General features: G+C 36.0%; 3 protein-coding genes and 2 pseudogenes across 3 annotated transcripts; all 5 read left to right on the top strand.

Moving 5' to 3' along the window:
• Positions 1-6,369: 6,369 nt before the first annotated feature.
• OR4L1 (olfactory receptor family 4 subfamily L member 1) lies at positions 6,370-7,308 on the top strand. The gene has a single exon (NM_001391590.1). It carries the CDS (start codon positions 6,370-6,372, stop codon positions 7,306-7,308), a length of 939 nt encoding a protein of 312 aa, NP_001378519.1.
• A 25,981-nt stretch (positions 7,309-33,289) lies between these two features.
• OR11G2D (olfactory receptor family 11 subfamily G member 2D) lies at positions 33,290-34,216 on the top strand. The gene has a single exon (NM_001391588.1). The coding sequence runs from the start codon at positions 33,290-33,292 to the stop codon at positions 34,214-34,216; it is 927 nt and encodes a 308-aa protein (NP_001378517.1).
• Positions 34,217-42,413: 8,197 nt separating this feature from the next.
• OR4L17 (olfactory receptor family 4 subfamily L member 17) lies at positions 42,414-43,355 on the top strand. The gene has a single exon (NM_001391586.1). It carries the CDS (start codon positions 42,414-42,416, stop codon positions 43,353-43,355), a length of 942 nt encoding a protein of 313 aa, NP_001378515.1.
• Positions 47,707-48,648, top strand: OR4K70P (olfactory receptor family 4 subfamily K member 70, pseudogene; annotated as a pseudogene).
• Positions 59,822-60,524, top strand: OR4K76P (olfactory receptor family 4 subfamily K member 76, pseudogene; annotated as a pseudogene).

The raw sequence follows: 72,089 nt of genomic DNA, 5'->3' as shown, positions 1-72,089 counted from the left end.
ATTAATCTCTATAATTTTCTTTGCAATATTAATAGTCACATGATACTTAAATTTTTCACTAAATATAATAAAAAGTGTTTCTGAATGTTTCTTACTAAGAGGGACAAAAGCCACATTCCCCTGGGAAAAAAGCCTGTGCTTCCTGTCACTTTAATAATGGCTAAAAGGAGCAATATGATAATAAACAAAATGTACTCCTTATCAGTAAACACTATAAAAAACAGCACATAGAAACCATTTCTAATGATTTACAAATCAAGTGATAGAATAAGTTATGTCTTGCAGGGAGACGTTTTGCCTTATATAAAAGTATGGATGATTTTTAACATTTGTATATAAGAAACTCTCATCCACAGTAATTACTCTTGTAATAAAAGCAAGGACTGTGACAAAAATCTACATTAAGCCATGGATTGAGTGGTGAATTTGATTAAAATTAGATAAGGACTTGGAGATAAGTGACAGAGTTGTCAACCAATTTGAAAGTTACTTGCAACACCCTTTGTTGGCAAATTATTTGTTGGCAGATTTTGAAGACTTTGGTGTTGTGTACACCAGGATCATTAATATGATTAATTTTGTAAAAGTAACATCTTGTAAAACTGATACTGAACCTGAAGTGAGTTTGCTCACCCATTGTGCAGCAAGCCAATCTCTGACACCGGCTGTGGTGGGAGAAAGTAGGAATTTTATTTTTGCACAGCGCTGAGCAAGGAGAGAGGGCAGCTAACGCTGAAATCCCAAACTCCACAAAAAGCTAAAAGGAAGGATTTTTATTTGGGGTTTTAGGTAGGGGAGGGCGAATATATGGCCTTGCCGGTCGGAGCTTTCCCACCAGCCTGTCTTTGGCCTTGAGACTACTTGCAGAGAGGAGGGGGCCCATGACCTTGCTGGTCAGCAGCTTCCCCACCAGCCTGTATCTCTTTGTGGGGAGGAGATGATCCAGGTGCTTGTCCTTGGCGGTGTCTGTCTCCATGGAGGATAGTGGATTCTGGAGACAGGAAGCCAGAGAGGAAGCAGGGAATGAGTGTTTTGGTTTTAACCTCGTATATGCTGGGTTTAACATGGGGAAACTGATATCAGGGTCGATATCAAAACAAGAACTTATTTTATATTAAAAGGGGTAATGATTATGAAACTCTTTTGTGCCATATAGATATTCTCTGAAAATCTCATAGGAAGCTATCTAAATCAAAAAATAATTATTGATATTTAATGAGTGTAAAACCATTAGTTGTACTATTAATGTATAGTATTAAATTTTAAATTATTTAACATAATTCATTTTAACTTTTAAAGTTTTAAAATTTTAAAACTTCTACATCCTAAATATGTTAATGCTGTTTCTAATATAAGCTTTTAGTAGTAAATTTATAACATATATCGATCAATTTTTATATTGAGGATGTTATCCTTACAAAATTTTGGAGATTATTCATCTAAAAAATTACCCCCAAAGTTGTTAGAATGAAGATAAGGAGATAACTTGAGAGTAATGTCAGGGAAAGGAATTGTCTTTTACATCAAAGATGTCTACACTTACAATATCACAACCATTCAATCAACGCTCTCATGCCTGTTTTGATCAAGCCAATGCTCAGAGAGAATGACAGCATGTTACAGTTCCAGAAATTAAGTGTAAACATCTCTCCTGGTCATGCTAGGGCAGCAGCCTTAGTGTTTTAGCGACTCCCACTGAAATTTGGATTCCCAGAGCTCCAACAAATCTACTCCCAAAGAGGTACAGATCTTCATAAAGAGGTAGAAAATAGTATGCAGAAGCACATAGGAGCATCGCAGAGAGTGAAAAGTAGATTTTTAATTTTGAATATCCTTTGAACATGTTGTTCCTCCTACTGTGCCTTTAGAATAGGTAAGTGAAAATATTATAGAGAGCTAACTCGTTAGAAGTTTAACATACTGAGGATGGCATTTAATTTTGTGTTAGCTGGAAGGAAGAGGCAGTAGCTTTTGAAACATCAAATCCTCTCACTGGGAGATCACATAATTATTTCCCAATGAGCTATTGCCAACAATTTCTATGAAAATTTAAAGGATATATGCTCTCAAAATGATATTGCAGAGTAAAATTTGGCGGTACATAGAGATAAAGAATGATGAGTAACCTTAAGAAAAGTAAATTCTGAGCATCCAGATAACTCACACTATCACTGAAAATAACAGAAAAACTGGAAACTTATAATTTTTTGTAGAATAGACAGGGTTTTCTTTTCAAGTTTCAGGTGTTGATAGAGCATGTAAATAAGCATATCATAAAGACATTAGAAAAGGGACTGGAGAGGGAGAATTAGTGACCAGAACTGGGTATTTAGAAAATCTCTGTATAAAAGTTACTGTTAGAGCATAAAGACAAATAATATCTTAAAGGAATGAAAAGAGAGAAGTCTTTACAAAATGTTCATATTCAAGAGAACGAAGGAAAATGTGAATAATTCAGGAAACTCGTTGTGAGTATTCTAAATAGTAGGAAAAGTATCAAGAAAACTGCTTAACAAAACAGAGAATAGTAAGTTTCCAAATACATAAGGCCATCAAAAATATAAACTGAAATACGGAACATTAAGAAATTTTAAATCTAGATTGGATTGGATTTGTAATATGTCATTGACTGCCTCATAGTAAAATTTATTCGAGTACAAGTAGTACAAGCCGGATAGTACTTGAAAACTGTATTTTAAAACACTAAATTAATATATTAAAGATAGTTTTAATTTAAGAATAAAAGCAAAAATTGTATAATGGTTTCAGGTTTATTGAATATAATTCATATGCTATAAAATTCGCTCATTTTAAGTACACTTTTCAATGATTATTATTATATTCATACGGTTGTGCAACCATCACGATGGTCTTAGTTTAAATCATTTTTATCACCACAAAAAGAGAATTAGTGTCCATGTGCACTCAATCCCCAGCTTACGGGGACCACTATTACAATTTCTCTCTATAGATTTTCATTTCCTAGAAATTTAATATAAATGAATTTATACAGCATATGGTCTTTTGTATCAGGTTTATTTTACTTAGCATAATGCTTTTGAGGTCCATCTGTATTTTAGCATAAGTGTGCATGATCTTTGAAAAATAAAAACTCAGTCAAGATTAAATTTTTTTATTTTTTTTAAAATGCCTATAATGAAAAGGGAAGGAAATAGTTACTTAAATCAATTATTTTTATATTAAATACTACGTATTGTAGACACATGAGCAAGAGCAGAAATATTCGTATCCAACTACTTAATAAAACAAGTCTTGGCTTGTTCATTTCCTAATAGGGATTTATATGGAAAAGTCTCAGGATTGTAATATTGGATTTATGCAAATAACTCAGATTCAACACATACCCTCTCCATGCTCATTTTGTGTCTGGCCAGGAGCTTATACATACACCACATCTCCTAATATTCATCTCATCTCTTTGGGATTGTCCTGCCTCTAAGACTTGGAAACATTTACTTCATTATGTGGCTCTTGATTTTTCATTTATAAAATAAGATGTGTAGAATAAATAATTAAAAGTTCCCTCCTAGTTCTAACATATTATTATTCTACCTTCAATTTCCTCCTAAGTGTGTCATAAATTGAGTAAAAGTCATTGTAATAAAATGCGCAATTGATTACTCAAGAGAAAGAAAATTTTCTTCACTGACAATATTTTTGTCTAAACTACATGATAATTTCCTTCTGTGCATTTATATTGCCTTGTACATTCATAATATGAGATCAGGTGTATGAAGTGGAGAACTAAAGAAATATCTTTAGAAAGCTTTCTTGGAAAACAAAGGAGAGTTATAAGAGAAACAAATGATAGGGAAGCTGTCAACATAAGTGAATATTAGCTTTCCCTCTGAAATAAAATAAACAGCTAAAATAAAGCTTTCTTAATCAATTTATGCTTAATTGTATTAATTTCATATCCAAGTTTTTCTGTTGTTGTATGACAGAGCATAAAATTCCATGTAGCAAAGGTTTTTGTTCCCAAATTACAGTTGGCATATTCATTCTGTCTAATAACTATCTAACAATATAATTTCTCCAAAGTGCACCTAATTATTGCAATTGCTGTCACAAAAGTCTCAAAAACAAAATTCCTGCTCACTCTTGTGATAATCACGTAACATAACCCTTCAAAGAAGGCGTAGTGTGATGGCGTTCCTCTCTGTGCTCCCCCAGGTCCATTATCCATCATTTAGCATGTACTCTGTATACTCCTGGAGGTTGACCTACAGGAACTACATCATTTTCATCTTTATTTTCCCTAATTTCTAAGCATTATACATGTCTTAAAAATATCTAAGATAGGAAAGCAGTTGAGGTCATTAAGTTTGGATAACAGTGAGAGGATGTTTTAATAAGAGCCTGAGTTGAAAAGAAAACAGGGAGAGATTTTTAGGTCATTGGAGAAAGGACAGCAGATGCTTCCTATGCATCTTCATAACTTAATCAATCCCTGTTATAGATGCACCACTCTTCCTAGTCACTGCTCTTAATTCTTATAAATTCTCACAAATTCTCTAAGCCTTGTCCTTTTTTTTTTACTGACCATAAAAATTGTTTTTATTTTTTAAGTGTTTTGAAGATAATAACAACCAAGCCTGAAAGCGTATCTGAAATTGGAAAGTGTATCTTGGAGCTGGTCTTCATTCTCTTAAAATTCTTATATGTCACATACACTCTGTATGAAATTAAATATTTTCTTATATGTTTCATTGCTGTATTTTATTTGATAATTATGTCTCTTTAGATTGTAAACTCTCTAGATATAGGGCACTGATTCATTCTGCATAAGAAAAAAAACATGCAGTTAATTATAACATAGAGGGATTCAAACATACTTATTGACTCATATCTTCTATGTTCCATATGAATAGAACATTCATATATTCTGTATGAATTTAATCAATACTTAATAACTTGACCATAGATATATATTCCCTTAATTTTGGAAGCAATATGATGCATTGATATGAGCTCAGATTCTGATGTCAGATTGACTGGGCTTGAATACCAGCTTTGATTCTTGTTAGCTGTGCAACCATGAACAAGTCACTAAATACTTCTATGGAATAGTGTCCTTATATGCAAAATGAAAATAATAATTATACGTAACTCATGGGATTTTTATGAGCATTGAATGCCTTAACATACGTGAAACCTTAGAACAGAACAGAGCTTAGAGTGTAGTAATTACTTAAACATTATCGATCTTTTTTTTTTTTTTTTTGAGGAAGATTAGCCATGAGCTAACATGTGCCACCAGTCTGCCTCTTTTTGCTGAGGAAGACTGGCCCTGAGCTAACATCCGTGCCCATCTTCCTCTACTTTATATGTGGGATGCCTACCACAGCATGGCTTGCCAAGCAGTGTGTAGGTCCTCACCTGGAATCCGAACCCCGAGCCCTGGGCCGCCAAAGTGAAACTTGCGAACTTAACCACTGCGCCACTAGGCCGGCCCCATTATTGGTCATTTTTGATCACTCTAGATCCCGTGAACAATATCTAAAAAGCCATGTAAAGATGAATTAGTATGATACGTTACAACTGAAGAAAAATTTATGTTAAGATTGATTCATTTCACTATTTACATCTAAACCACCACATCCCTACATTTGCACATAACATACAAGTTCTTCACTATGAACAATGGTGATACAAGGATTTGAGAAAACAAACTCAAGAAGATCTGAGGCTGAGTCCGTGTTTCCTGAAATTCTCGGTATACTACACAACAGAAACTAAAAAGCAAAATTATTTTTAAGGAATTCAAAGACTTTCTTCCATGTATAAATTAGCCCCTAATTTTTTGAGGGGGTGTATGCATACATTTGTTTGTTTGTTTTAGAACCATAGAGTGACGTTCATAAGTTATTTCATAGATATAGGAAAATGCAATTCTCTCATCTTGTAAATTTTATATTCCTTATACACTGTGATCACTTAATCTCAAAGGGTTACAGGTACAGAAAATTATAATAATAAAAAGCAAAATAAACGCTAATTTAACCACTTGTCTAATTTTTCTACATGAGCAAATTAGTGAAAAGTTAAGTTCAATTGATAAAAGAGTATCATTTGGTAGAATAAAGAAACAGAAAATGAAACTTCTACTCCTTCAAATGCTTTTTATTTACTGGATAATTACAAGAATATTGTGTCAAAGTGATATGACCCACAAAATAATCTCAAAGTATAAACAATAATGTGCTGACATATTTAAGATTATATGCTCTCGCATCCCCAACTATTATTCATCAAATAGAAATAGAAAAACATTGGTGCTAATTGTGGCTTTATTTTTTTAATTCTCTTCGTATTCAAAGAAATCCCAGAACTTTCTAAGTTGAGTAAATGGATCTGAAAAACGACTCTATAGGGACTGAGTTTATTTTACTAGGATTTTCTGGACCATGGCAACTTCAGATTTTCTTCTTTGTGACATTCTCCTTGATCTACGGTGCTACTGTGCTGGGAAATATTCTCATCATGGTCATGGTGACATTTAGTTCCACGCTTCATTCTCCCATGTACTTCCTCCTTGGAAACCTCTCCTTTTTGGACATGTGTCTCTCCACCGTCACCACACCCAAGATGATCACAGACTTGCTCACTGAACACAAGACCATCTCCATACGGGGCTGCATGGCCCAGATGTTCTTCATGCATTTCTTTGGTGGTGCTGAGATGACTCTTTTGATAGCCATGGCCTATGACAGATACATAGCCATATGTAAACCCCTGCACTACAGGACAATCATGAGCCACAGGTTGCTAAGCGGGTTTGTGATACTTTCATGGATAATTGGTTTTATACACACCATGAGCCAGATGGTATTAACAGTGAACTTGCCTTTCTGTGGTCCTAGCGTCATAGACAATATATTTTGTGACCTTCCCCTTGTGATTAAGCTTGCTTGTGTTGAAACATATACCCTGGAATTATTTGTCATTGCTGATAGTGGGCTGCTCTCTTTTATCTGTTTCATCCTCCTGCTTGTCTCCTACACTGTCATTCTAGCCACTGTACAACAGAGATCATCTGAAGGCCTCTCCAAGGCTCTGTCCACATTGTCTGCCCACATCATTGTGGTCGCTCTGTTCTTTGGACCTTGTATTTTTATCTATGCCTGGCCATTCAGTAGTTTTGCAGGCAATAAAATCCTTGCTGTATTTTACACTGTTATCACACCCTTACTGAATCCTATTATCTACACACTGAGAAATCAGAAAATGCTTAGTGTCATGAGAAAATTATGGTTCCAACGTGTTAGTTCTACACAGAACTTTTAGATTTCATTACTATATAATTAACATGACCTTCAAGTACTATTCTAACAGAATTTGACTAGATTATATAAAACACATAGTTACACACTTCTTATGCTAGAATCATAACCGCTTCAGGAAAAATTAATAATAAGATATTTTAAATTTCCATTTAATGCTATTTTAACGCATAACGACAATTATTGACCTGCCACAAAATAGACATATGAAATCACTGAATACTTTTCTATAGGCATTTAATGTACATTTATTAATGAAGAGATAAATATGAAAAAAGTATATGGTGAATACTATTAGAGATGATTTTAATAGGTATGGATTGTTTACGACATTCATAAAGTTATACTATCACTAAATAAGCTACCATGAACAAATCATGATTAAACTAATGTTAACAACAATGAGGGGGCTGGCCCCGTGGCCGAGTGGTTAAGTTTGTGCGCTCCGCTTCGGCGGCCCAGGGTTTCGCAGGTTCAGATCCTGGGTGCGGATGTGGCACCGCACATCAAGCCATGCTAACGTGGCATCCCACATACCACAACTACAAGGACCCACAACTAAAAATATACAACTATGTACCGGGGGGCTTTGGGGAGAAAAAGGAAAAGTAACATCTTTAAAAAAAAAAGAACAATGGGAAAAATATGATTATAATCTCTTGAATCAATGAGACAAAAATAAGAATAAATTATTGAATTTGACAGTATAGTGACAAGATGCCAGACTGAATATAAGATACCAGAAGGAACGAAAAATTGGAAAAACAATTTTAGTAGAACTACAAAGAACAGCCTTCAAAACTAATGCTCTGGGAAATATCACAAGTATGCAGTTAACTTTCAAAACTCAATAAATAAAAGTAGAAGCACACAGCTTGATTCTATGTAATATATCACGCAGCTTTTTCTTTCCAAGTGCTTTACATAAAACTGCAGTTAAATTTACCTTTGAAAGGCTCGTAATCTTAATTACAATTATAAGTTAAATTTGATTTGTTTGTGAGTATTGAGGAGCACATACTAAATTGGGAATCACATACTCATTGATCATTAATCGTAAATATTCTCTCCCAATTCAAGATACCAACATCTCTTGGTAGCTCTAGGCAATAGCCTTGTAATTGATCCAAAATCACCAAATAAATTTTTTTCCCATTCAATCCATTCTTTACAAGCATCCAGAGTGATGTCATTAAAATACAATTCTCAGTATTTCTTCCTTGACAAAACTATGTTGTGTCATTAAGACTTAGGACCACATCCTTTTCTTAAAAATTATTTCTTTGAGGTCACATTGGTTTATTACATTGTATACATTTCAGGTGTACATTGTTATATCTATGGGATACAGCAAAAGCAGTTCTAAGAGGGAAGTTTACAGCAATTCAGGCCTACCTCGACAAACAAGAAAAATCCCAAATAAACAATCTAAAAGTTCATCTAAAGGTACTGGAAAAAGAACAAACAAAGCCCAAAATCAGCAGAAGGAAGGAAATAATAAAAATCAGAGCAGAAATAAATGAAATAGAGACTAAAAAAAATAGAAAAAATTAATGAAAGCAAGAGCTGGTTCTTTGAAAAGATAAACTAAATTAACATACGCTTAGCTAGATTCACCAAGAAAAAAAGAGAGAAGGCTCAAAGAAATAAAACCATAAATGAAAGAGGAGAGATTGTTTCTTTTTTTGCTGTTAAATTGTATCAGTTCTTTATATATTTTGTAAATTAACCACTTGCTGGACATATGATTTGCAAATATTTTCCCCCAGTTGGTTGGTTGTCTTTTTGTTTTGTTTATGGTTTCCTTTGCAGTACAGAAGCTGTTTAGTTTGATGTAGTCCCATTTGTTTATTTTTTCTTTTGTTTCCCTTGGTTGGTGAGACATGGTTTTCAAAAAGTTACTGCTAAGACCAAAGTCAAAGAAAGTACTGCCCACATTTTCTTCTAGGAGTTTTCTGGTTCCAGGTCTCACATTCAAGTCCTTCATCCATTTTGAATAAACGTTTTGTGTGTTGTGTAAAATAATGGTCTACTTATATCCTTTTGCATGTCTATCCAGTTTTCCCAATACCATGTGTGAAGACTGTGTTCTCTCCATTGTATGTTCTTTTCTCCTTTGTCAAAGATTAGATATCCATAGATGTGTATTTTTTTCCCCGATCTCTCAGTTTTGTTCCATTGATCTGTGTGTCTGTTTTTCTGCCAGTACCATGCTGTTTGGATTACTGTACTTTGTGGTATATGTTGAATTCAGGAAGTTTGATACCTCCAACGTTGTTCTTTCTTCTCAAGATTGCTTTGGCTGTTCAGGACCTTTTGCTGTTCCCTATAAATTTTAGAATCTTTTGTATTATTTCCATGAAAAATGTCATGAGGATTTTGATTGGCATTGGATTGAATCTGTAGATTGCTTTAAGTAATATGCACATTTTAAATATATTCATTCTTATAAGTCATGAGCATGGAATATCTTGCCATTTCTTTATGTCTTCTTCAATTTCTTTCAATAACATCTTAGAGTTTTCAGTGGATAGGTCTTTCACTTCCTTTGTTAAATTTATTCCTAGGTATACTATTCTTTTTGTTGCCATTGTACATGGGATTGCATTCTTGATTTCTTTTTTTCAGGTTTGTTATTATTGTGTAGATATGCAACTGATTTTTGTACATTTATTTTGTGCTCTGCAACTTTACTGTATTCATTAATTATGTCTAATAGTTATGTGTGGATTCTTTAGGGTTTTCTATATATAGAATCATGTCATTGACAAATAGTGACAATTTTACTTCTTCCTTTCTAATTTGAATGACTTTTATTTCTTTTTCTTGCATAATTGTTCTGGCTACAACTTCCAATATTATATTGAAGAAAAGTTGCAAGAGTGGGTATCCTTGTGTTGTTCCTGTCCTTAAAGGGATAGATTTCAGTTTTTCACCATTGCATATGATGTTGACTAGGTGTTTGTCTTATATAGCCATCTTTTTGTTGAGGTACTTCCCTTCTATACCCATTTTATTGAAAGTTTTATCATAAGCACATATTGGATTTTGTCAAATGGTTTCTCTGTGTCTATTGAGATGATCGTGTGATTTTTATTCTTCCTTTTGTTAATGTGGTGTATCACATTGATTGATTTGCAGAATTTGAACCCTTCCTGCATCCTTGGAATAAATCCCACGTGATCATGGTGTATGATCCTTTTAAAGTATTGTTATATTCTATCTGTTAGTATTTTGTTGAAGATTTTTGCATCTATGTTCATCAGTGATATTGCCTTTAATTTTCCTTTTTTGTGTTGGTCGTGTCTGTTTTCAGTGTTCAGGGTAATGTTGGCCTTGTAAAAGGAGTTGGGAGGCATCTTGGCCTCTTCAATTTTTTGGAAGAGTTTGAAAATGATAGGTATTAAATCTTTGAATGTTTGGTAGAATTCACCAGAGAAGTCATCTGGTCATGGACTTCTGTGTTTTGGTCAGGTTTTTGATTACTCTTTCAATCTCTTTGCTTATGATTGGTCTGTTCAGATTCTCTCTTTCTTCTTGATTCACTTCCTAATTCTAAGAATTTATCCATTTCTTCTATGTTATCCAATTTGCTGCCATATATTTTTTCATAATGTTCTCTTATAACACTTTTTATTTTCTGTGTTATTTGTTGTAATCTCTCCTCCTTCATTTCTGATTTTAATTTCAGCCTTCCCTCTTTTTTTCTGAGTGAGTCTATCTTTTTATCCATTTTCCTTTTCTTTTCAAAGAACCAGCTCTTAGTTTCATTGTTCCTTTCTATTGTTTTTCTAGTTTATTTTTCATTTATTCCTGCTCTAATTTTTATTTTTTTCCTTTTTTCTACTGACTTTGGGCTTTCTTTATTCATTTTCTTTTCTAGTTCTTTTAGGTATAGTGTGAAATTGTTTACTTGAGGTTTTTCTTGTTTTTTGAGGTAGGTCTTTAGTGATATAAACTTCTATCTTAGTACCACTTCTGCTGCATCCCATAAGCTTTGGTATGTTGTGTTTTCATTTTCATTTGTCTCCAGGTATTTTTTTATTTCTCCTTTGACTTCTTCATTGATTCAATAGCTGTTCAGTACCATGTTGTTTATTCTCTCTATATTTGTGATTTTTCCAGCTTTCTTCTTGTAGTTGATTTCTGATTTAATACCATTGTTGTCAGAAAGGATGCTTGATATGATTTCAATCTTCTTAAATTTATTGCTGCTTGTTTTGGTTCCCAACACATGCTCTATCTTTGAGAATGTTAAATATGCACTTGAGAATAATGTATACCCTGCTGCTTTTGAGTGAAATGTTCTTTCTCTATATATATACCTATTCAGTTTATATAGCCTAGTATTTCATTTAAAGCCACTGCTTTCTTTTTGACTTTTTGTCTGGTTGATCTACCCATTGATGTAATTGGGATGTTAAATTCGCCTACAATTATTGTGTTGCTGTCAATTTCTCCCTTTAGTTCTGTTAATAGTTCCTTTATAAACTTTAGTTCTCCCCTATTAGTGCATATATATTAATGTGTTATGTCTTCTTGCATGAATGTCCTTTTTATCATTATATGATATTCATCTTTGTCTCTTATCTTTTTTGTCTTAAAGTCTATTTTGTCTGATATAATTATAGCTGCACTTGCTTCCTTTAAGTTACTGTTTGTTTAGAGTATCATCTTCCATCCCTTCACTCTCAGCCTATGCTTGTCTTTAGAGTTTAGATGTGGTTACTGGAGGCAGCATATTTTTGGGTCCTGTTTTGTAATCCATCTAGCCACTCTGTGTCTGTATTTTGATTGAGGAATTCAATCCATTTACATTCAGAGTGATTATTGATATATGATGGCTTAATATTACCCTTGTATCTTCTGTTTTCTGGTTGTTCTTTATTTCCATTGTTTTCATTTTCCTTGTATTTCTACCTGTCATTTCAGTTTGGTAGTTTTCTGTGATGGTTTTTTCAGTTTACTCTTTATTTTTGATTTGTGACTTTGCTTTGATTTTTTGTTCTGTGGTTACCATGAGGTTTTATAAAAAATCTCATAGATGGTATAGTCAATTTTCTGCTGATAGTGTCTTATCTCCATCAGCTTATGCAGGTCTGTCCTTTACCACTTCCTCTTCTATAATTTTCCTTTATAGTGTTTGCTACCAAATTGAAGTGGTATAGTTATTTTTGATGCTTTCTTTCCCTTTAACCTCTGTGTTATAATTGTTTACTTACCTATTCTGATGTAGAGATGCAATTTCCTGATTCTGTACTTGTATATCCACTTCCTATGCCAGGCTGGGGAAGTTCTCATCTATTATTTTTTTTTTTAAATTTAAAGATTTTATTTTTTTTCCTTTTTCTCCCCAAAGCCCCCTGGTACATAGTTCTATATTCTTCATTGTGGGTCCTTTTAGTTGTGGCATGTGTGACGTTGCCTTAGTGTGTTTTGATGAGCAGTGCCATGTCTGCACCCAGGATTCAAACCAATGAAGCACGGGGCCACTTGCAGGGGAGATGGCAAACTTAACCACTCAGCCACGGGGCCAGCCCTGTCATCTATTAATTTTTGCAGTTTTTATTCTTTTGAGGAAGATTAGCCCTGAGCTAACATCAACTGCCAACATTTCTCTATTTTTCTGAGGAAGATTGGCCCTGAGCTGATGTCTGTGCCCATCTTCTTCTATTTTATATATGGGGCACCTGCCACAGAATGGCATGATAAATGATGTGTAGATGCATGCCTGGGATCCAACCCAGGAAACCCCAGGCTGCTGTAGTGGAACATGTGAACTTAACTCTTACACCACCAGGCTGGCCCCTTTCAGCTATTATGTTTTGAATAAGCTCTCTGTTCCTTTCTCCTTCTCTTCTCCTTCTGGAACACCTGTCATCACTATATGACTTTTCCTAAGTGAGTCAGATATTTCTTGTAAAATTTCAGTTTTTAAAAATCTTATTTCTCTCTCCTCTTCCACCTGAATCATTTCTAGATTTCTATCTTCAACCTCATTAGTTCTCTCTTTTATATGGTCTGCTTTATTTCCAGTCCTATCTTCTTTATTTTTCATTGCATTAATTGAGTTCTTCATCTCTAGATTTTTTTTTTTTTTTTTTTAGAGTTCCAGTCCTTTTGGTGAAGTACTACTTCTTTCATTAATTTTATTCCTCAGCTCATTGAACTGTCTTCCTGAGTTTTCTTATAACTCCTTGAGTTTCTTTATGATTTTGAATTCTCAGTACTTTGTGATCTTCTGTGGTATCAGGTTTGGTTTCTGGACAATTGTCATTTTCCTTCTGTGCTGCCTTGTTACCGTAGTTCTTCACAGTGCTTGATAAGTTGATCTTCTGACCACACATTTGTGGCAGTAACCACCTTTCTTATTTGGAAAAGGTTTTGATTTCATTGATTCTGAACTGCTTCTGGTTGCATTTCAGAGCCTGCAATTTCCATCCTCCATTGTCTCTTCTAGAGGCATCATCAATGCTCTCCTTGTGCTGTTTGTGCCTCTGAGGTTGCTGGTGATTTGCTGTTTATGTAGCCACCAGGGTCCCCAGTCTGTATGCACTTCTGTTGTTTCTGTAGTTTTCCAGGTCTCCTGTTCCCCCACTGGCTCTCTGAAGGCTCTCCACAGGCTCAGATGTTGCTTCCCCATGACTACCTGTGGTGTTGCTCCTGGGTTGTCTGGAGATGCTGGCAGCAGTCTTTTCAAGGGCTCTGGGTTCACAAGTGTCACTGTTGCTGCCAGAGGCCCTGGACCCTGTGAACTTCTATGCAGCTCACACTGCTGACAGAGCTGATGTCAAGGTTGCTGCAACTAGGGGCTGGGTCATGGGTTCTGCTATGATTCCTGAAGCCTCAGGTCACAGGTTTCACCTGCCACAACTTGAGGTGTAGGGGCCAAGCAGGGAGTGAGTATATTTGCTGTTCTCTCATGCAGCCTCAGGTCACTGGCATATGCCAGTGTATTTTGAAAACTCAGGTCAGGCTGCCTTGCCCCAGGCAGGAAAACACACATTTTGGATACTGTACCCACTGTTGGAAAGAACAGGCAGCTACTGGGGCAGGAGGCCTGATCACAATCTCCCATTTATGTCCTGAATCCTGAGAGTGTGTACCACCTAACACCGCTTGGGGGGCCAGGGGCTGAGAGTACCATGTCTGCCTCTGCAGCCTCTGTTCACAGGTGTGCACCCAGATGTCAAGATCTGTGTTTTGGATTGCTGCTGCCAAGAGAGGCTGTTCCCCTGGTTCCACTGCCTCCCAGAGGTCCAGTCCATCCACTTTCAAATTAATAGATGTGTGGATATCTTAGGCATGCTGTTGTGCTGTGAAGGGAGTCCTCTTTTGGTCAATGGATGTCTGATTGGTTGTAACTTAGAGGGAAAAGACAAAGTGTATAATCCATTCTGTCATTATGCTGATATCACCTTCTCCACATCACTAACTAGCCTTCAAAACCCTACATAATATGATCTCCTCTGGAATTTTACTCCAATCTAGTCCTTTTTCATAAAGTTAGCATCACACTGACTTTCTTTCAAGTTCTCCAAAGCAGCAGACATCTTCTTAACTTAGGACTGCTTCCACATTGTTCTCTTCACCTGGAATGATCTTTCATCACCTCTTACCCTGGCTAACTCCCTCTTTGAAGATAGGACACAGATAAAATATTGCATTTTATTAAATCTTTCCTATATATCTTTGGCCAGTTTAGATTTCATTTTACTCATTTATAGCATGCTGCTATTTCCATCCATTGAATAAATTATGGTATTGATGTATTAATTATTCATGAATTATAGGTTGATGTCAGCTTTATGTTTAGGCTATAAGTTTCATATACCTTCAGTATCTAGTGCACATATTGGCATAGAAGTAGTTTATACATACTTATTGAATGAAAAAAGAAATGATGAAACAACTATATTCTAGCAGAATATTATTCAATTCGACCTACAATTAAGGAATACGTGCACCTCTACTGTAAGATATTATCTGTTAAAAAGATTAGAGGGGCCAGCCTGGCGGTGCAGTGGTTAAGTGTACACGCTCCGCATCGGCCGCCCGGGGTTTGCAGGTTCAGATCTCAGGTGCGGACATGGCACCGCTTGGCAAGCCACACTGTGGTAGGCATCCTACGTATAAAGTAAAGGAAGATGGCATGGATGTTAGCTCAGGGCCAGCCTTCCTCAGCAAAAAAGAAGAAGATTGGCAGAAGATGTTATCTCAGGGTTAATCTTCCTCAAAAAAAAAAAAGATTAGAGTACACAAGGACATACAGTGCTCACATACTTCAGTAATTGAATTGTAGGGATTAGAGCTGTGTATTTAAAGCACAATAAAATGGAATTTATGAAAAATTTAAGGTGAACAGACCAGAAGAAATAAAGCAAGTTCAGAATATTTGCTATAAGAAATTATATTCAACTGTATCCTATATGGTAAAAAATACTCTCAGTCTTACATTTTGGTACATCCTATATTGAAGGAATCCTAACCATTTATAAGATAAAATACACATCCAGTGGTGGATGAGATTATACTCTAACTGGTAAAATAGTACATAAAGTTTTTATGTCAGTATAGCACACTCAAGATCCTGAACCTCTCTGGTTACAAAACATCTAAAGTTTCTATAATCACTCAAATAACTTTTTAAATCAACAAAAGATGTTAAATAAAGTAAAAAATCACACCTGAGGCCCAATATGAAGCTTGAACTCTATTCCGGGAAATGAAACCAGCACTGAAGCATTGCCCACTCTGAGAAAATCTGCAGAATATAATGGCCTAGAGGTCTTACAAATAGAACTTTGAATTTGAGAGAACTGTGGACTGGCCATTAGCTTGAACAGAGATAGAGACTGAGTAAAGGCCTTGCTGAGGGTTCAGATTCTGAAAAAAGGAGGAAATTAGAAGAAAGCCTGCCTAGCAGAAGCAGACAGCAGGAAAAACACATCTCTCAAACTTTATTCTTGGTGCAGATGAAAATAAATGCTTCTCTAACAAGGATTTGATTTGTCATAACATTCTTTGTATGCTCCAACACATCAGGGTGAGAATTTTCTTTTAACTTGCTACTTATGGCTGTAGATTCAAGCATGTGGCAGAGGTAAACAAAAATATTCACTGAAAAAAAGTGTTCCTTGAAAACAGGCTACACTGAGCTATCACAGAAAGATATTAACAGTACAAACTCACAATGGTAAATCACAAAACAAACCAACGAAAAATCCGGCATAAATGAGAGTCAGGAGAAAGTGAAAAGACAATGGACAGAATGGAAGAACATATTTATAAGTCATTTCTGACAAGGAACTTGTATCCAGAGTACACAAATATGTCTCACAATTCTAGAATAAAAAGACAAATAACCCAATTTAAAACAAGCAGAGGATATAAATAGACAAATCTCCAAAGAAGATAGATGGCCAATAAGTACCTGAAATGATGTTCAACATTATTCACCAGGGAAATACAAAAGAAAATCATAATAAGATACCACTTCACACCCACTGGGATGGCTATAATAAAAAAGACAGACAATAACAAGGTTCAGTGAGGATGTAGAGCAATTGGAACTTTCAGAGATTGCTGGTGGAATGAAAAATGGAGAAACCATTTTGGAGAGAATTTTGGCAGTTCCTCAAAACGTTAAACATAGAGTACCACGTGACCTAGCAGTTTCAACCTCAAATATGTATGGAAAGGAAATGAAAACACAGGTAGGCACCAAAAATTATACATGAATGAGTATAGCAGCTTTAATCATAATAGTCAAAAAGTTAAAATAAACCAAATGTTCATCAACTCATGAATGGATAAACAAAAGGTGGTAAATCCATACAATGGAATATTATTTGGCAATAAAAAGAAATTGAGTACTGACACATGCTACAACATGCATGAATCTTGAAAGCATTAGGCTAAGTGAAAGAAATGAGTCACAAAAGACCACATATTTCTTGAGTCCACTTGTATGAAATGTGCATAATAGGAAAATTTTTAGAGGCAGAAAATAGATTAAGGATTGTCTGGGTTTGGGGGGAGGGGAAAAAGGATGTGATCTCTTGTGATTGGCTTCTTTCCTTTAGCCTAATGTTTCAAGATTCATCCCCATTGCAGCAAGCATCAATATTTGAAACTAGGAATGATGTCAGCAACATGCCAGAGTGGGAATCACTGGATCCTCCTTTCCACTACAAACACAACAATTCAGCAACAATTCAGAGACAAATTCCATTTGTGAGAAATCAGAAATTAAGTGAAAGTCTCCTGCACCTCAGGATAGTATGAAACCAGACTCACCAAAGTAGGTAAGGAGATTCAGTCACCCTCTTGCCAGGGACTCTGACCCTGGCATAGTAGGTTATATGATCAGGAAAGGACCTCCTAGCTCCCAACTTCACCAAGAAGAAAGGAGTTGGTTCACATGTCCAGTGCCCAAGCTTTTCCAAGGGGCCTCTCTGAGGACTAGATTCTGTCTTGTCAGTCTTGGAGCTCTAACAGGTCTGGCACAATCTACCTACCTGAAAGAGAAAAGAGGCAGTAGCTTGGGCTGGTATATGCCATCGATGCTCCCACTGCTCAGCACAGAGAGAGTGAATGGAAAATCCTTCTCTCAGTTTCTCCCTGGGAAGGGAGAGACTTGATTCATGCATCCAGCACCCAAACTTCTCTGGAGCTTCCCAAAGAACTGGCATCTATTTTGCCAATCCTTGAGCTATTACAGTTCTGTCTCAGTCTAGTCTGCTGGGGGAGAATGGAGATGGTAGCTTGGGCCAGTAGATACCATATCTCCCTTCCCCACAGCTCAGCACAAGTGACAAAACAAAAACCAATGGCAATAATCTGCCTACTTCTTCCTGGGGAGGGAAAATGTTGCCCCTCAGAATCCCTGGCCCGGCTTATTGGTGGAGATCTTTTCCTGTACAAGCCCAATCTGCGAAGAGTCAGAAAGGTGCTTGCATTGTCTAATGCACAGACACTGATACAGAAAATCAAGGAAAATGGAGAATCAGGTAAAGATGTTCCAAACAGAGGAACACGCTAAATCTCCAGAAACTGTCCCTAAAAAAATAGTCATATGAATTATCTGACAGAGATTTAAAAATAACCATGATAAAGACGTTCACTGAGGTCAAGAGAAAAATGCATGAAAGAGACTTCAATACTCCCTTTTGATAACAGTCCCATAGCTGCTGCCAGGACATGAATACTAATTCTTGCAATTGCTTTAGTACAGTCTTCTTCCTCTTTTATCAGACTCAGTGTGTCCCAGAGGTTATGCTCAGACTTTAGTTATCATCCTGAAAAGAAAGTTGGACTAGGCGTAAAGGCTCACCTGTTGTCTTTCTGGAGACAAGCTTCTGAAGCTTCCTTGAGCAAAAGGAAGTTCTAGCTCCTTACTAAGGAGCCTGCAGAGCCAACATCTTCAGGGACACTTATCCAGATGTTCCCATTCCATATTTCAGGGTTCTAGATTTTCCCTACCAGTGCCTTGAACTTAACGTAGCACAAGTGCCTTGACTGTTCAGCAGCTGTGAATCTCTGTTAGATCTTCAGTTTATTACTTGCCTACATTTACATTTCCACCACAGGACAGAAGGACTTCTTCGTAAACAACCAAAGAGATCCTTAGGTCCTTACACTTACCTTTTAACTGCTTATCAGTGGCCTTCTATTTCTTATTATTCCAAGGCATCAATACAACTAGCAATAGGCAAACAGCTCCACTATTTGTAGTAATTTTTCTCCACTTATCTTTCAAATGACTGAATCATTCATCTGCAGTAACATTCCTTTCCAATAGGATGATTTCCCAGATTACCATCAGTGTAATCTTTAACAATCAGCATTCATACTATGCCAGGGCCTATCTGGGTCTCATCAACCACTTGCAATGGAATCCTATTTACCCATCAAGTTGTGAGTGAACTGGCCACAAATCTACATTTATCACCGGTTTTCTCAGACCACACCCAGTACCAGTTATGTTAGGTTAGGTCATCTAAGAAGTAGACACCAAGATGGGATTAGAGTACCTTCATGCAGTGGAATACTACTCAGTAATAAAATTTAAAAGAATTTTTTAACTGGCACATGAAACATGTATACATCTCTAAAACATTGTTATGTTAGGCAGAATACACTCAAAACAAAAGAATACATATTGTGAGATTTTATTTAAATGAAACTCAAGAATAGATAAACCTGATATTTAGTGAGAGAAATGAGAATAGTCATTAGCTCTGATTGTGTTGGTGAATAATTGCTGCAAAGAGTCCAAGAGAACTTTTTAGTGGGAGAGAAATATTTTGTAATTTAATGTGTCATGGCTTCGTAGACACATGCGTAGGGAAAAAAATTTTCAATCTATACATTTAAGATTTGTTTATCTTAACATTTGTAAATTATATCTCATATAATAAATGGAATGGAAAACTGATTGGTGAAAAGAAAAAGAATAACAGAAACAACAAATAAAGTGGTTTAAAGTAAAATTTGGATGATATCCTTTCAATAGCACTGGCAATAAAAGAAAATTTTTAGGTATATTGTAGAAATCATATTAATTATTATAGAGCAATATCTTGCTTTGTTTCTCTACAAGAAATCTCTTTTTTTTTTTCTCTCCTTTGGTGAGTTTCCAGCCAACGTACAAATTCTTGTAGCCGATGACTAATTTCATTCTCCAAGGTAAAAATAGGCCTGAGGGAAGGAATTCTAGGTTGGCTGGGGTTAATAGATATCTTGTTTGTTTTTTATATTCTCCTCTCTTTTGCATTTTTGTGTGCTATATTTGTCTCTAATTTTGCCTCGTGTTAAAATTAAACTAGCAGAGCCCTACAACTAATAGTATTTTACAATTTGCTATTCTCTTTTCAGCAAAATAAATCTAATACATTAGTAAATTATTTATCATCTAGTCCTTTCCTTTTCCTTAGCGCTAAGACCTCAATATACGACCACGTTTTATAAATTAAAATTTACTTTAGAAAATTTGACTCAGTCTCTATCTGTCTATATATACAAACTTATTCAAACTGAGGAACGTAGTCATCAAAGACATAGGCCATTTCATATGACTAGGTCGATCTTTAGGCTTCTTATTTGACAAGGGAATGTGTCAAGCTTTTGAGGGAAATAGACTCCTGTCACAATTTCATTATAAATAAAGATGAATGGCTGATAAGAAAAATTCCAGAGATTCTTTTTATCCAAAAATATTTTGATTATTAATTGAAAACCTAGTTTGTATATCAAAGTCCCATGTGGAATTGTGGTGGATAGGGTTCTTTCTTTCACATTGAATTATCTCCTATCATGATCTGCTTCCTTCCTCAATACTAAGGTGATTTTTGTTTTAAGAACTTGAAGGCTGGTTTTGAGTTATTATTTCTGAATATTGAATTGCCTTCTGTTTACCTAGAAATGATAAAACCATTGACTTCTCCACAGGATCAAACATCCATCTAATTAAAAAATATATGGAAAGAAAGAAAGCAAAAAAGAAAGAAGGAAAAAAGTATATCTATAGATATAAATAATAAAATGATAAATTTTATCTTGTTACCTTAATAATTTCCATATATAAGAAAGCTAGACTTGAACTTATTTTGTTACTCCATATTTCAGATAACTATGATTAAAGTCCACTAGAATGATACTACAGCCTGATACGATTTTCAAATGCCAGTGTACAGCTACTACATAAGGGTATTTTCTTAAATTTTTCAGCTTGGACTAAACAAGAATAAAAAGATAATTGTAGAGCAATGTAGTATTACTAAGTTCAAAATAACATATGGATTGAGAAACTAAAATAGAAGAAACAGAAGGAAACTTCCGAAGGCTAGAAAGTAGTGGGGTAGCCTGAATCACAGAGGGCATGGCTGGAGTAGAAGGTTGATAAGGCAGGGTAGCATGGAGAAATACGTATCAGAGAATTTCATTTGTATTGTTGCCTCCAAATCAGCCAGTAAACCTGCCAGTGAAACACAAAACTTGCCACCTAATTCCCAAATTCACTGTCTTCTCTTTAAATCTTTTTGAGTTTCTTCTCTCTTTTATTCCCCAAACTACTGATTATCTTCTGCTTTCAAAATCAGCAATTTATGATTAAACACAATAATCTTTTAAGCCACAGATTGTGTAACACTATCAAGAACCCTCTGACTTGACTAAAATATTAGAATCTCTTTGTCACCTATTCATACCTTATTTGCTAATCTGAATATAAACAAGATAGACATTTGTCATTAGATCTTGTAAAAACAGAAATAGTTTATTTTTCAAAATAAATGAGAAATACTGTCCCTTCAATCACAAACTAAAATAGCACATTTTACTAAAATTAAAAACATGTAACAGACAAAGAAGAATATAAAAACCATCCCAGAGAAGAGGAGTTTTCATTATCAGGATTTGGAGAGGTGTAACTTATACAGTTCTCACTGGGTAGCAATCTAGTCAGTCACTCAGGCATTGCTCCAGAGACGAATTACCCATTATTAATTAAATGGAGACAGCAGTGGAGCAAAACCTAAAAAACCCTTTAGGCAAGAAAACATAACATAAATAGTTCATATCTGGGAAAGCTGCCACTCAAAATACTATAGACAAATAATTTTTAAAAGAAGATAACTCAGCAAGCGTTCTTTCTAATGAATCTCAGAAGAAATCAAGAATAAATTACATCTGACAGTGGTAGGTTGTGAAAAATGGCCACTTTTCTTTGAAACTATTCCCATCAGGGTAGAGACCATCTGGTCTGGTTTTGTGACCTGGTTAGACCAATGAAATTCAACAGAGGAGTTTTGTACTAGGAATTTCTGCCTTCTCTATGTGAATGCTTCCTTGCAATGTGATATTGCCATTCCTACATTCAAAAGGTGGATTCTATTTCTCCAGTCCGTTGAATTTTCTCTAGTTTTGGAACTGCTTTGACTAACAGAATGTGGTGGAAGTGGCATTCTAGATTTTACAAGTTCAGGCATTGTGTCTTTGAAACTACTTCTTCATGTCCTTAGACATCTGAGAACACCATCTTGTAAAGAAGCCCTTGTCAGCCTTCACTCCAATGAGAGCCCACATAAAGAGAGAGGTCCTGAATGCTTAAAGAGCACAGAGTAAAAGGCCAGTCATACTCCAGCTGATGTGCAAGACACATGAGGGAAGCCGTCTTAGATCATCTGTGCCCAGTTGACCAATCCAGTCAACACCACATGGAGAAGACTTGGATGTCCCTGTTGAAACACTGCTCAAAAAACCGTGTGCATTTCTTAGGAAACATTTTGGGGTTCACTTTATGCTCCAAATCCACATTCATAATTCTTTCTGAGACAGGTATTTTTCTACTTTAAGTATACCTGGTTAATGTGAAACTAATCTGTCGGATTCTTTTTTTTTTTTTTTTTTTGAGGAAGATTAGCCCTGAGCTAACTACTGCCAGTCCTCCTCTTTTTTGCTGAGGAAGCGTGGTCCTGAGCTAACATCATGCCCATCTTCCTCTACTTTATATGTGGGACGCCTACCACAGCATGACATGCCAAGCAGTGCCGTGTCCGCACCAGGAATCCAAACCGGAGAACCCCGGGCTGCCGAGAAGCGGAATGTGCGAACTTAACCGCTGCGCCACCAGGCCGGCCCCAACCTGTCAGATTCTTAGAAGTCTTATTTTCTAGCTAAGAGATTCTACTAGGCACTGTCTTAAGTCCTTCTGAGATCTTAAAGGGTATTGAAGCCACATGATTGATTTATTCTTTATTCAGAGGTCATTTCTTACGTGGAAAATTTTTTTCTGTCAATTGGAGAGACTGTCCTGGGCCTTCTATTTCTTCTCTAAAACCTTTTGAAAACTAATCTTAAGAGTTTCTTCTTAGGATCTCTCTCTTCCTGTGTGACGTGCTAAACATTGTGTATGATGTGTTTCAAATGTACGTTCAAAAGTAAAAAAACGAATGTACATAAAAAATTTACTTCTATCATCACAGTTTTGAAAATGTACACAAATGATAGTTTCCTCTCTTGTAGCATGGATTATGGATGGGAAGTTTTCTCACTGAATATATTGTTTACTTTTAAAAAAATGTTTAACTATGCAAAAATATTTCCTATGCAAAAACTATATGCATGTTAAAAACAGCATGTTTATATCACTCATCTCATCTTGTCTGAGTCATTTCCATGATATTAAATTGCAATTCTATTCATAGTTACACCACCTAAATCTTTCCAGTTGTTCCTGATTCATCTTTTCAGACATCATGCCCATAAATAAGTCCAAATGTCTCTACCCTCAAATTATACATCAAGTTCTCTTTATCCTTTCTGCTACTCCATCCTTCTCCCACCCTCCTCCAGGCTACGTCCCCAATATCGCCTATGCATGGGGCTGCAAAATCTCCCAACTATTCTCCTTGCTTTTACATTTGCATTCCTCAAGTCCATTCTCCACCCAGAAGCCAGAGTGATCTTCTGATTACAAATGTCCCCTTCACAATTACACACGTAGAAAAATGACCAAACACCATAACCTATGCAACATCTGCCTACCTTCTGGCATTGCCTTATACTCTTCTGCCATTTGCCCACACATGTCTCAGCATCATGGTCTCCTTTCTGTTCCTCAACACACCACCATTATCCTCCCTCATGGTCTTTGTTCTTGCTCCACCTGTTGCCTGGAATGCCCTTCCCTCACATCTCCCTATTGCTAGACTTGAGCTTAAATGTCACCTTCTCAGAAAGGACTTTTCTCATACTTAATCTAAAATATCACCCTACTTGTCCCCATTCCTTCTTCAACATATTGCTCTGTTATGCTCTTTAATTCTCCAACATTTTGTTCCCTATTTTCTTTGCTCTTTGGTCCCCTCCACTAGAATGTCAAATCTCTGAGACCAAAGACCTTGGGTTTGTAATCAGTATCAAATGGCTGACCCACCAATACAATAAGCCTCCCAAATTATAGACACTCAAAACGTTTTGTAAAATAAATAAATACATTTCCAGTTTTTGTGATTGGGAAATATCTGAGGAAGTTTGTGACATTTTCCCCAGAAACAACTATCATGAGTGAAGCCAGGATTACGATCTTGTCTTTGAGTTACATTCTTGTGAAATTTTACCATTACTGGATGCCTTGTTAAGTAAACTAATTCAGATCAATGTGAAGAAACACTTATTAAAATACACACACACACAATCTTTCTTTTTAATACTGTAAAATTGCCTAAGATAAAAAGAACTTTCTCAGCAGAGAGGAGAAGCCTAGTTAAGATCTCAGTGTTACTTTTAATTAATTCTAAAGCATTGTGGTAAATTCTGAGAAGTGAGATCCCTGAGAAGTCTGTAATTATATAAAACACAGCAAAAACAAAACAAAAGACCTTGCATTTCCAAGATGTCTCATCTCTCCTCTTCCCTGTTGTCTCTCTCTTCTTCTTCCTTTTCCCTCCTTTTTCTACATCTTTATATGTGGCTTTGTGGTACATGCATCTCTGTAGGTACAGTTTGTCTGTCTCTTTATCTTTTCTCCTATTTTTTTCCATGTGTATCTTTCCATTTTTTCCCTTTGTTCTTTTCTCTTTTCCAGTTATCTTATATTTCTAGCATTTGCACGGCAAAATTACTTACGTTCAATATTATGTATTTGCAGCACAGATTGTGATAGGAAAAAAACTGCCAACAACATTATGTCCATCTCTTTACCCCTCTCTTCCACTTTTTAACATTTCCCATTGTATCTCTGGCTGAATTGGACATAAATTTGAATGAAAGTATACTTAACTATATATTGTATTTCTTTTTGTAAAAGTTAATTTTGCTAGATTAATTTGAATGTGACTTAGACTTAACCCATCTTTCTTTCTAAGCTAAATTAAATGGATTTTGTATGATTAAATATTTTTTCTTCTATGTAATATTTTTAATTGAAAAACAGAAATGTCTTCATTTTTCTATAGCAGAACTCAAGAACTGCATATTCAAAACAGTGAATAAGTATAAATACCAAGCTCACAATAGAGTAGTTCTTCTTTTGTTTGAGAGGACACATCCCTAGAGGAACTAGTTTATAGAACATCATCAAGTTGCCTTGTTGAAGGAGAATTATTCCTGAAATATCTTGTTAAGCATAATTTATTCTCTCTCTAACTCTCTGTATGCCAAATCTGCACATACTACCATGAACTTACTCTCACTACTTACCTTCTTATTAAAGATCAATGTTTTCATATTACTTAAGTGAACTATAAAGTAACACCTAAAAAACTTCCACATGCTTCCTATTTGCATTCTGTCTAGTAAACACATGTGCCACTCCATTATCACTGATATTGATAAAATGTCAAATTCAAACTCCTAACATGATTCAGTGGGGCCTTAGCTGGCACATGCTTTGAATATTTAATCTTTAACATGTTCTTGTCTTTTCCTTTCTCTAATTCTAGTTGACATTATAATAATCCCCATTGGAAATAATCTGCAAGGTAAAAGGAGCTGTAAAATCCCAAAGCACATTCTCTGTTGTATCACAAGTTAGAGCAGATTTCAGAATCTGTGATGTTCCACCGTGAGAGCATACCTTGAAGAAAAGATTCTAGAATGATCAGCTAATCTCCTTTTTATCAGAAGGAAGAAGATAGCCATTTGTTTGGGAGTAGCATTGGACCCTTGGTGTGGTGAAATTTTTGGTCATTCTTCATTTTTAAAAGCAATTGAGAGGAAGAAAAAGTAGAAAGAAATTCATACTATTCGTTTGAGATATCCGCTGCTTTGAAATGCATGAGAATAGAATAATGCTGCAGAAACAGGAAAAGGGTGAGATCTCAATTCCAATATATAGCACTTTCTACCCTGTCTCTCAAATACACCTCCTGCCATATCCTTCTGATGGTTAGTATTATTTTAAAGGGGCTAAAATATTTAATTCCACTGTTAAAAAAAAGTGAAAATGCTAATAGTTTTGGGAGATGCACCACCTGGATTTAAATTTGATGACATTCAAATGACTGATTTGTTCCCCCATGCTAAATCAGAGACAGAAGAGAGGAGGAAATCAGGTTGCAAATGAGAACGGATAGGCTGAATTTCAGAGATAAACTTCGCTGACTTCACAAGTTTGCAAACTTTCTGGTTCCTACATTCGGCTGGCAGTTGTTTTTTCTCTTGTGTATGGTTATGGCATACACCAATATAAGGTTCAGAGTTAGGGATCTTAAAACAAGAAAGACTTGATTCACAAACCCTCCCTGGCCTTCCTTGAAACTCTAGGATTTTTAATCCTGAAGTTACTCAGATTTGAGCAGTTATGTTTTCTGGAATTAACTCCAGGGAGGTGACAAAAGATCTACTGACATAGTGTCCAGTTATCATTTTTTCTAGAATTTGTGTAATCGCTGAATGTATTCTTAGTTCAGTTTAAGTAGATATGAATTGGCTACTAATTATCTCAATTACTCTTCATGCCAACCCTGTGGAGTAGGAAGAATGGATATATTATTTCTCCTTTATAGATTTAAAAAAATAGATTTTAAAAGATTAAATGACTTGCCTGAAGTTATAGAGTTACCAAATTGCAGAAATAGTGACTTAAATAGGACAGAATAATTTCCAAGCCAGGGTTCTTCCTATAATATCCACGATACTAACTAAAACCTTAGAATATTAAAGGAAAATAACGTTTTCCCTCATCCACTTTAACTATCCTATCTAATTGATAAGTAATTGTGTGGGTAAAAATTTGTGCAATTGAATGTTTTATATAAACCTCAACATTAGTATCAATTAAATATTTTTGATGTTCTTCAGCCTGATCCACATTTTTCAAAACTTGTGGAAACAGATAACAGTGTGTTTCAATAATGTGAAATATAGAGTCAATACAGTTAACAGAAACCAAATTTTTGAACTTTCCTCAAATTTATTCATGTTGGCAGGTGTGGTATTAAGGAGGTTTATTTTAAAGCACAAAGATAAGTCACTTCATTTTTACTAGAATGAGTTCGAAACACAAAATACGTGAGAGAATGTGGAGTAACTAAAGAGTAGTTGAAACTGGGAAAATTTCAAACAGGATAATGTTCAGGAGGAAAAGCTTGGCACTGAAGAGCAAGTTAAACATTTTCAATCTGTAGAGAAATCATGGAAATGGAACACTTAGGAAGCTCCTACAGTACTCACTCTAACTCGGAATGGGAAAAACAATCTATAATCTCAGAATTAATAGAAAGACAGGTATCAAATATAATCACATAGAATGCGTGTAGATAACAAAGTGAAAAAGGTTTGAGACTGAAAAAATTGGGCAAATGAGAGAAAGAAGAAAGAGAAGGATAAGAAAGAGAGCAATGAGGAAGGACAAGCAAGGAATAGGAGGAGAGAAATGGCAAGAAAAAATAGAATAAAATAAAACAGTAAAAGAAGCTAAAGCAAATGGAAAAACGAATACTGAGAAAATGAGTGAATGAAGATCAACTAATAAGCATAATAACAGTAAGCATAATAAGACATGGATAGTCTTGCATGCAATTAACTTATAAACCCCCTACACCTGAATACGTGAATTGCCTTCTTTGGTGTATCACTCCACAGAGGTGGGGCCTCCTGCTTTCAGAATCAGAGGATTCTTTCATGCCTTTCAGAGGGTAAAATGACTCACTCAACAAATACGTGGCTAGAGTTCTGTATGTGCATATGTAAGTATAGCTAGATCATAAGGAAAAAAAGCACGGGAAACTCTGAGAGGCAGGACTCGAGAAATAGGGCCAGGCTCTGTTGCAGGGGCCTTACTAACCAGGAGAGTAACTTTGAGTTTTATGCTGTGGATAGGGGAAACATCCAAGGTGATTAAACAGGATGTGAAATATTAGAGACAAAAACTCCTTCAAGGAATGTGAAGGGACAGGTGATGAGTCATGCTAAAAGTCCTGCTTCTTTGTTTGGGATGAAGAAAACTTGAAACCAAATCCCCAACTGCAGCTTCTCTTCATGACCCTGCTGTGTGTCCCTTTGGCCAAGAGTATCCTTGGGCCTGGTAAGTGTCCCATGAGGGGCAGGGTTCTTCAGTGGAACTTTTGTGACTCAGAAGGTCTAACTGGAAGAAGAGAGGGAAAGACCACTGAGGAGGCCATGGAGGTATTGGGAAGAGAGCTCCCTTGGCTAAGGTCCATCACCTCCCCCAATGGTCTCCTCTTTCTGTAGGGAGAGGGAGATCTGTCTCCAGAAGCCACTATTGACATCAACTTATCAGAAGATCAAAAAATAAACTCCTGCAATACAGATACCTTAGCTTGAGTTTTGCTTGAGAAAATTTCCCTTGAGCGTATGATAGATTTTCAGAGCAAGTTTGGTGAGTGATTGATGAATCCATTGATTGAATCTCTGGCCACCTCTAAGAGATTTATAGTGAAAAATATTACTTCCTCTACTGCTGGGGAAAATAAAGGCAGAAATGAAGGCAGAGGGTCTCCAGAGAAGATGGGGTGAGCAAAGGAAAACCTAGCACCTCTCTGTCTCCTGGCACTGTTCTCCTTCCAGAAACAGTAAATTAATCCTCAAGGGGTATGAGACAAGCTCTGCTCATAATCCCTTGGTCCTACAGCACATACATTCACTGATCTTCATCCTCATCTATTTTTACACCTTCTCTCCCAGCTGCTCACTACAAGGAAACTACTTCTACTCAGAAAAGCCTGCAACAAACTTACTGAGAAGCTTCAGTTGGAATTCCCTTTCCTGCTTCAAGAAAGAAGGTAATGTAGTGCTTAGAGGAGAAAAAATATTCAAATATAGCTGGAGAAACTACATATCTTAAAACAAAGCTTCCTGCTAACTCCACTACAGTTTTACACAAAACATCTACTACTTATTATATGTCAGATATTGACACGGTGCTTCTACCCTGTCAATTCGTTATCTCATTCAACTGTCTTTATAACAACCCATAGCAGAAGGCGTTAATATCTTGACAAGACATTTGAGGAAATGAAGAGACAAGAAATAATTGCCTTGTAGAATTTCCCACAACAATGCAATGTAAATTCTGGAATTCAAATCCTGGGCTCCCATATTCAAATCCAGTACTACTCTAGTATAGCACAATTGCCTGTCACTTATGAGCAAAAGATAAGTCTACTTACTTTCAAGGACTTTCAATAAAGTTTATACAAGGAGATAGAGGGCTCTAAAGCACTAACTGGTTACCAGGCATTTTACAAATATTCTTTATTTAATCCTCAAAACACCTTCTGTAGTCAGTACTCTTAGTCTTCCAGAAAAGGAAACCAAAGCATAGAGAGGTTAATAATTTGTCCACCATCCACAACTAGAAAGTAGTAGATGCAGGATTCAAACCCAGATGGTCAAGCTCTGGAAGCTGTCCTCCTCCATGGAGCAGCCTCTGCAGGCCAGGGAGGCAGAGCACTTTGCTCACAGGGGAATTGTCTGGACTGGCTGCTGAGAGAGTTAACTAGTGAGCATACCAAGAGCTCTACTCCACTGGGGTTTCTGGGACAAGCTTTAGAGAAAAAGAAAGTATCAATGAAAAAATCCAGATTGTTAAATTAGCATCTAGAAGTTGGAAGTTTGGATACACATATAGCATTCAGACATCTGAAGACTAATTTCACAAGTTTAAGAGGAAAGCTTGTTTGTTTTGTTTTGTCAATTCTCTCTCCAACCAGCCTGAGTGCAGAGACAGAGCTTTGAGGCCCCTGTGCTCCTGTTCCCTCTATCTTGGACAAAGCACCCACTGTTGTGAACGCTGGGGGACCCAGCCAACTTAGACTGAAAGGTTAACACAGCAGCTGTTTCTATGCTTAGCAACTAACTGACAAATGACGAGTGAAAAACAGCTTAGTAGAAATCTCTCTACCTTTAATATCAGGTTATATCGCACTTAATATCAGGTTTAGCATGAGATCTTTTTACACATTTCCTATTTTCCAGGACAGTTTTGTCAGGCTTGTACTTGGAAAACTATCCTGAAAAGGAACTGTCCTGAATCCTGTATTGTCATATATAATTAATACAACATCGAGCACACGTTTTCCTTCTAGGATGATATATCACTTCTAGATTTTCAAGTCTAGCTGTCCTGTGGAGTCTGGGCATTCCTAGAATCACAATAAACATCTCAGAGATCATCAGGATTAAGAATTATGTAGTAAACTCCCACTTTACGTTTAAGAAACAAAAATGGAGAGACATTAAAAGAAACTATGTTAGCTCCACAAAGCAAGTTTAAAAAAAAATTAAAAGAATTTAGGCCCTTGTCTTTCCACTCTGCTGCCCATATGTTAGCAGTTGAACGGATAATCAGTTATAATCAAATGGCATCTGTTACCAAGAAGGTTCAATCTCTCAAAAGCCCTTTAAAATGAATTCCCTGAACTCTATATCCATATTCTAGTAACTTGAGTTAATAGACAGAAGTTCCTAAATAACACCTTCCTGCAAATTTTACATTATTTTTTAGCTTCACATGGTATACAAGTCACTTTTGTTAAGTAACACTGTTTCGAGGCTTGGAACATATTTCTCTCAAAATGTCTTCTATTTATAGATATTTTTCAAAGAAACTTTGATTATCTTCATTAAAATTCAGGCATTTTCCAAAGTTTCTATGATAAACATTTTAAAATTAGAAAACTATTTTTGGGAAAAAAAGAGAGCAGTTACACAACAATTTATTAAACACCTACTAGGTGCCACAACTACAATAAAGTAATGAATTCAGCAGACAGTGTCCCTGCCCTCATTCGAATGGCAAAGACAGACAAATAAGTAAAGAAATAAAATAATTTCAGATTTAGATAAATACTAAGGTGAAAATAAGTAAAAATTTATGAACAAAGGAATAACAGGGGAATTTACCTAGGGTATTCAGAAGAAAAGAATATTTAGGCTGGACTCTGAAGAATGGGCTCCAGATGAGATTTCCGGCCTAGAGCAAAGAATCAGGTTAGAGAAGGACTGCCTTATTCTAGGATAGAAAGAAGGCCTGTAACCAAAGAAGGAGAATGAGGAAAAGGCAGACCAGGAAAGGGGGAAGGGTAGGGGAAGAAATTGAGGAAGCAGGTGGAGAACAGATCATTCAGAGAGGTCCATGCGCCAAAATGGAGCTCAGATTCTATTCTAGGTAGGGAAGTTACTGAATGCTTTTACACAAAGAAAACCATGAGCTTACTTACATTACTAAAACGTCAGTTAGGGTGCTGTATAGAGATTCAAAGGCAGGAAGCAGATAGATCATTCAGGAGGCCTTTGTAGTACCCAGAGAAATAACAATGGTAGCTTGAACTAGAGGATGTAGAGGAAAGAGAGGGCAGCAGATGTATCAAGTTGTATTTTAGAAATACAACAAAGAGGAATTGCAGCTGAATTGTGTGTGAAGGCTAAGTGAAAAAGAGATTTGACACAAACATGAGGCAAAAAAAAAGAAGGTCCTCAAATATTTACTCAACTATCCACATTTCCAGGAATAAGATGGTCAAATAGATGACTGCATATAAATTGAGATTAGAGGAAAAGCAGCAAAAAAAATCCAGATCCAAAATGCACAGCCACTATTAAGCAAGAGATTCCTTGAATTGATTAAAGCCCATTGTCATTTCTCTAAATTGAGCATAAACTCACAATGTTCATCAATTTTTTGTTTTGTTTTGTTTTAACTTCTGAGACCAAAATAGTCTGTGTTCATCGTTTATATCAAATCTTACCTTCTGCCATATATGAGTAAGCAGTGTGACAAATTACCACAATATTAGTTTTAAAACATTCTAAGAAGAGATAAGGCAACTTAGGGGGAAAAAGAAAAATTCTTCAACAAAGGCAAAGTCCTGAATATTTTAATCCCAAATGAATATTGCAGAGAATCGATTCACAAATATGAGATATTTTCGTATTATCTGCTTTCAGCTCTCCTTCATGAGAAATACAGTATCATTTGAAACTTACTCTGAGCTCCTAGACAGATAAATTTAAAAGCTCATCAAAAACATTTAGAAGATGGAGCTCCTAACGCAGCTACCTTCTCCCCCTTGCCTTTCCACCCTTGCTGAAGCCAGCAAAGTCCTGTCATGATAAACATTAAGACAGAGATAGTTAGAATCATGAGAGTTATTATTGCACACATCAGTGACCCTTGACATGGAATCAAGTAATATCCTAAACAAACGTGGCATAGAGAAAGGGTTCTAGCACACCAATGCCTCCTTATCCCAGAGCATAGATCTATTTGAAGCTGGTCAGATTAATGATGTTAATGTTATCTTTCAGGATACCTATCAAGATAGCTTTATGTGCTATGTTTTCAGGTTCTTTTCCCCAGCAAACATTGATGGATTTATTCTTGAAATTGATAGATAATGGTATTAGAGAGAATAAATCAACAAGTTAGCTTGAAATATAGCCAACTGACAAGTAATTTTAAGTGACATCAAAAATCCCACATTTTTTGGGCTCCAGAATCACATGAGCCAACAAGGCACCTGTGTAAAAGCAGCTGCATTAGGAGACTGCTCATGAGCATTTGGCAAATGCACTTATCCATTCATTTAAAAAAAATTACAGAAACCTTTCTAAATGCAAGGATCATGTGTATCCCCAGTCACTTCCATGACACTGCCATTTAACATAGCAATAACCTCTGCCTACTCTTAAAAACGTATTTGCCAGGAAGAGAGCTAACCCAATATATTTAGTTTAAGAGGAGAGAAGAGGAGAATTATACATTGTAATGTCAGTCTAAATTGCATTCTCCTACCTGGGGTAAGCTACATCATGTAGGGATTTTCATCTATTTTGGCCACTGCTGTAGGCACAATATCTAGAAAAAATACCCAGCAAATAATAAACACTCTATAAATATTTAATTAATAATAAAAAAATGAACAAATCTCTGTTTCCAGTTTGGACAAGGAAAATGAAGCCCCTCTGCTTTCCAGGGCTATTTAGTAATTGTGGGTCCTTTCACAGCACATAGACACATGAAAATCCCCAACAACTCCAACGCCATCACTGGCTTCATCCTCCTGGGCTTCCCTTGCCCCAGGGAGGGGCAGATCCTCCTCTTTCTGCTCTTCTCTGTTGTCTACCTCCTGACCCTCATGGGCAATGGTTCCATCATCTGTGCTGTGCGCTGGGATCAGAGACTCCACACCCCCATGTACATCCTGCTCGCCAACTTCTCCTTCCTGGAGATCTGCTACGTCACCTCCACTGTCCCCAACATGTTGGCCAACTTCCTCTCTGACACCAAGGTCATCTCCTTCTCTGGGTGCTTTCTCCAGTTCTACTTTTTCTTCTCCTTGGGTTGTACAGAATCTTTTTTCCTGTCTATTATGGCATTAGATCGATACCTTGCCATCTGCCGGCCTCTCCATTACCCTACTCGTATGACTGGACGTCTCTGCACCAATCTTGTGGTCAGCTGCTGGGCACTTGGTTTCCTCTGGTTCTTGATTCCTATCATCATCGTCTCCCCGATGTCCTTCTGTGGATCCAGGATTATTGACCACTTCCTGTGTGACCCAGGTCCTCTTCTAGCACTCATTTGCAAAAAGGCTCCTGTGGTAGAGCTTGTCTTCTCCACCTTAAATGCTGTGCCCATCATCATTCTCTTTCTCTACATCATGGGGTCCTATGCTCTGGTCCTAAGAACTGTACTGAAAGTCCCTTCAGCAGCTGGGAGAAGAAAGGCTTTCTCCACCTGTGGGTCTCATCTGGCTGTGGTTTCACTGTTCTATGGCTCAGTACTGGTCATGTATGGGAGCCCAACAACTGAGCATAAAGCTGGAACACAGAAGATTGTGACTCTGTTTTATTCTGTTGTGACCCCACTCCTCAACCCTGTGATATATAGTCTTAGGAACAAAGATATGAAAAATGCCCTGCAGAAATTTCTGAGAATATAAAAAGTGTTAAACGAAAAGGCTTTTGGGCTCTTAGATCCCCAAATTGTCTTTACCTTATTTAGAAAAATTGTATTTCATTTATTTTCAAGTTAAAAACCAAAAAAATAAACTTGGTTTATTCAGGTAATAGTTCATTCCAGTATTGACTAAACTCTCAATCACGTGTGAGCATGTGTATGTTGTTTGTTTCTTCTCTTGGTTCTTGACCAATTGTCCTGTTTTTTACCATGCCTCAATTTTCTTCATTGAATGCCAAATATTACATTTAAAAGTTGTAAAGAAAGTGGGTTAGGTAACTCTACAAAAGTTTTCTTTCCACAATAGGTAGAAGCAGATCACTGTGGTCTCATATAAGGACTATTTTTAGGTGTTGTGAAAATAATCTACACCAGTTTTGCTATTATTTCTGGAATATAACTCTTATTCCAGGAACGTGTCCTTTCTGGGATCTCAACTGTAAGCCTGGATTGTTTAGGTCCCCTCCCCCTTAATGGGCCTGACTGCCTATTTCTGTATTCCTTGAACCCTGTGAATCCTGAAACCTCTGTTCAGCTTTTCAGACACCCAGTTTTTGCTTTCTGCTAGATTTCTTCAAATCTCATCTGGCACATGAATGGCTTAGAAATCCAAAAATTCCTTGAACAGATATCATATCATATTTTGAGCCTCACTTCTCTGTGGTCCTCCTCTCTTCAGGATTTGGTTCTCAAACCCCAACTGCTTTGGCAGCCACAAACACCAAATCCTTTATTTCCTCAGTTCAGTGAAACTGCTGCTCTTGCTGAGACTTATTCTGCCTACCCTCATTCCTTCCCATGTGCCTCCACATGCCCATACTTCCCTGACCCAGTGAATCGTCAAATGCCCTCAGGGAAAAACAACCAAGGTGAACGTGGACCTCATCTCCTTGACCCTCCCTTCTTGGAATTGTAGCTTCTGAAGTCTTTCCTGTGTTGTTTACTCTCCACTGCCTTAAAATAGTTGTTTTATATATTTTGTCCAGATTTTATAGTTATTTTGGGCAGATGAGTTAGTTTAATACAAGCTGCTTAGTCATAACATAACCAGATTTTTTTGTTCTATTATATCTAAATTCATGCATTCTCACTTCTGTCACTTTCAGAAGATGATCTTGTACCATAGCCATGCAAAACCCAAAAGTCAGAGATGACTGCATATAGGGACTGATATAGATACATATCTGGAATGTAGGTCTGATTTTCTTTTCATTGCTAACAGCTCCAGATATCCAAGGATTCCACCCTTGCAAGCGAGGTGGATTGGCTGGGGCTTACAGTAAAATAAGAGGTAAAACCAGGACCACGGAGATCAGATTTAGGCTGTATTCTTTTTTTATATTGGAGGTGTTCTGCAATTGTAGATCAGTAAAAATATTTACTCAGGATTTGGATTAGTAACTTGGTCTAGTTTTGAACTCCCATCTTGGTCCTGAATGAAAGACCATCCTATTTTTGAAGTGTCTTCATCATTTCAACTACTGGATTCCGCAGGGGAAGAAAACGGGGCTTGGGAATCAGGAGTGATTTGCTGAGAATATTACCTTTGATGGTAAAAAACAAAAATTTCCTACCCACTACCCTTTTCACTAACCCAAGTCACTTTTTTTTACTGACCAATCCTATACTTCTATCTTTAGGACTTCTCAATTATTTGCCAGTTAAACAATGTTTGTTTCCTTAATATATATAAAGCTCTGTAAACAGTAAGACAACAGAACAACATCCCAAAAGGAAAATGAACAAAAAGATTTAAACAAATAACATACAGAAAAGACTCTAAACTCATGGAAAGAGCACTAATACATTCGAAAAAGGAAAAAGCAGGATAAGCCTATAATGGTGTTAAAAAGGAGACAAGGGGCCCAAAATGGAAACACTTATTTTAGGTTCTTCAGCAGTAAACCAAGACTTCCTACCTAACCTAATTACAGTTTCAACCTCCCTCAGAAATGTAACCTTTAATCAGCCAACCTGAAATTTCCTGGTCAGCACTAGAAAATTTAGTGAAAGACCGCTTCTGTCTTCTGTTCCCCTTAGGAGGGCCACCTTGCCTAAAACAATGCACTCTTTGCTAATAATTTCTGTTTTTCTGCTATACTGTTGCCTTTAAGAACCTTTCCTTTTCTGTAGCTATATGGAGTTCCTTTCTTCTTGTCAGATGGGATGCTGTCTGATTCATGAATCACTCAATAAAGAATGTTCAAGAGTATTGAATGCAGCATTCCTGTAATAGCAAAATGTTGAGAAAACGTCAGGTCTCACTATTGGGAGAATAGTTAAATGAGCTGTGTTTTTCATACGATGGAATAATATGTCTCCAATTTTATAAAATATGAAATATTTCTATATGTAATGTTATGTAATATCTCCAAGCTCTATTGTTGAGTGAAAAAAGCAAGGTGAGCAGCAGAGTGTGGCTACCTTTCATGTAAGGTGCAGACTGTCTCCTGAAGGAGGTCCAGAAACAATAACAAGGGTTGCTTCAGGTGAGGGAAATCTGACATGTGAGGAGCAAGAGAGCAAAGGAGACTTATTTTCTTCACGCCCTTTTTGAATCTTTCAATTCTTTGCTCATATGCCTGTATTATTTATATAAAAATAAATAATAATACAGTTGTTTTTAAACAAAGAATAACTTGCTAGAGGAATTTTCTGATAATTAGATCTAGAAAATACTTTTTACTCCCACAATTCTAGGGTTTCTTAGGAGCCTATTCATTTATAGAAAAGTTGAAGCATCACCCTAAGAACAGCTTAATATGATTTCATTCAGACTTTTGGTACTTCAGAGAAAATGTGAGAAATGCCTTTCTCCTCTTAGGACTTGTACAAATATATGTGACAAACTGTAAGTAGTTTACTACATTTATGTGTAGCCATCCTCTCCCTCATTGTTCAATTATATGTTTTTATTGTTGTTGCTGGGCACCTACAATACCAGACACTGAGCCAGGAAATAAATTTGGTGCAAAAGCACATAAGACACATTTTTTTCCTCATAGTATTCATTGTCTCATGGCAGAGATACACAATAAAATTGCATTTCTATACTCTAATAATGAACTTACAGGAAGAGAACTCAAGAACACAATACCATTTACAATTGTAATAAGAAGAATAAAATATCTAGGAATAAATTTAACCTAGCTGGTGAAGGACTTATACAATGAAAACTATAAGACAGTATTGAAAGGAGTATTTGATGACATAAAGAAATGGAAAGATATTCCATGTACATGCATCAGAATAATAAACATAGTTAAAATGTCCATACTACCCAAAGCAATCTCCAAATTCAACGCAATCCCAATCAGAATCCCAATGACGTTCTTCACACAAATAGAACAAAAAAATCCTAAAATTCATATGGGGCAACCAAAGACCCCAAATAGCTAAAGTAATCCTGAGAAAAAAAAAAAAAAAACAAAGCTGGAGGCATCACCATCCTTGACTTCAAAATGTACTACAAAGCCATGGTAACCAAAACATCATGGTAATGGTACAAACACAGGCACACAGACCAATGGAACAGAAACGAAAGCCCAGAAATAAAACCACACATCTGCGGGCAGCTAATCTTAGAGAAAGGTGCCAAGAACATACAGTGGAGAAAAGATAGTCTCTTCAATAAACGGTGTTGGGAAATCTGGATAATCACTTGCAAAAGAGTGAAAGTATTCTATTATCTCATGCCATACACAAAAATAAACTCAAAAATGGATTTGAAGATAAGACCTGAAACCATAAAAATTCTGGAAGAAAATGTAGGTAGTACACTCTTTGACATCTAACTCAAAAAGGTCTTTTTGAATACCATGTCCTCTCAGACAAGGGAAGCAATAGAAAGCATAAGCAAGTGGGACTTCATCAGACTAAAGAGCTTCTGCAAGGCAAAGCAAACTAGCATCAAAACAAAAAGACAATCTAAGAGGAGGAAATATTTGCAAATCATATATCTGACAAACAGTTAATTTCCAAATATATAAAGAACGCATACAATTTATAAACAAAAAAACAAAAAACCCGATCAAAAAATGGGCAGAGGACATGAACAGAAATTTTTCCAGAGAAGATATACAGATGGGCAATAGGCATGTGAACAGTTGCTCAACATCACTAATTCTTAGGGAAATGTAAATCAAAAGTACAATTAGATGTCATATCACACCCATCAGAATGGCTATAACTAAGACAAGAAATAACAAATGTTAGAGAGGATGTGAAGAGAAGGGAACCCTCATACACTGCTGGTGGGAATGCAGACCAGTGCAGCCACTATGGAAAAGAGTATGGAGATTCCTGAAAAAATTAAAAGTCGAAATACCATGTGATCCACTTATTCCACTACTGGGTGTTTATCCAAAGAATGTGAAATCAGTAATCCAAAGAGATTTATGCATCTCTATGTTCATTACAGCAGTAGTCACAATAGCCAAGACTTGCAAGTGACTCAAGTGCCCATCAACAGATGAATGGATAAAGAAGATATGAGATACATATAATGGAATAATACTCAGCCACAAAAAAGACAAAATTGTACCATTTGCATCAACATGGATGGACCTTGAGGGTCTTATGTTATGTAAATTAAGCCAGACAGAGGGACAGACACTAAATGATTTCACTCATATATGGGAGCTAAAGGAACTCATGAATAAGGAGAACAGATTAGTGGTTACTAAAGGGGAAGGGGGTGGAAGGAGGGCAAAAGGGTAAAAGGACACATATGTGCAGTGACTGATGAAAACTAGACTATTGGTGGTGAATATGACCCAGTCTATACAGAAACTGATATATAATGATGTACACCTGAAATGTATACAATGTTATAAGCCAATACGACCTTTATTTAAAAATAAAATGCCTTCAGGAATCTCCAGTGCTCCATGGATTGGAGCATGAAAACTACTCATTTTGTCCATCCTCCATATTTTACAGCTGAGAAACCCAAGGCCCATAACACAAGCAGCTGGTGGCAAGCCGAGGCCTAGAGTTTGTCCCCTGACTGCCACATTGCATGCACCCCTGACTGGCTTGCAGACCAGACACCAGATAAGATACAGGAGTCACTCCTGGGGAGAATTTAGACATTCCCAATTTAGCATTATTTTAGGTGATGTACATGACAAGACTATAGAAAAATAAAGGGTATTTATTGCTTAAAATAAAAAGAAAAAACATGGATAAACCCGAAGCTGAACCTCGTCTATCTCGGAGTTCAATAAATGATAAAGGAAACCTTGCAAATTTTAGTGTAATTAATTATTATTCAATTACAGTTAAGTAAAAACTTATATCATTTATCAATAAATTCCAAAGAATTTGGAATTAAAATTAAATAATCTTGAATGAATATTTATATTTTGCCTGAATATGACAGTTATCAATGTTCATTGTAGAAAATAAACTACAACAAAGAAGAAACTTCATACAAAAATCCCATAATTCACCTCTAGTGACATCTTTCCATACCCTCTTAATTAATGATTAAGGCCGTTACAGTATTGTCCTTTTGATAGATGAAAAATGGTGTCTCATTTTCTGTAATGTCAAAAGTCTATTTTAACAATCCCAATTGCTTTTTTACTGCCAGTCTCTGAGGAATCTAAAATAATCAAATGAGCTTTTTTTCTTTATGCCTCCTATCAAGGGGATACGTTTATATACTGCTTCCGTCTGAAGCTCAGAGCAGAAAATAAAATCACTGGATGATGAAGATTAAGTGTCTAGGATTTCATATTGACATTGCTTTCGACGTCCAAGTGCAAACTGGTAGGTTACATAATCCTGATATGTTACTCCATCTGTATACCAAATTGATCGTAGTATTTTCACTTACAACATTAAATGTGTCCATAAATTATAAAATGTTACAAATTTTTATCATTTTATAATTTTTTATATTTATAATTTGTAATTTTTATAAAAATTACGAATAAAATAATAACTGAGGGGACAGCAGGAAAGGGGAAAATTAAACTAGGAAAAATTTGATTTTTTTACAACTAGAAAAAAAATACAAAAATCACCATGCCAATATTTACCAGAAATTAAGATAATAATGCAACAATCCAGGCCAAATGAATTATTCTTAGAGAAAAGGGATCCAAGTAGGTTTAAGTTGTTTGGCTCTATTGATCAGAGTGAGTGATTTTATTCTGTCAACTATTGCATAATATAGAGAAAGGTGCCTAGTGCTTTTAGAGATGGAATGATTTACAAAGAGAGATAAATAATAATACTTCAAGGATAAAATGCCTGATTCATGGCTTAGAAAATCATAAAATATCACCACTCGCAAAATATGGATACTACCATTACACTTGTTAAGAATTATGGAGAGGAAATTATGAGAGAATTTAATTTGCCTATGACAATAGTCTGAAATGGCCAAATATTTAAACACTCATTCAGCTGGAAAGAACTTGAGAGAAATCACCTTGTCTAGGACTCTATCTTTGCCAGATTCAAGTGCACCTGCAAATCTCCTTCTTTCCATACTTCAAAGAATCACAGAAGGTTCAACAGGTATAGCTGGGGTAAAATCACTGCTACAGTAAGAGTACAGATCACAAAGAAGGAATAAAGATTCATATCCATGACTGACAGATATCAAAGATTTCCATTTTCTGTTCTGTCGCATTGTGAAAGAAAGAAGTTTTTCTGCTACACTGAATGATGGTGTCAAAATTATGGTTAGAGAATGGACTACTTATGATAAAATGTGTGTCTTCGTGATAGTAACTATACAGAGAAAAGTGCATATAATTAAATGTTCATTATGGTTAATTAGATACACTACATTTTCCAAACTTCTGGTGTATGATTAAAAGGTTAAACTATACCCTCCAAATCACATATATCCTATGTTCTCTTCTGATAATTGACATTTGATCTGCGTCTGGGCTGTGACAAAGGCAAGGAAAGGACTGGAAAATAGCAACAAGCCTGGATTAAGACTTGAAAAATAGAGCTAAAATCAGCCAATCCGGGAGGCATTGAAAGAAGTGGATTTATATAGAGAACTGACATATTCCTTTTAAATATGTGTATTTTCTTTTAAATTTCATTTGGCTTAATTGAGTCTCCCGCAGTCAGTGACACAATGTCTATGACTTATTTTCATCCTTGACAAAGTTAAAGGTTAAATGAACCTTAAAGAAAATCATTGTGACAAAACATAGCTCTAAAGAGAAGTAGCTAACCCAAAGACACTACTCTTTTACAGCAATATATCATAATTTCTTTTTAGTTTAGTTTCACAAAGGTTAATGATTACACCTTTTTATGGGAGAAAAGTTGGACAAGTCTAAAGTGGTAAGCCTCATAGTTTATGGGATAAATAACAGTGATTTTGGTATTTCTATAAACTTATTATATGTGAAAACATAAGAATTAAATACAAATATCACACAAAAATGATCATTTGATCCAATTTTGCAACTTTTAGATCAGAATGCACAAATGGGATACAGTTGTATGTCTGATTACAGAAATGGAGGAGTTAGGCAATATGTGCAATGAGTATCTGTAGTCTTGAGAACCAATCTGTCATTCAAATCTTAAACCTTAATCTTTCCTCAGTAATTGGGTTTGATCTCAGTTAAATATATAACTATCTCTACATTCAACTTTGTAGCAACAATGTGGTTACGGTCTCTAATCAGTTCTATTCATGAAGCATAATGCGCGTTATGTGATTTCATCACTTTTTTTTTAATATGGAAAACATTTTACTGCGTACTGAAGATGCAACAAAATGGGTCAGTAAATATACTTTTTAAGATCTGCAAAAGATAAGAATCTCCTCCAGTGATGCTTTTCAAAACATCTCTATCACTTTAATAAATTAAGTACTCGTGCATAGTCTGATCTGCAACTGAGAATGAAAGAAGAAAAGTTTCTCAAATGTTTAACTCACATTGCCCCTACTAACCAAGACAAAAATTTGATTTAGGTCACTCAATTCTCACAACAATTTCTACTGGCTTATGGTCCTATGAATTATCTTCAACTGCAAAATACCAAGGAATATCTACAAAGCAGTGATATTGTCAAAAAGGTTGTTTCTCTGAATGGGAATAGGATGTATAACTAAAGACTAGGTTCACTGACTTGTTAGTTCTAATTTTTTTCCTCTTTTAGGCAACTTTTGACAAACACATGCAAATGGTTGAATGGATCTCCTGAATAACAGATCAAGTGTTTCTGAGTTCATCTTGCTGGGACTTTCCAGTTCTCAAGAAATTCAAATATTCCTTTTTGCAATTTTCTTTATTGTCTATGTAGCCATTGTGGTAGGAAACCTCATCATTGTGATTTCTGTGATATTTGATAACCATCTTCACTCTCCCATGTATTTTTTTCTGGCAAATTTGTCATTTTTTGACTTATGTCTTTCCTCTGTGGCAACTCCCAAAGTGATTGAAGACTTCCTTAGAAAACGCAAGACCATCTCCTTGCGGGGCTGCATGGCCCAGATGTTCTTTATGCACTTCTTTGGGGGTGGAGAGATGTCTCTTCTGATAGCTATGGCCATCGACAGGTATGTTGCCATTTGCAAACCCTTACACTACAAGACCATCATGAGTCGCAGGGTGCTCATCTTGTTTCTACTGCTCTCCTGGGCAATTGGGTTCATACATACCACGAGCCAGATGGTTTTCACAGTGGGTTTACCTTTCTGTGGTCCCAATATTGTGGACAGCATTTTCTGTGACCTTCCCTTGGTCATCAGGCTTGCCTGCACTGAGACCTATATCCTAGAGCTCTTGGTGATTGCAAACAGTGGACTCTTGTCCTTGATCTGCTTCATTCTCTGGCTCATATCCTACGTTGTCATGCTGGTCACCATCTGGCAGCGCTCCTCCAGTGCATCCTCCAAGGCCGTGTCCACACTCTCTGCTCACATCACTGTGGTCACTCTCTTCTTTGGTCCATCTACCTTCATCTATGCTTTCCCATTCAACAGTTATTCTGTAGATAAGTTTCTTTCTGTGTTTTATTCTATAATAACCCCCCTCCTTAATCCAGTTATTTATACTCTGAGGAATCAGGAAATGAAGGCAGCTATTAAGAGACTGAACAGCAAGCCTACTGGTTCCTGGTTCACGCACTAAATATTGTCTGTAACAACTGATTATTTTGTGTGCTCTGCTACTTTTGGGTTTTGAGTCTTAAATATTTATTCAAATAATTGAAATAAAAATGTTCCCTCAAAATTTGTGGAATTATTAAGACAATTTTTATTTCAGGTTCAAATGGAAAACGCTCATTGCACCAACTTAATAAATAAATACCTCCTTGTATCTCCTTTAATCTTAGAATTCAGGGCATCAGCCCCAAAGAATGTTTAAAATACATATGCATAATGTCTTCTTACAAAAATGGTATAATATTTCTGTCAATCAACGTGTGAAAATAGGAAACAGTAAGACAACACACTATATGGTGTTTAGTGTAAATTTTTATTTCTAAAGTTTATGTAGTAACTTAATAGGTGTTAAAATATCTATCAATACATGTAAACCATATGGAGGCTTCACACAGGAATTGTGATGTGTATGAGTATTTGAAAATTTTATTTTCATTGTATGAGTTCACTAGGCTAACCATCTTTAGTAGAATGTTAAAAATATGCCTAGAAATAAACATTTCAAATATATCTTTGAGTACTTAAATAATTTTCCAGAATCAATATGAAGTAAAATATTAAAAATTAAAACCATGAACCGCTTTTTGTACCTTGCTTCACCAGAAAGCAGATATTCATTGTTCCTTTAACTGAATTCAGTCATTAATAAAACACTTCAAAAAATATTTACCAAACACTGTCCAAAGCAATATGGATACATGGTTAATAATACAGACGTGGCCCCACCCTGGAGAGAGTCACAGAAGAAGGGATCTGTGTTGGGCATGGCAGACTCAGAGCACCACCGTAAGGAGGGGACATTTATACCAATACATTAGGAAAGCTAAAGAATTAGCCATTTGAGCAGGGAAAAGAGCCTTCTAGGCAGAAGGGCTAGTGTACACAGACATTGTGAAGTGAGACAGAGCTTATAAATACTGAAGGTAGAACTTTATGAAAGAGGTTGATGAATAGATCTAAGAAAGAGGTATGCTGAGATTTTACAGAAAGGAAATGACCAGAGAGTTTGGGCCTGGTGGATTCTGTTTTATTGGCCATATAAAGCCATTTAAGCATTTTGAGATTGGGAGTGATGGGTTCCTATATACATTTAAACTTTGGTATAGCTCTGTCTTCTTAAATGGAGAGCATATTGTAGCAAAGTGAAAGCAGAGGGAATAGTAAGCGGGCTGTTTCAGGTATAAGCCTGAATTTATCAAATGATACAAACAGTGAGTTTACGAAAACATTGCAAAGAGGCCTCCCAAACGTAAATACAAAACCTAAAGTTACACAAACATCTTGGAGACCCTGTCTTTTGATGTCTTTTATTTTACATAACAAAGTTCTTTGAATTTTCCCTCTTTATCCCCTTCTTCCTTTTTAAATAACTTCCTCTGGTTTAGTTTGGCCCTAGACAATGTGACTCTAACATTTCAAGTTTCTTTTGAAAAAGTCTGGGTGTATCATATTTACCAACTGGTTTAGATAATCTAGACTGGGCATCCAATACTGTGCTCATATTATCTTTCTAATTTCTATATTTAAGCACCCTTTTCTTTCTCGAACACATCTCCCCAAATGCCACACTAAACCATGGCATATATTTCCTCAGCAGAAATATTTTACCAAGGGAATCCCATGAAGGGAAATTTAGGCCTTGAATTTCTTTAGTTACTGTTCACACCTCAACAACCAAAATCTCTCTTTTTTGATAGTTGTTACGTTGTCCAATATTTTAGAAATTACATAAATTTTATATGTATTTATTTATATATACAGCTAACATTTACAAAATGAGATCATAGTTATAAAATGTATTGTAACTTACCTCTTTTCACTTAAATAATGTGAATATTTTCCACATTCTTAAATAGTTTTCTCAAGCATCATTTCATTATTAGCATGATATTACATCCTAAGATTCCTATGTTTCATTTAAGAAGGTAAGCCCAAATTACAGGACATTTAGATTCCTCCAATTTTTTTTTACACATACCATAATGTTACCCTAAAGATTTTTTTTGTCACACACATAATCACTGCCTTATGATAGATCTGAGAAGTGGAAGATCTGTCTCAAAGGTTGTGCACATAGTAAAGTTTCAAAATATAGGCAATGGATAAGTGTTTTGGACCCCAAGGTATTTTTAGGAAGACAACCACAGAGAGATGACCAGAAGCATGAGCATTCGGGAGCTAAACAGTGCAATATGCACCTAGAGTAAAGAAAATGTCACAATCAAGGAAAATATCACCTGAGAAAAGAGGTAAAAGATCTGTCACAGAGAAACTTTTCGAGAACAATTTGTATCTGATATTTATATTTAAATTGATCAAAAGTTAAAATTACATTAGCTAATAAGTAACAAAAGTCTGAAATTAGACTGGAATAATAGATCCATAAAGGATAATAACAGATTCATTAATAATAATCCATTAAGTTTTGGTCTTGAGAAGGAGCTCAGAGACCAAGCTCAAACTCTTTGTGTTATTGATCAGGAAACAGACCCAGAAGGAAAGATAAGCCAGCTCCTGGAGGCACAGCTGGTGCTCAGTCCCAGTCTCAACATCTTTATTTCAGTGTTCTTGCCAAATACTACCCTCATTCTTCTCCCATCTTAATTTAGAAAAGCACAGAAATCACAGCTTTCTGTCTTATCTCTCTCTCCTGTGTGATTAATTGTTCTACTTTTTACTAAGGCAGAGTTTTTTGCAACATCACACACACACAGCAGCAGCAACAGCAGCCTCCAGATTGAGCCATAGTGGTCTACCATTTCTGCTTGTATTAATTGGAGCGACATCCCCAGCCTGAAGCTCCAGTATGGGGGCTGTGCCCCACCCATCGCCAGGTCAGTATTGCTTTTCGTGGACGTGACTGGAGGTCAAGGGAAACATGCTAATATATGAATTGTAAAACTTGATTCATTAAAAGTATACAATTTGCTGGGGTCGGCCTGGTGGTGCAGCGGTTAACTTGGCATGTTCTAATTTGGTGGCCCGGGGTTTGCCGGTTCAGATCCCGGGTACAGACCCATGCACTGCTTGTCAAGCCATGCTGTGGCAGGTGTCCTACCTATAAAGTAGATGAAGATGGGGAACAGATGTTAGCTCAGGGCCAGTCTTCCTCAGAAAATAGAGGAGGACTGGGACAGATGTTAGCTCAGTGCTAATCTTCCTCAAAAAAGAAAAAAGAAAAAAGTATATACAATTTTAGGGGCTGGGCAGGTGGTGCAGCATTTAAGTTTACCTGCTCAGCTTTGGCAGCCCAGCGTTTTGGATCCTGGGTGTGGAATTAACCACCACTTATCAAGCCATGCTCTGGTAGGCATCCCACATAGAAAATAGAGGAAGAAGGGCACAGATGTTATCTCAGGGCCAATCATCCTCAGCTGAAAAAGAGGAAGATTGGTAGCTGATGCTAGCACAGGGCAAATCCTCCTCAACAAAAAAGTATACAATTTTATAAAGATAGGTGGGCTATAGCATGGGAACTAAAAGCAGGAAGCAAGACATTTAGATGTCATAAGTAATGACACTTGTATTCATAGTGTCTTGCTCTCTGTGTAATATATGGCCATTCTTAGAACAGGTTGGGGCTACTCAGAGACTCAGAATATTCATTCCTACTACTTAACCACAGCTGCCTTTTCAACTTATGGACTTTACAATACCTTTCGAGGAATGGTTTCAGCCACAGCAGGACATAGTGACAGTCACTTTGGGAAAAAGTAGTCTCTGAAGAGATCCTAAGTGTGTGAAAAGATAGAACCCACTTATGCAGTGGTGGGAAAGACAGTAGTCTGGTTCGCTCCAAACCTCACTGACTGGCTAATTCAGAGCAGCTTTATATCAGCTGGATCACAGGCCCTTCAAAACTCTGGGGCTAATTCAGAACTAAACAAGAATTTCTTACGGTAGTTGTGGGCAGACAATAACTAACTCCCAGGTTGACTCAAAATTTGAACTTAAAAGAGGTTGTGCCGAGCCCCTCTGTTCTCCCAGGAATTCCGCCTGAGAGATAACATCTCCTACAAAAACACAAAGCTTAGGAAGATGGTAGTATCTTCTTTGACCTATGAAGACAAAGCACATGCCACTGAGCTCATGGATTGCTTAGGGGCATCAAGAGATATGAATAGGATAAGTTAGGGTTAAAGGTAGACGGTTTAGACTATATGTCCTCCCTCTTAGAGGTAACAGAGGATAACACTAAATTTTAAAGTCAAATGAGGCTATTGAGGGACCCAAGGAGATGAAAAAAGCTTTTCAACCTCCTTAGTATTAGTGTTCTCTTCTTTCCCTGCACAGGTCATCCCTGAACAAACCTTACGATGGAGTCCGTGGAACGACTAAATCAGTCCCAAGTGTCAGAATTCATTTTGCTGGGACTGACCAACTCCCAGGATCTACAGTTTCTTCTCTTTGCACTCTTCTCATTTATCTATGTGGCCACAGTTTCTGGTAACCTTCTCATTGTGGTCACAGTGTTTTACATCCCAAACCTGAACACCTCCATGTACTTTCTCCTTGGGAACCTCTCCTTTGTGGCTATGACCCTTGCATCCTTTGCCATCCTTAAGATGATTGTGAACCTGCTAAAAAAGCAGAAGACCATTTCCTTTGCTGGATGCTTCACACAGATCTTTCTCCTTCACTTACTGGGTGGAGTTGAAATGGTACTTTTGGTCACCATGGCATATGACATATTTGTGGTTATTTCTAAGCCCATACACTACATGTCCATCATGAACAAGAAGGTGTGTATTTTTCTAGTACTGACCTCATGGTTCTTAAGTTTCCTTCATCCAGAGCTTCAGATGCCATTTGTTATGAACCTGCCATTCTGTGGTCCCAATGTAGTAGACAGCATTTTCTGTGATCTCCCTCTGGTCACTAAGCTTGCCTGTGTAGATGCCTACATAGTACAGTCATTGTTGCCAACAGTGGGATGATCTCTCCAAGCTGTTTCAGTATTTTGCTTATCTCCTACAGTCTGATACTCATAACCATCAGGAGTCACTCTTCTACTGGGCAGTCCAAAGCTCATGCCACTTTGACTGCTCACATCACAGTGGTGATATTTTTCTTTGGTCCATGCATCCTCATCTATATCTGGCCCTTCAGCAAACACTGTGGATAAGCTCCTTACTATATTTTACACCATCATCACCCCTATCTTGGACCCATTTGTCTACACTCTGTGAAACAAAAAAAGGAAAACAGCCATGAAGAAACTATGGAATGCTTCTGTGAGTTCTAGAGATGATAGTTAGATTAAAAATATAATTTAGATAGAAATAGGATATTTTTTAATGATTTTTAAAGTTTTCTTTTAAAAAATATTATTTATCCATACAGAGTAGGTCTAGTAAAACACAGCAAAATTATAAAAATCAGACATTCAATGATATTTCCAATATATACCAACAAACAAGCAGATAAACGATTTTAGATTTTTAGATTTTTAAATGATGCTAACAGAATTATAAAGATTCAACTAAAACCTCACCTGTATTTAGAAGAGCAGGTAAATATATGCTTTATTAAGCTATTAAGCTATTAAAAATGATATTCATTGAAAGGGAAAATAAAGTTAATCCTCAGAATATTTACCACATTTTTCTGTAATGAGAATGATTTGGCACTTATTGTGGGCCCAAGGTTGGTTCTGTCTTCTTAGCAATATTAATGTCTGGGTTAGGACTCACGTATGGTGCCTCCTAAGAAAACAGTAACTCTGAGTTTCAGTATCTACCTACACTATCAAAATATACTCTTTTTTCTTGTTGCCTCCAAAATGAGAGTTTTGGTAGATGCCTTGAAGCCTGCCAATATTATGAAATCTTACTCTCATCTTCCTACCCCCAAATTTATCAATTTCAGAAACTATGTTCCTCACTCCAACAATAAAGTTACAAAATTCAGAAAGACATTGATCTTTTCCTTGAGTAATTTGAATTTAAAATATGTTTTATAATAAATTACATTATGCATGTTATATTTGTCTATGAAATTAACGTAATAACATTTAGATACCATCACGTCACTACTAATTTCCATTAATAAAACACAATTCAGTGGAGTTTCTATAGCTGTGAATTTGAATAGATTCATTCACAACTTGTCATTTAGCCCTCTCTGTAACATACGGCATTGATATGTGAAATAATAATCAGCAGCTATATAAAGTTGTATTTTTTCTTTTCAACAAGTCTAATTCTGGCCAAAGTGAAGTCCTGACAACAAAAGATCATTAGTACATTTTTTGGAGATTATTTCTATACTTTTACATACCATTTGACCACAATCACAAAACTAGAATTTAATGACGATGGAATATGTTGAAATCTAAGGGAAGAAATTTCAGGTATCAGCAGCAACTGTAGGTACAGAGACAAAAGGGAGTAGGAAAATAATCCTGTGTAATCACTCAATGAAAGCAATCTGAATAACACAACAAGTAAATGTTTTGTTTAAAGAATAGCAAAAGTTGAGAACAAAGCTCAACTTTTATAATAGATAACTCTATTATCCCATGATCAAGCTATCTCAGAATGCATTTCTGATAAATTTACAATTCCTTAGGAATTATTTTCTTATGTTCTATTGAAAAAAGAATAAAGTGTTCCCATTCTAGAGATCAACTCAAAAGTTTGTGAACTTGAACAATAACTGAAACAGAAGAAGCATAACAAGCAAGCACACACATTTATTCTAATAAATTCTCATATCTCAATGCCCCCACTATGATGCTCCTGGTCAAAAGATAACTACACTAAAAAATAGCCAGGGAGCTGTTACAGGAGATTTTCTGTGTCAGCCAGAGCAAATATTAGAGGGTAGGAAAGCCATGACATTTGAAGAACTCTCTTCTCTCCCACAACAGTCAGAATTCTATTTGACACATCCATGACATATACTCTTATCCACAGACAGAGAAGGAAGCACTGGGATAGCTTTATACATAGACCACATACAAAAGTACACATATCTGATGATGTTCAATAGTGCTCAGAAGAGTCCTTTACCAAAAATCTTCGCTCAGTGTAATTTGCCACGTGATTTGAAATTCTACTGCTTTTTGTCATTCTTTTACTTATAAGAACATTATCATTTTACGAACTGTAACATATTTGCTTGTTTTCAGTTATTCATCTCATGCTCTGAGTGAGTTTATTAACTCTTGTCTTCTATGACAATCAACTGAGATCAAAGCCCTGGGGAAATGAGAATAGATAGAGAAAAAAGTAGAGAAAGGGAAAATGGCCTGAGAGAGACACAAATTTTACAGAGTTTCAAATTTTTTTAGACATGCTTTGATTATACTGCAATGAGACCTAAGAGCATTGTTCAACAGGACAAAACAACTTTGAAGAAATTCTATCTGTGTAACTGGAAAATAGGTCTGACTATAAGACACTGCAACTGGAGATTTTAGGTTCTAGCTGGAGTCCCAGAATCTGCAGGCACTGCTATCCAGTGCAATCACATTCTAAAAGGAACCAATTATCATCTCTATTCCATGCAAAGGCTTTGCAAATGTTCATAGAAGCTCAATTTATAATCACCAACACGTGAAACAACCAAGATGGACAGGCAAATTGTGATCTAGCCATACACTGAACAATAACAAAGAATAAACTAGAGGGAGGACATCCAGAATGGCTGTATGAGAAGTTTGGAAAATCATCTCCAAAATCATTGAAGACAAAAAAATAAACCTTTTAAAATCTCTGGAAAATGATCAGAGGGCATACAACAATGGAGAAACATTTATTCCAGAAAATCTACTGGATTTTGATAAGAATAGGCGAAGTCTGTGACATTTAAGCCAGAGTCTGCTCCTATTTCTCTCAGCTCTGTGTTGTGAAAGTTCCTTACTGTTCAGATGGAACATTTCCTAAGGACAGGCAACTCCTATTGCCTCTCGAAGTTCCAAACCTGACACAAAGAGTTTCTATTCCAGGGGAACCAAGTCAGGCCTTAATAACTGGTGGCTCCCATCTCACCTCTTAGCTCTGGCTCCATGTTATGGAGGTCTGCCCAGGGTCAGCATGACAGACAGGAGGGCTTGGAAGCTCCAAGGCCTGACTGGGAAAGCTGACTCTTTGGAGAACAACATGGAAAACCCATGTCCAGGGCCTATTTTTAAACAAACATAATTACAGTGAGAACATCACTAACAACCTTACCAAAAAAAAGTGTTATAAAGGAATATCATGAAAAATCATATGCCAAGAAATTAGATAACTTACGTGGCATGGACACACCTAAAACTATACAAGAAACAATAGAAAAATCTGAAGAGACATATAAGAAATAAAGAGAGTAAACCAGTAATTTTAAAACTTGCCCAAAAAAAGACAGTACATGGGCTGGTCCAGTGCTTAAGTAGCTGGGTTTGTGTGTTCTACTTTAGCAACCTGGGGTTCGCAGGTCAGATCCTGTGCAAAGACCTAGCGCCACTTGCCAAGCCACGCTGTGGTGGCATCCCACATAAAGTAGAGGAAGATTGGCACAGTTGTTAGCTCAGGGCCAATTTTCCTCACACATACAAAAAAAGACCTCAAAACAAAACAAACAAAAAAACAGCCTAGGCCCTGATGGCTTCACTAGTGAATTCTACCAAATATTCAAGAAGAAATAATAACAATCTTTTGCAAACTCCTTCAAAAAATTGAGGAGGAAGGGATACTTCCCAACTCATTCTATGTGAACAATTTTACCCTGATACCAAAGCCAGAAAGAGACAGCATAAAATAAGAAAACTACAAACAAATACCCTTCATGGATATAGACCCAATTATATACTACATACCAGAAACACACTTTAAATATAAAGACACAAATAAGTTAAAAATGAAAGGCTTAGGGAGAAGAATGAAGTTCAATGACTGATATTACTCAGTTTCAAGACTATAAAGCTACAATAATCAAGACAGTGTGGTATTGACAAAAGAATACATAAATATCAATGGAACAGACTAGAAGGCCCAGAAATAGACTGACATAAATATAGGCAACTGATTTTTGACAAAGGAGCAAAGGCAATACAATGAAGCAAAAGTAATCTTTTTAACAAATGGTGTTACAACTAAACATCATATGCAAAAAAAAAAAAAAATGAATCTAAACGTAGAACTTACATTCTTCACAAAAACTCATTCAAAAGGATCACAGAATTTATGTAAAATGCAAAACTATAAATATCCTAGAATATAACACAGGAGAAAATCTAGATGATCTTAAATACAGAAATGAGGTTTTAAATACACCACCAAGGGCATGATCTGTGAAAGAAATCATAAGGGGCCGGCCTAGTGGCTCAGTGGTTAAGTTCACATGTTCCGCTTCTCGGCGGCCCGGGGATCGCCAGTTCAGATCCTGGGTGTGGACATGGCACCACTTGGCAAAAGCCATGCTGTGGTAGGCATCCCACATATAAAGTAGAGGAAGAAGGGCATGGATGTTAGCTCAGGCCAGTCTTCCTCAGCAAAAAGAGGAGGATTGGCAGCAGTTAGCTCAGGGAGAATCTTCCTAAAACAAAACAAAACAAAACAAATTATTGATAAGCTGGACTTCATGAAAATTAAATACTTTTGCTCTGCAAAAGACAATATCAAGGAATGAAAAGACAAGCCACATTGGGAGAAAATAGTTGCCAAAGGCCTATCCAATAATGGACTGTTATCCAGTAAACACAAAGAACTCTTAAAACTCAACAGAAAGAAAACAAGCTTATTAAAACCTGGGCAAAGGACTGGGACAAAAACCTCACTAAAGAATATGTACAGATGGTACATAAACATATGAAAAGATGTTCAACATCATAAAACATTAAGCAATTGAAATTAAAACAATGAGTTTCCACCATTCATCTATTAGAATGACTAACTCCAAAATATTGATAACATCAAATGAGGGCAACGATGTGGAGCAACAGGAACTCTCACTCATTGCTGATGAGAATGAAAATGGAACAGCCACTTTGGAAGACAGTTTGATAGTTTCTTACAAAACTAAACAAACTCTCACTACATAATTTAGCAACCATACTCTTTGGTATTTACTCAAATGCATTGAAAACTTATGTGCACACAAAAGCTTGCACACAGATGTTTACAGTAGCTTTATTCATAATTGCCAAAACTTAGAAGCAACCAAGATGTCCTTCAGTAGGTGAGTGGATAAGTAAAGGTGATACATCCAGACAATGAAATATCATGCAGTGCTAAAAGAAAAAAGCTATGAAGCCATGAAAGGGCATGGAGAAAACTTAAACACAAATTACTAAGTGAAAAAAGCCAATCTGGAAAGGTTGCATACTGTATGATTCCAGCTATATGACATTCTGGAAAAATCAAAAATATGGTCAGTAAAAAGATCAAAGTTTGCCAGGGTTATGGAGAGGGGAAAATAAATAGAGCACAGAGGACTTAGGGCATTGAAACTATTTTGTATGATACTATAATGCTGGATGCATGTCATTGTATATTTGTCAAAATTTGTGGAATGTAGAACACCAAGAGTGAACCCTAATGTAAACGATGGACTTTGGTAATGATGTGTCAATGCAGGTTCACTGATGATAACAAAGGTTCCCCTACTGTGTGACATAGCAATTTAATTACTTATGTCCCTTTCTCAATATGAAATGGCATTCTTTATCCCTGGTAATATTCTTTGCTCTGAAATATATTTTGTCTGATATTAAAATAGCCACTGAAGATTTCTTTTGATTTGTTTTAGTATGATACATGTTTTTCCAATCTTTTTTTTTTAATTAAATAAATAGACTTTATTTTTTAGAATAGTTTTACGTTCACAGTAAAATTGACTGCAATGTACAGGAAATCCCAAATACCTCCCTCTCCCCCACACCAACATGTAACATTGGATCATAGTCCATTATTGGATAGGCCTTTGGCAAATATTTTCTCCCAGTGTGGCTTGTCTTTTCATTCCTTGACATTTGCAGATCATTCTTTTGAAATGCACACAGAATATTTACCAAGTTAGGCCATATTCTGGGCCATAAAATAAGTCTCAATAAATTTTAAAGCGTTCACTTCATACAGAGATTTTGATGCGAATGTTCATAGCAACATTATTTATGATAGCCAAAAACTGGAAAAAATTCAAATGTCCCTCAGCAGATGAATTGATTATAAACTATGACATATACATACAGTGAAATATGATTCAGCAAAAAGAAAGAATGCACTATTGATAGATATTCCTACATATTTATCAAAGTGTGCTTAATGAAAGAAGTTAGATGAAAAAATGTAGATACTATATGATTCAGCTTATATAAAACTCCAGAAAATTCAAGCTAATGTATACTAATAGCAGATTAGCAGTCCTCTGGGGAGGGAGCATGTGTGGGAGGACAGTTAAGGGGGATTATCAAGGAACATGAGGAAACTGCTGGGGGCTGATGGATATGTTCACATTCACTGTCTTTATTATGATGACATTTTCACGGTTGAATACATATGTCAAAATTTATCAAATTGTACACTTTAAATATGTGCTGTTTGTTATATGTTAATCACACCACAAGAAAGATATTTTAAAAATCTAAGAGGTCAAAATAAATTAATTTTAAACTAACATCGATATCCTTTTAAAAAAATCTGTCAGTCTCAAGTAATCATAGATAATAGTGAAACAGATCAGTCAGCTGAGAAAGATTGACTGCTTATTTAGATACCATTAGGCATGCAGTAGGGCACTCCATCCACATCAGGGTTTTCTGTTGGTTGCCATATATCACACTGTTCAGGATATGTTTTCTCGTGGAACTGGAACTAAAACCTTAGTTGAATTTGATGATATAGATCCGCAGCCCTGTGGCCAAGTGGTTAAGTTCACGTGCTCTGTTTCAGCAGCCCAGGATTTCGGTGGTTTGGATCCTGGACACAGACATGGCACTGCTTGTCAGGCCACGTTGAAGTGGCGTCCCACATAGCACAACCAGAAGGACCTACAAGTAGAATATACAGCTATGTACTGGGAGGCAGTGGGGAGAAGGAAAAAAGGAACATAGAAAAATTTCACCCAAGGGGTTCCTTCTGGTGGTGAATATATGTTGGGCTGAGAGAAAGCTCTTCCACAGATACTGTCTCCCTTCAACCATGGATGTCATCTCAAGCATACATCATAGAGAAGAGGGAAAATAATCTAATCTTAGAGAAAATGTGTGTTTAGTAAGTTATCTTGTCTTCTCTATGACTCTCTCTTCTTTAAAATAATTTTTAAAATATTTCTATATATCTGTTTCATGAATGCCCACTTGCTTGGAGCGGGTATGACTTGTTTACCTCTGACCTTTAAAGAAGACTTTTCACAGGTTTTCTCCTCCTATTCTATTCCTCTTGGAATTTCTGTGTTCTCTGTAATGGTGGTGTACAGGTCACCATAATGCAGTGCCTCAGTGATGTGCTCAGGTCCCCTTTGGGAGACCATAGTTCTTTGACAGATACTTGATATTAGCAACTTCTACCTATCCTGTCTCAAATGGTCCTTGACAATTAAGAAGATAAAGCTTTTCATATCAGATAGAGTACTGTTTGCTAAGATAACTTTTAACACAGAAATAGAAGTAAAAAGTGTTATTTAAAAAAAGTAAGAAGTGACATAAAACTCAATTACTATAGAAATAGGATTAAAGGTGGTAATCTGAGAAAAAAGGACGGCAGCTCTAGCCAGTGACAGGAACTAGGACTACCTCCCTCAGCGCCTCACCCAGTGTGTATCTCAGGCAATCGATTAAATTCCCTGAATCCAAGTTTCTCCTTGTAAAAATATAAATGTTGAAAATCTCACAGTTCTAGGATTATTATTATTAAGAAATATTAATGGAAGGACATTGCATCTAGAAGGGGGTGAAAAATGTGTAGTTATGTTTTAATACTCCTAAAAGAGTAACTCAATTTGTCTCCTTTCCCAGTTTTTCACTTTCACTAATCCCAAAGTTATCATTACCTCCCTGAGTTACAGGTAAGAATTCCAAAGCTGATTTAATAGAATGTGCTATTGCCTCATGTAGATCCTCTTAAAATATGAATAACCCCTCTTGGACAAAAGCAGAAGTGAAAGGTGAAAAAGTTGTTAAGCTACTAGAAAGCTAGCAGCATGTCTGGTACTTCTTTTGCATCTGTACATCCTATAGACTTGCTAAGTACGTGCTTGTTAACTTAGAGAAAATATAAGAAGCAAGTACATTAAAGAATGGTGATTATATGTATTTTGCTTGCAGAACGTAATTGGCTATTCACTAAGATTGTTTCCATTAAGCTTTGGAAACTGTACTGCTTTATGCTGCATTTTAATGAATAAAGAAGGAAAATAACTAATATTTATTAAACACGCGCACTCAGTACCAGAAATGTTTAAGTGCTTTCTGTGTATTATCTGACTAGTCTTCACAACAGATCTATGAGATTGAATGCTCTATTTTTACTGAAAATGACAGAAATGAGAGAAAATGAAGACAGAAATAGGTTTAGCTCAAGGTCACAAGTTCAACAACAAATATACTTAGATTTCAGACCAGACCTGACAAATTAAAAAGTCCATGGTTATTCTACTAATTTTCCTAAATATTGGATTAACATTCATAAGCAATATAATTAATCCACCATAATCATAATATTTTATGAAGTATTAGTTCATAAATATTTTATGAAATGTTAATTTCAAAACTGATTAAAAATTGTATTTTTTTTAAAGATTGGCACCTGAGCTAACAACTGTTGCCAATCTTCTTTTCTTTTTCTTTTCCTACTTCTTCTTCTGATCTCCAAAGCCCCCCAGTATATAGTTGTGTATTCTAGTTGTGAGTGCCTCTGGTTGTGCTATATGGGACGCCACCTCAGCATGGCCTGATGAGCAGTGCCATTTCCACTCCTGGGATCTGAATCAGTGAAATCCTGGGCCGCCGAAGCAGAGCGCTTGAACCCAGTCACTTGGCCATGGGGCCGGCGCCAAAAAACAGTATGATTTCTTACTGGTAAATTGTTGTCTAGCAGTGTACATATTCATCTTTTAGTAAATTCCTATCTCAAACACAGTTGAAATTGTGCTTTTGCTTTTAGCTATCTTCTGTGTTCTTTATTTCAACAGATACAGAATTAATTATTCAAAGCTAACCCTGGAAAGGTTTGTCTTACAAAAATTAAGTTTCAAGGTAAAAGTCAAATTGTTCAAGTTTCTCAGAGGACATAATTCTATCGGGTGTAATATCAGGATATTTTCTTTAGAAAGTAAGCAGTCTCTATTATGGAGGATATGTTTACTTGGAAGTTGTAAAAGTATTGCCACATATCCCCTTTTCCACAGCAAATGTGTGCTTTACCTAATTTCCTTAGGAATATCTTCTTTCTTTCCATTCTTAGTCTATGCTGCTGAGTTCTCAGAAGAAGGAAAGGAGAAACTAGTGCTTATGATGAGTAACAGTTTTCATTGTTCACCTGCTCTCCTTGGCACCACCCTTATTATTTCAAAGGGTAAAAGAAGGTGAGACACTCAAAAAGTAAAACAAAGCTGAGGGAAAGAAATAATAAACAAAGAAGAGAGATATGCAATTATCTTTCTGCCATTCGACTTGAGAAGAATTCTCATTTACTTAAAGATGAGTATAAAAAATATCATTAGCATATACAAAGGTAAATCATTGGTGATCTCTGAAGATTTAACTTCATGCTCACTCAAAAATAAGTGTTTTTCTACCTTTTACTGCAACTTTTCAAAAGCTAGGTATTTCCTAAAAAACACTGATGCAATTGAAAGTAAATATTTTCTATAGATAAGTTTGAGTTGTAAGGAGCTTCTGTTTAGAGTTCAATTTAGAATCTGAGTTTCAATTACCTTCCACTTTGATCAATCCGTTTCTCACATAGTTCTCCACTGACATTTTTTCTAATGTATTTAGTTGACTAAATGAATTCTGTTTAACTATGATCTAACTGTTAAATTATGTGTTTGGTTTTGCACCAAATTATCACGCCAAGGTATTTATTATGCTACCTTCTAAATAGCTTCTCTCTTAAAATTTGTCCCAACATACATTTCAGAGTAATAAGCCAAAAATTTAGCTTTATGATGATTTATAGAAGATGTTCAACTGAGGATTGAAGGAATCATTATTTAAAATACAGAGACACTGTAATTTTATACCATGTCATTTGCTGTGGATTTCAATATCCGTTTGCCATCCTCTTCCCAAGTAGATGACTTAAATTTTAGTTATTTAGCGCAGTGGTTGTTGGTGCTGCCCCACTCAGATTCTTTTTTACTGGAGTGGTGGAGGGAAGCAAGTTTCCAGGTGAAACCACAATCTTCTTTTTAGCCTTGCCTTTTGCTGTCCTGCTTCCTTCACTCCTTTCTTGTGAAAATATCCTCTCAGTTACTCATTTACATAAGAATCTTGAGCCCAGACTGTCCTTCTTGGAAAGCCAATCTTAGGCATTTAGATTCTCTTTGGGGCATAATATCAAGAATATTTTGCCAAGATTTGTCTTCCCAGTTATACTTTTCTCTTTCATGTATAGATGCTAATTTTCAATGAAATTTCAATGAAATAGTATTTTAACCAAATTCTAAAACTTAAGTACTCTTTTCCATCCCACTAACTGACAGTCTATCCTTCTCTCTAGGTTATTTTAGAGGACGCACTGAATAAAATGGATAAAGGAAATCAGACTGTATTTCAGAATTTGTGCTTCTGGGACTTTGCCACTCGAGGAATATGCAGGTCTTGTTCTTATTGATATTTTTTATGCTTTACCTGATCATCATATCTGGAAATATTGTCATCATGATCTTAATCATCACCAATCCCCATCTCCATTCCCCCATGTACTTCTTCTTGACCAAGCTGTCCTTTATTGATATATGGCTTTCTTCAGTTACCATGAAACTGGCTCAATACAATGTTGACGTAAGGGAAGCCATATTGTACAAAAAGGACCATATTGTAACTTTGAATGACCTCTGACTAACTAACCCAGATGGATTTGCACCCTCCAGGAGATCCACATGTTCTGTAGATTTTATAGTGCCTGCTTGTGTATATATCTCCTAGCAACAATAAGATGATAATTTCATTCTTTTGAATTCCTTGGGAATATGATGACCCCCAAACGGAGAGTCTGTTCTGATAGCCATCATCAATGAAAACTGAAAGATCTAGTGTGGTGACTCAACTCCCAGTCTGTAATACCAGAAGATCAATATTTCTAACCCCCTCCCCTATAACCCACCGGCCTCTATAAGGACTTCAAGATTCTGTGCCCTCTTAAGGTGGTTCTTTTGAACATTTGTTAGCCATCTTCCATCTTGCTAGCAAGCTGTAATAAAATGCCCTTTCTCTGTCACCATCTTGCCTTTTGACAATTGGCTTTTGTCTTGCGGCGAGCAGATGGTGCGCTTTGTGTGGTAGCAACCACTCCTAAAACGATTACAGACTTTCTCAGGGAGAACAAGAATACTTCCTTTAGAGGCTGTATGTACCAGATTCTCTTCATGAATTTTGTTGGAGGGAGTGAGATGGTGCTATTGATGGTAATGACCTGTGACTTCTATGTGGCCATCGGCAAGCCACTCCCCTATTCAAGCATTATGAGCCTGCAAAAATACGTTGGGCTGGTGGTGACTTCCTGAACGATTGGCTTTGTTCATGCCATGAGTCAAATAGTTGCAATTGTGCAATTGCCCTTCTTTGGCCCCAGGGAAATTGACAGCTTCTTCTGTGATATATCACTGGTAACCAAGCTTGCTTGCATAGATTCCTATAACTTGGACATATTAGTGAATACTGATAGTGGGATTCTGGCCATGACCTGCTTTGTACTGTTGGTGATATCCTACACATACATTCTTCTCACTCTCTGCCAAAGCTCTAAAACAGGAGCATATAAGGCCCTCTTCACCTGTATTGCCCACATCACAATGGTGTTCTCTTCTTTGGGTCTTGTATCTTCATCTATGTGTGGCCACTCAGCGTCACCTGGATGGATAACTTTTTGCTGTGGTTTACTCTATTACTGCACCTCTCCTAAATCCAGTCATTTATACCTTGAGAAATAAAGAGATTAAAAATGCAATGAAGAGATTCAGAAGCTACTACATGCATCCCGAGGGAAATATCTAATGCCCAGAAATCTCACTGTAAGCACTTCAAATTGATGTTGTAAAACAGGTTGAAAATTCTAGGTATTGTCAGGGATCAGAATTGGCCACCCCAAAATGTGTGTCTTTTGGCATTAGGTTTATTTTGGGCTGTTTACTTTTAGGAAACTGTGGACAAGGGAGAAGCTCTGAAAAGTAGAAGCTAATCTTTGTGAGAGACATTTACATTGTAAGAGAAATTTCCATTTGTAAAATGGTCTCCCTCTTTGTACCAGGAAGAAGGGGTAAATGACCTTATCTCTAAAAGCTGTTACCTATGCTGAAGGCAAGTATTTAAATCTGCATAATAACATTACTTTTGTTTACTTTGCTTTTCTGGTAATCTCCCATAACTGACCCCCAACATCTTCCTTTGTCTTTAGCTGAAGAGGATATTTAAACTGGCAGCTTGGCCATTTTGGTGAGTTGCTCAGCATTCCTGGGTTTCTTCTATGTATATGTTATTAAACTTGTTTGATTTTTATACTGTTATTCTGTCTCATGCCAATTTAATTTGTAGCCCAGCCAGAAGGACATAGAATGGATATAGGAACTCTCTTCCTCCTCTACAGTTTGGTAACTTAGACAGGATAAAATTTCACTGGCTGGACACTGCTCGCTCCTGGACTCCAGCAGCTGAGAGATCCTGGACCCCTGACAGGAGCCAACGGAAGCTAAGAGTTCTTATCATGTCCATCTCCTGGATCTCTGGCTGTAGGGTTCAGTGGAAGCAAGAGTGGTAAGTTTTTTTCATTTTTTGAATTTAGATAAGCAGGAGAAAATATTGGTGAAGCTAACTTCTTGGACTTAGATACTCTAGGAAATTTGGTTGAGTACTCATTAGTTTATTGATCTTTTTCCTTCCAGTGATGGTCTTAATTTCTTAGTCTCTATCTTTGTGTCATTTGCCATAAAAAGGAAAAAGTATAGGGCAAGATTCAGGCATCTCTATAAGCCTGTTCTCTGGGCTGATCCCGCAGTCCATGAGTTATGAAGTTTTTTCTTTTATCTTGTTCTATTTCTTGAGAGCTTGGCTTTGTGACCTTCCTGGTCTCTATCATCCAGAAGATGCGTGTACCGGCATGCATCTTGGCAGTCAGTCAATTAGACTGGGGTCCTGGGATGCACTTTCTTTGTCCAGCTATGTCAGATCTCAGGGGAGTTTGTCATAAGGAGTCCCAGTTGCTTTCATAAGGGACCTTTGTCATCTCAACCTTCACTGCTTGTTCACTCTGCCTGTGCAACCAAAGCCTTTGCTTTCTCAGACTATTTTTTGGACTGAATTTTCTGGATCTTGAGAGGGCTGCTTTTGCACTCTGTTTATGTGACACCTCTTGCATCCATGGTTAAGCTTATTGGTTGAGTCATTGTTAAGATCCTACTCATCAATGTGGCCAGATGATGGATCATTTAAATTGGGAAAACTTCTAAATTGGGGAAAAAAGTTTGTGAGAGCTCTCATCATAATTGTGTTATTTGCGCCTTTGAAAAGGCCAAATTAAAAAAAGGAAATACAAAAAAAAAAAAATAATGGCTAGCCTTAAGACCCTGACTCAAGTTACAATTAAATTGAGAAAATACAAAAGTATAAATTTTCATAAGATTATAAAGGTTGGGATGTTTGAGATAATTTTATATAAAGAGGTTGTATCAACCTTCATGAGTAAATTTTAAAATATCTTGCTGGCAATGCTTTCCCTATCCAAAATTATAAGACAAGACCTATATTTAAGTTCTAATGAAAGCTATGATAAGAGGTATAAGAGTTGATGGAATTCACATAAAATTTTATAGCAAAATTAGTATATTTATGGACTTTTACATGAAGTGATTTTTTCTTTTATGCCTGATTGCATTATAGGTTGTATTGTGGGGATAGACATTGTGTCTCACTGGGAAAAGGGAACATTTCCCCTGCCCAATTTTAAGACAGCACATAAGTGTACCCTTCAGACAGTGTTATTAAGCGTGCTAAAGGGAAGACAATAGGGTTTCCTGAGCCTAAACAATAATAGATAAAATCTAGAGGTTAGTATTATTTGCTAATAAAAAGCATAATAAAAGCCACTCCCTCAAGGCAAATTGGTCTCGGTTTAAAGTGTACACTTATAAAGAGGGCCTTTGTTAAATGCTTTCTGCAGACTTATAGAGGTATAGTACATTGTCCCAAAGTTTTAAAACAATAGCTATAAAGTCTTTGTGTATGTGTATCTACATGTATGTTATGTATGTGTGATATTTTACCTCCAGATGGTATGGCTAAAAATCAAGAGCTCTGTTTAACTGGCTCCAAGAAAGTACTTACATTATGTCTAAATGCAATAGAAACTAACCCAGACGTCTTTCAAGTTAACATGATATGAACTAATCTTTGGTAAATGAAAACTCATTTAAGATTGTTGGTTTAATGAAAATGGACATGTCCCCTGAGTTATTAACATTGTATATGATGCAGACATGAGGACTGGGTTTATTAGTTAAATAAGCTCATGTTATCCCTGTTATAAATTTGTCAGCATAATAACTTAATGATAGCTGACATTTTCTGATGTCTCAAAGTCTTTATAGGCAATATAAATAATTATGGAAACAGGTAAACTAAGTAGAAGTGGAAAAGATAAAGAGTGTTAGGTGAACTTTTTAAAAATAATTATGCTATGATGTGTATTTAAAATAACTTCCAAAATCTCTTGGCAACTTGAAACTTTGAAGTTGTGCCAGGTCATTTTAAATGACAAAAATTCATTGAGTTTAGGTCATTTTCAAATAAGATAAAATATTAGAAATTAATTATTACATATGTCTATCTACTTTTGAGTTCTTATTACAGAAAAACTAAAAGGTGTTTTGGGTCTATTGGTAAACATGTCTTGTGTTTTATTAAAAGATTGACTATGGTGAATTTAAATAGTCTTTTGTCATTAAAAAAATTACTAAAAGTTTCAAATTATAAATAAAATTTTCTTTCTTTCTTCCACAATTGTAAGTTACGGGACTTGAAGTTTAGTTGTAAGAATTGACAATAAATGTCCTAAAAAAATATATAGCCCCTAGGCAGTTTGTATTTCTCTTAATATGGGAACAAAATATAACAAAATGGCAGAATAACTTATGATCCTTGAATCCCTAATCTACGTCATTTTGTTATATGTATTAATTTAAATGCTTTTTTTATTATTCCCAAATAATGAATAGGAAAATGAGACTCAGAAGTATAAAGTTTCTCAAGATAACAAAGCCGTATTTTTTCTTCACTTAAGGATACAAAGACCAACTTGATTTCTAAGACTGTTCATTTATTAAAGGACACTACATAATACCATATAAAATTATTTCTTGCAAAGAAAGTAAAGATTAAATTATGTCAAGAATGAAATACTTGAGTATCTCTATTAACATAACAAAATTAAAAAATGTATATTGGAAATAGCATAATTTGCTATCTAATTTGATCATGCAGTGTAAATTGGGAATGAGGAAAAGATCACCTAAGGACAGGCTTGTTCACGGTTAGTACTAAAGGATTAACAGTCAACCATTCGGCTGTCTCTGTCTTGGACTGTAGCCTCAATTCATTCTCAGGGGTATACCCACTCAGTCACTGCATTATCATCACTGTATGTTTAAGCAATTTATTTCCTACCCAGAATGTTGAGTATCTTTCTCTCTGTCTGTCCTTATAAGATAAACCTGAGTGTTAAAGATTATTTGAATGGATTTCCTAATATTCTGAAAGTAGAAGGGCATGCAAATGAACAATGCAGCTTATATTATCCTGTAATATAATTCGCCACAACAAAATCCAAGTAGTATGTGTTCTTGAATAAAACATTTTAGCCAATTTCTGTCATGCTATCCTATCAGATAGGCAAACTCTCCTTAATTCTCACTGATTTCTATTAAAATCATCTTTACAGACATTAATCTAGAGAACTTGTAGTTATGGACATTCTCTTGCAAAACTCAAATAGCCAAAAAGTCAGTATTAATTTCCAGTTTAATGAAAATATCTGGTGGAATCACTCCTTTCTTAGGCACCAAGACCTCTCACCCAGCAGAGCTCAAAGTGGTGGAGACAGGAGGCAAAAATTTTGTGAGTTGGTTATTAGGTATAACCGTAGTAAGATCTACTGCCACTTCCACATCTTGATGCCCAAATTCAGAGAATGGAGATCTCATGTTCTAAAAGAGTCATACAGGAATATTCAGTATGCCATTCTACCATTCCATGAAGCCAGCTATTTATGGGCAATCATGTATGTGTTAAGATCAGTGAATTCCATGGTCATGATCCCACTGCTGTACTCCTTTTGCTGTATAGTACATTCCTTGAACAGATGCAATGTTGTTCAGAATACCATGGTTGTGAAAGAATTTCTTAAATCCACGGATGGTAGTGCAAGCTGGAATATCATAGTTAGGCAAAACGCATATCTAGAATACAGGTTCATTCCAATGAGGTCAAAATTCTGCTTCCTCCATGATAGAAAGGCCTCAATATAATCAACCTGCCTCCAGGTGGCTGGCTGATCCCCATGGTAATCTGCACCGTATTAGTGGCTCAGTATTAAAGAGGCTTATCAGTACTGAAAGCCAGTCAGCTTTGTGAGGAATTCTATGTTGTTAAGCAACATATGATCTCTGACCCTGGTCATTTGGTATAGGAACCCATTCAGCAAGCACAAAGGTGGCTGGGAAAAGAGGTTAACATACACAAAATTTGTCATTTGTGTACCGGATTAGTAAAGTTTCCTCTGTAGTGAATGCTGTATGGTGTGCATTCACTTGAGACACCTATATTTTAATAATCTGTGCCCATTCTGAGAGATCTATCACCAGCATTCTTCCCCAGGAATTCTTTCTCACCAGGCTTTCCATTCTAGTCTTTCTAATCCCTGACCATGTAACCACACCATTAGTAACTGTTCCTAAATCAATATATATCCATGCTTCTAGCCAGACAAAGTTGATAACCAAATGCACAACTTACATTTCTGCCCACATGAAGAATTTCTCCTCACCACTGTCTTTTGGGGCCATAACCATAATAACAAACATAACTAATATCTAACCATAATACTTCACTAAATTGGGTCTCTAAAGCTTCAGACTTTCACTTCTAGCTGCGGCCAACATATTATGCAAAACCATCTGTATATTCAGGCTCAAAGTTTACATTTTCAGTCCATTGGTTATAAGGAATTCCTCAAGTAGCCTTTGATGTACATTGAAGGAAAGAAGGCAATCGGGGATTCATAGCTGTTAAAGGAGTTTAGTCGTAAGCTAATGCAACTTCTAAACAACCCTGAACCTTCTCAGCCTGATCTCTTAGGTACAATTTCCACGTGATGACTTAATGCTATTTTTGTGTCTGAATTTTATGCATTGAAGAGTGAGATAGCATCAAGTTCTTGATGGGTAGAAAGAAAAACACACTAATAATTGTGGCCCAAGTTTAAGTATTTAATATCTATCAGAGCCCAGTAGGATGATAACGATTGGACCCCCAGAAATTTTATTGAGGTGATTTATCTCCCACTACCTGGTTCAGATATGTCCAACGCATGCAAAATACTTGCTTTTTTCTCATCATTGGGTACAATCATAATTATCACATTAATGGAGGGGATCAAATGATGTTTTGTGGATATCAAGATGATCAAGATTTCTGCAGAATATATTATGACAAATGGATGAATTTTATGATTTATGAATTATGTCTCCATAATAAAGATCATATAAATATATATATAAATATATACGTAGCCTTTTAAATACTTTCAAGTCTGTTAACTATACAAATAAGAGATGTAAATTCAAGTTAATAAATACAAGTATAAGGATACCTCCATGAGGCAATCACAAGTTTGTTTACATATTATATTAAGTTAATATCAAAGCAACTCTCAATGGAATACTAAAAAAAAATATTTGGCAAAATAAAAGATATCCATTTTTCTCCTACCTGGTTCCACATAGTAACGCAGGGGTAGATTGTGTGATTATTTTGTAAATCATGATTGTTATGATTATTCAGAGGAAAAAAGAAAATCTTCACTCAGATTCCTTCCACTCCTTTAATTTCTTTCCTTCTCCTCCTCTCTTTTATGGCTCTGTGCTGGTCATATTTTGTTTAAAGTATCAAACTTAGGGCATAGAATCTGAAGTTCACTCAAGGAAATTAAGGAAAATGGAATCATACTGCATAAGAAACCCTTGAAAGAATTCAGAATTGCTTAGCCTAAAGTAGAAAAGGAGTGTAGAATATATTGATGGAGGTGGGGGAAGTTATAACTAAGATTCTTTCCCCTAACTCCTATGCAGTGGTGCAGAGTTTCTGACCAGGAGGTAAGACAGGCTTTAAAGACAAAAAGCTCTGCAGCTCTGTCTGAGGTGAGTGACTTCATTTGGAACACAGTGTGAAGAATTCCATGACTAAGGATATTGTCAAAAAATATGAATATTTCAGTGGAGAGCACTAGAGGGTGTTGGAATTTCCATGATACTGGCAGCCAAGAGCAAAACAGCAGAGAAGCCCAAAAACTGACGGAGAGAACCAGCCAAGAAGAACTCTCCTGAGATTACACTCAATCCAGGGGTTCAGTAAGGCTGTTTGCATGTGCTAGCCTGCACCCACGCAGGAGTAAGTAACAAGGCAGACTTGAAAGCATCTCCTAAGCCACAAATAGATACAATGAAGGGTGAAGGCTGATGGGAACAGAGACAAAGGCAAAACCTCTGAACAAACACTGCCTGAAAAATAAGCTACTCTGATCCAGGAAAAACTTCTTGTAAGCCAGCATTGAAAAAAAAAATTACACATATCTTTGGAAGTTTGGAAGACTGTGTGCATGTTTAATTCCAAATATGTTCCAATTCTTTTCTAAGCAATGCCCTTAATTTCACAAATTTCAGAAATTAAATTGTAATCCTGCAAAGTACAAAATTAAATTTTGTGGCTGAATTCAGCAAGATTACGTCTTCAGCACAATAAACAAGATTTTATTTAAGAGCCACCATAGAATTTTTCTGGTTCTCAGACTAGAGCTTGAAATGAAATTTAAAGGGCTGAGCTTGTCATTTTTTTTCTTTAAAGCCTTCACAAGAATCCATTACACATCACACTCCTTAAGAATCATTAGTAACAAAATGGTCAAGTACAATAGTCACTTGCTTCAGTTGCTACTTTAATGCAATCAACACAGTGCTTTATGATGCCACTACTTGCTGGTAATGGAATTACTAGCATTCCATTTCATGTTGGCAAAGAGCTCAGCACTGTATACATTCACGGGGACAAGACCAAGAGATTTCCAAAATCCCATATTTGAGGATCTGTTTCCTGGGACCAATTCTGTTACAGATTTCTGAATTAGTCTGGAGACAGAGACATTTTTTATTTTAATGAAATAATATCATTTAGAGATAGTTAACTAGGTATGGAAGAACTAAAAATAAGAAACTTTTTAAAACACTAAGAAATTATTTAGAAAGCAACTGAAGAAATAAAGTACCAGCTCTGAGGCTGGAGGAATAAAGGGTTTGGCATTATTAAAACTTAGAAGCTTAGAGAAAGACCCCATGGACATGAAACTCAGACCTATGAAAAGAGGGTAGTGGCTGGTGCTAGTACTTTTGAGAAGAAGCATGACTTCTCTAAGCCAATTTCTGTAAAACGCCACCTCATTCTCATGATATGTTAAGGAGAAATTGCATAATTTCTGTAAAATGCCTAACAGTGTCTTACACATAAGCTCCCAAAGGCTATCCATTATTTTCAGGATAAAATTCAAAATGTGATGTTTTCGAAGATCTAAGGACCTTGAATAATGTAGATTCTGTCTGCCAGCCACATCTCATACCACCTTCCTTCTCATCGTCTGATTCCCCAGACCATGAATGAAAAAAAAATCAGATGCTAAAATTCTACAAATATATAGTATATTCCCAGAGAACAGATCTATTTATAATTTACTATTTACTCATTTACCTATTGTAGGCAACGGTTTCTTTAAATGACATCAAAAGCATAATCAAGAAAAGAAAAAATAGATAAATTGGACTTCATCAAAACTAAAAACTTTTATGTGTCAAAGGATATGGACAAAAAAGTGAAAATAAAACCTACAGATGAGAGAAAATATTTCTAAGTCATATATCTGATAAAGATCTTTTAGTGGGTTGTGTGGTGCCCTCAAAATGTATGTCTATATACTAAAGCCTAAAACTGTTAATGTGACCTTCTTTGGAAAAAGGATCTTTGCAAATGTAATAAGGATCTTGAGAGGAGATCACGCTGGAGAACCTGGATGGGCCCTAAATCCAATAAGAAGTGAGATAATAAGAAACAGAAGAGAAGACAAGAATACAGAGGAGACAGCCATGTGAAAATGGAGGTAGATACTGGAATTATATAAATACAAGCCAAGAAACATCTGGAACCACCAGCAAATGGAAGTGACAATGAAGAATTCTCCCCTAGATCCTTAGGAGGGAGCATAACCTTGCCAAGACTAAGAGTTAAGATTACTAGCCTCCAAAACTGCGAGAGAATAAATGTCTATTTTACACCATAAGGTGTGTGGCAATTTATTATGGTAGCCTTAGAAAAATAATACAGGTCCAGTATGCAAAATGTATTAAAAAACTCAACAGTAAAAAGACAAACAACCTTTTTATTCGAATACATGTTTCTTTCAAGAATATATGTAAGTGGTTAACAAAAAGCACATAAAAAGATTTTCAACATCATTAATTATTAGAGGAATGCCAATTAAAACCGTAATGAGATATCACTTTACACCCATTATATTGGCCATAATAAAAAATAATAAAATAAATTAACAAGTGTTGGTGAGGATATGGATAAACTGAATTCCTCACACACTGTTAGTGGGGATAAAAATGGTGCACCCACTGTGGAAAACATCTTGAAAGTTCCCCAAAATGTTGAACATCAAGTTACCACGTGACCCGTAGTTCAACTTAAGAGAATTGAAAACAGGTATTCAAACAAAAAATTGTGCATAAATTATTGTAGAAGAAGCATTCACAATAGGCAAAACGTAGAGACAATACAAAGGTCCATCCTCTGATGAATGGATAAACAAAATGTGGTGTATCCATACAGTAGAATATTACTCAGCTGTGAAATAAATGAAATTCTGATACATGGTACAATATGGATGAACCTTGAAAATATTATTATGCTAAGTGAAAGAAGCCAGATACACAAAAGGCCACATAATGCAAGATTCTATTCATACAAAATGTCCAGGATGGTCAAATTCATAAAGACAGAAAGTGGATTAGTGATTGCCAGGAGATGGGAGGAGAAGGGAATTGGGATTAACTGCTAATAGGTATGAGGTTTCTTTCGGGTGAAGGAAATGTTTTGAAAAATAGAAAAGATAAAGTGCTGCATGACCAAAAGTTATAAAGGGCCAGAAATACAATTTCATACCACAGACTAATTTTCTCTATTTATTTGTTTTGTTGTTACATAAAAGGAAAAAATAAAATTAAGTACATTAGAAATATTAAAAGATTTCAATTGATTTCCAATTGTGCAATTTTTAAAAATCTTCAGTATCAAGCACAAGGTGCTTTGAAAAATTCATTTATTATGTAAGCTTTCACTGACTGCCTACTGAAAACACCCAACTGTATACCAGATACCGAGTCAAGTTCTGGCATAAAACCCTCACTTACCTCCAGGTGTCCTCTGTAGTGAAGGAATCAGATAGTAAATAACCAATGGCTGGTGTGTGCAGTTACACACACACTTGAAAAATTGAATTATCTAGTATTGGGGTGCAAAATCTGATATATACCCACACACCGAGAATGTCTAGCTTAGTATAATTATATTATTTAAAAAAATTTATTTTCACTTATTATATTTTCCATTTGACCTGTCTTAGATTGAACTTGGTTTATCAATACCTGTTAATAAATCCGTCCTATTTTGTTTATTATTTTGCTTTGTTTTGTGCTATTATTAACATGTCTTTCACAATAGTGTCTCTGATTTGCTTTTTAAAATTATTTTTGCATTGTTTTGATATAAAATTTTAACTTGATTTAGTGTTTATCTTTCTATAATGAGCTCAGTTTCATCACTTAAAAAAATTGCATGCTTCCAAAATTATTTGGATTGCCAATCCTATTGTATTTTCTGACTCCTATCTATTGCTGATGAAAAAATGAACACACTTGTCTACTTTTTTGTTTCTCTGTCTATTCCCCATTAAAATGTTTAATTTATCAGAGACTTAACACTTCCATACTATTCTTTCATGTGTAGCCTTACTTTTGTTTAAGTTCTAAATCTATGAAACAATGCATTAAGTTCTAAGCACCAGTATTGCTGAAGAGTCCGCAAATAGCTCATGATTGGATGGACCTCATCCTCTAGAAGATTCATCAGGAAGTGCTTATATGTACAACATTTGACAAAAGCTCATATACTTAAAATCATTTTTATTTAATCCTGATACGCTTGAAGGATGGATTGACTGTACATTAAATTTCATCTCACATTTTATTTCTTTGAGTCTTTTGAAAATGTGGTTCCATTGTTTTCTTTCTGTGTATATGAGTATGAAAAAGAGGTCAGTCTGATTTTCTCTCTATTTAGATTACCTGGGTTTCTTATAGGAGGCTCAGAAGATACTATATTTTAAATATCTACTAATTTTACTAGGATATGTCTTGGAACTAACTACCAGGGGTCAATTTTCCCAAGTCACTATAAGCTGTTGCATTATGTAGATTCTGGTCTTTTATTTCTGGAACATTAATAAGAGTTTGAAATACTAATTCTATCGTGTTTCCTCATTTTCAAATTATACAAATATTAAGTGTCATTTGTCTGATTCTATATAACTTTCTCTCTGAAACTTTTATACTTTTGACTTTAATTAGGTTTCATTTTCTTGGTTCTTTTCGTCTTTATTCCTTATATCCTTCATTGTAATTTTGGCCATTCTATTTTCCTTTGTGTACATAGCAGTTTATTCTTCATTTCTGAAATGATATTGCCTTGTTCAAATTTTCCTCTGAGTTTAAGTTAGCTCTTATATTTTGCTTCCATGTTTTTAGTCATTTCCATCCAGAAATTTTGAATCTCTGATTAGGATGTTCTTTTATATCCTGAATTACAAGTTTAATGACATTTCATTTATGATGGAATATTATGATTTGTTGTTCACTCCTTCATGGATAGAATCAGTGTCAACTTAGGTCCAGATTCCAACAGAAACAGATTTTAACAGAACATTAAACTGATATTCCAGGTTGCCTCATAATAAAAATAAATTTTCTCATGAAATTTTAAAAATGGGAAATTTTGCCTAAAAAGATTTGATTCAATATGTTTAGCTTCAGAAGGAATACTTAAAACTAGAAAATATAATCATTTTTATTTTCAAACATGAAAGGGGGGCAAACTCCAGAAAACATTCTATTCTGCAAAATTCCAGATTACAAATGAGGAATACCATAGGAAATATGTAGAGAAATAAATTCCATCTCAATA

Source organism: Equus caballus, chromosome 1 (assembly GCF_041296265.1).
Source record: "Equus caballus isolate H_3958 breed thoroughbred chromosome 1, TB-T2T, whole genome shotgun sequence".
NCBI classification, from domain to species: domain Eukaryota; kingdom Metazoa; phylum Chordata; class Mammalia; order Perissodactyla; family Equidae; genus Equus; species Equus caballus.
Note: the sequence above shows the minus strand (reverse complement) of the source record. Positions and strands in the feature narration are given on the sequence as shown.

Bases quoted from the DNA above. Each gene is read 5' to 3' on its own strand.
- OR4L1 (NM_001391590.1), top strand. From the start codon at position 6,370: ATGGATCTGAAAAACGACTCTATAGGGACTGAGTTTATTTTACTAGGA.
- OR11G2D (NM_001391588.1), top strand. From the start codon at position 33,290: ATGAAAATCCCCAACAACTCCAACGCCATCACTGGCTTCATCCTCCTG.
- OR4L17 (NM_001391586.1), top strand. From the start codon at position 42,414: ATGGATCTCCTGAATAACAGATCAAGTGTTTCTGAGTTCATCTTGCTG.